Raw genomic sequence first — 72089 nt, forward strand, 5'->3', positions numbered from 1 at the left:
CCCCAAGTTCAGAGTGTGTGGGGAGGGGGAACCCTGACAGTCTCTCCCTTGGAAAGTGCTCCGCAGAATGGAAGAGGCAGGGAGACCCTGTTCTCATGGATTTCGTCCCATCTCACTCTCTCTAATGCGCATCCCACCCTAGGTGCCAGTTACAAACACTCAAGGCTCTGTAATTCCATCCACTTCAGTGGAAATAGCAGGTGTAGCACTGTGAACTGCTGCGGCTGAGCACTGATCTGGCTGGGCATGAAGCAGTGCGCATTAGTCTGGTTATTAATCCACGTAACAGTAAGTCCCTCATCATTACCACCAAGCAGCCTGCAATTGCAAACTGCAACCAGCTCAGTATTAACCTGTCTAGATGCACTGTTGGGCAGAAGGCGGCTTCTTAGATAAGGCTGGATGCTGCTAGAAAGATGTGGGGGCTGCGCTCTTACAGTGCAGCATTTGTGGGGATGTCATGGCCGCAGGCTTGCTACAAAGCTAGAGATCTATAGAACAATGGGTACCCCAGCTCCAGTGGATGAAAGGAAAATGTGGGGGGCTGAGGAACTCCAGGCTGATGTTTTCAGTGCTCACAGTCTCCAGCAGCTGCTCTGTATCAAGATCAGCAGCACAAGAACAGGCGTGAGGAATTCTTGAACCCACTACCGCTCCCATCAGCGTTGTGCCAGTCTTGGCAGCTTTCTTGCTGGGGACACATAGCTAGAGTGAAAGACCAGCATATTCTGAAGTGGGCATACCAAGGAATATCACAATGTGGCCAGTGATCACCTGGGTGCCAAAAGTTTAGGTGACACAACAGACCTGCCACTGCGTGAATATACAACCTGATCCCCTTAAACACCTTCCCAGAGATTAATCGGAGCAGCACTTTAATGAAGAACTGTCCTTTATTTCCTTTGGGGGTCTGATGTGGGGAGGCTCTGTTGCTGCCCGACTGCCTACTTCTGATTCGGAATGAGATGTTTGGTGATCGGTTAGCTCGTAACTCTGGTTTTTGTAACTCTGAGGTTCTACTGTAGATGCTGTTTAACATCCTCTTTGACAGCTAATGGACTGGAAAAGTATTTCATGACTGTGTGTGAGCTGAGTACCTGATACTGCTCCTTTCCAAATGCAGAACAAAACTATTTCTTGAACACGTCTCCCTTTTTTCCAACATTAACAAGTTTCCTTTCTCCCTCTAGGAATTGGCCTATACATTTTCTTGGGTTTCTTTTGTTCTTATGATAATTAATAACCTCTTTTTTGTTATCCTTAGCCCTGCAAAGCATGGATTTCCCCCGATGTCTGTAACATCCTGTATCAATTTTCATAACTTCCAATTTCTATGGCTTGCTATCGATTTTCCCTTTCCCCCATTTGTTATATATTGCTTTCCCCCCCTCAATTGCTGCCTTCACTTTGCTACTGAACTGGGTTTTTAATCAAAGTTCTCCACTTTCTTGATTGTGGAATCAATGCTTTTTGGTTCTCTCATAAACTCTTCTTAAAGAACTTCCATTTTTCATTCCCATTTTTCTGTCTAAATTTTTCCTCACAATCAGTTTTGCTGATAATTTGCCTCCTCTTTGGGGAATTGGCCCTTTTGAAGGGTATCTGTAGATAGCTATTACTGGCTGGGAGCTGTTCTCTGTTTGTCCATTTCAATGTAATCAGTTCCATTCTTTATTTTGTTCTCCTCTATTGTATGCCCCCTTAATTGTCTCTTCTCTAAACTAACCAGTCCCAGACTTTTCAGTCTGTCCCCATACCCCAGCCTCCCCCATTCTCACAGCCTGCTTGGGAAATCCCCTTTCTATCTGCTACATCCTTTATAGAGACTGGGTGACCAAAAGGGAGTGCATCTCCAGAGCAGGATATTCTCCCTCCCATTCCTTAGGCATCTGAACATTGTCTTTGTTGTGGCCACTACTGCAAATGAGCAGGTGTTTCCGTGGAGCTGCTATCAATGATGCCCCAGTCTTTTCCCTGAGGTGGGTTCTAGTTGGGATGTTTCCCCCGGCGCATGTCTTGGCAAAGGTGTTTTTTCCCCACTCTCAGATTTTCAGTAACTTCATGAATGGAAACTCCCTGCAGCATGGGCTTGCTAGCCTGGGTTTCATTGTATTGAGCCTATGTGTAAATTGGCAGATTTTTTTCACTGAAAGTTTGGTCAATGGCCAAAAAGCCTTAAAAGGAAATCATTGTTGTATGTTCATGCTGCCTCTCTCTTTCAGCATAGAGCGTCCACATGTGGGGCAGTCGCAATGACAGGGAGAGCAGTGCACTATGGGTAGCTATCCCACAGTTCAGTTCTCTATCTTGTGCCGATTGGTGTTGTGGGACTGCAAAGCAGATTGCATCACATCATAGCTCCGGAATCAATGTCCCATGATGCATTGCTTTCCATCCCAACATTCCATGTGCTTCTCTCTCCAGTTTCTAGCATTTTTCAATGTCCCTTGGTTTCTGCTCAGCCTGATACCTCTTTCTACAGGAATGGATGCCGCACAGCTCTGCTAGCTGTCAGTAGCACATCGCGAATGGCAATGTTGTCCCCTGAGAAGTGCCCCACGACCCTTTTCACATTGCTTTTCTCCTAAGCACAATGTCCACCACCCCTGGGAACACTCACCATGCTTGTAGTATTCACAGTCAGGCGTGCTTGTCAAGAGTCAGTAGGAAAGTGACTGGTGTGTTACCAGCAGTGTATTTGCTGGTAACAATCTTGAAGTTGCAAAGGCAACAGGAGTCACAGTTGGCTGATGTGGTGTCTGATGTGGATAGCAGCAGCTTTAGATTAATTTTGGCATTCACGGAACAGTTAACATGAGGGAACGTCGCATTTGGGCTTGGGAAACTAGAACGCAGTGGTGGAATCGCATTCTTATGCAGGTCTGAGATGACAAGTAGTGGCTGCAGAACTTTTGGATGTGAAAAGCCACCTTCCTGGAATTGTGTACTGTGCTTATCCCAGCCCTGCAGTGGAAGGACACCCAAATGAGACCTGCTTTCTCGGTGGAGAAGCATATGGCGATTGCAGTGTGGAAGCTGGTGACTCCAGGCTGCTACTCTTCGGTCACAAATCAGTTTGGAGTTGGGAAGTCATTCGCTGGGGCTGTGTCAACCCGACTGGGCAGGGCATTAATCACATCCTGCTGCACAAGACCTTGACTCTTGGCAACATGCATGACATTGGTTTTGCCTAGAGGGATTCTCTATGTTTGAATCTAATTACCCTGTAAGGTATCTACCATTCTGATTTTACAGAGGTGATTCCTTTTTTACTTCTATTAAAAGTCTTCTTGTAAGAAACTGAATGCTTTTTCATTGTTCTAAGATCCAAGCGTTTGGGTCTGTGGTCACCTATGCAAATTGGTGAGGATTTTTACCAAACCTTCCCCAGGAAGTGGGGTGCAAGGGTTGGGAGGATTGTGGAGGGAAAGACGTGTCCAAACTACATTTTTTCAGGAACCCAGATAAAGTTTGGTGGTGGCAGTGGAATCCAAGGGCAAAGGGTAAAATAATTTATACCTTGGGGAAGTTTTAACCTAAGCTGGTAAAAGTAAGCTTAGGAGGTTTTCATGCAGGTCCCCACATCTGTACCCTAGAGCTCAGAGTGGGGAAGGAACCCTGACACTTGTCAAAAAGGCATCACCAGCGTGCCAAATGCCCATTCCACGGTCATCCTGCTCCTACTCAGCCTATTGTTGAAATGCTCCTTACTTGTCTCCAGTTTCCCTGTGTACGGCTTCATGAGCCCTGGCATTGAGGGGTATGCCAGGTCTCCCAGGATCACTGTGGGTCTTTCAACATCCCCTACAGGGATCTTCTGGTCTGGAAAGAAAGTCCCCGCTTTTAGGATTTTGTAAAGGCTGGTGTTCCTATAGTTTCATGCATCATGCACTTTTCCGGACCATACTACATTGATGACTATGAATCACCTGCGGTGATCCATGAATGCCTGCAACACCATGGAAAAAGTATCCCTTCCGATGGATATATTCCATCACAAGGCATCTGGGGCCAAAATCGGAATATGTGTGCCATCTGTCGCCCCTCCGCAGTTGGGGCAGCACAGCTATTTTCTCAGCCATTTAAAGAAATCATAATCTAACACATACCTAGCTAGATTACTTACTAAGTTCTAAGACTCCATTCCTGTTCTGTCTCCGGCAAAAGCATCATACAGACAGACGCAGACCCTTTGTTTTTCTCCCTCCTCCCAGCTTTTGAAAGTATCTTGTCTCCTCATTGGTCATTTTGGTCAGGTGCCAGCGAGGTTACCTTTAGCTTCTTAATCCTTTACAGGTGAGAGAATTTTTCCTCTGGCCAGGAGGGATTTTAAAGGGGTTTACCCTTCCCTTTATATTGATGACAACAAGTTAGACCTCAATGAGGAAAATATTCCCATAGCCATGTGTTGCTTGTTGTATAATATTTGTAAAGGGAAGGGTAAAAAGTTTGCTCAGGGGTGCACTGCTGAGACAGAGCACTTGGCTGTTGATTTTGAGCAGCCAGACACCAAGGCTGTTAGAGGGGCATAATGGGGAGCAATTCGAATCAGGGAGGCTTTGCAGTAGCACTTTGAAAAGGAGAATGAGTAATATTTGTTGCTATCCTTGGGTTTGTAATGCATAATGAAGTCCAGTTTTGGTAGGGTAGGAAGCAGTTTTGATTGTTCTGGCCTAGGGTTCAATATAAGGAAATGATAAATCTGCCTGCTTGTTTCCTGCTGCCATCTGCTATCATAACTTCCACAGAAACAAATAAACAGAGCTTATCATTTAAATAACTTTGCTTTTATTGCCAAAAAAAACACAACATGATGCACACAAGCACAGCTGACCATAAGTCCAGTTTTCATTTGAAAAGGTGTCTGCGGAGGTGGAGTGAACGGTAAAGTGAGACATCCCAGAAATCGGAAAGGAATGTGCGGCTGGAGTTTGGGGAAGACATGGGAAAGAGTTCTGAATGTGCCGAAGGGGAGGGCGGGCACCCATCTGCTCAGTCTGGAGCATCAGGAGGGACTGCAGAATGGTGGTTTGCCACCCCAAAACTTTTAACAGCCTCTCCATTGCATTCGTAGTGTATGCCTCTTTTTCTTTACTTTCCTGCTTCTCGCTTTCCCTCCACTGCCTGCATTCCATCTTGTCCGCATCAGAATACTGCAGCACCTCCCAGAATATATCTTCCTTGCTCTGGCTTGGGTGCTTTCTCACTGGGAGGAAACACTCAGCTGGAGTGGAGGGGGTGCCTTCTTTCAAAGGCATATCTGGTGAAGCACAAGAAACAATAAAAAGAAGCATGATCATTAAGTACACGTACAGCATTGAAACACAACGTTAAAATACACTGTTGGTAACACACCAGTCACTTTCCCACTGACCCTTGACAAGCACACCAGCCGGCGAACACTACAAGGATGGTGAGTGTTTCCAGGGGTGGTGGACATTGGGGGTGGGAAAAAAGCAATGTGAAAAGGGTCACGGGGCACTTCTCAGGGGACAATACTCTAAAGTTTTCTACAGGTGGGGGTCATTGTGGCAGATACCTCTCTCCTGAGAGTAAGCAAGAAAGCAAGCATGCATCTACTACATGCTTGCGGTTTCCGCCCTGGTCCCTATGATACTCGCCTGTGTGCTCCTTTGGTCCTTGCCCAAGTAATGGCTGAATGGCGTGAGAAAGTGTCCCTCAATGGGGGAAGGAACAAAGCAGTTCTGTCAAGGAACCTCCAGCAGAGGATTGGCAAGTACCTGCAGGAAAGTTTCCTAGAGATCTCTCTGGAGGATTCCAGTAAAATCTTGGTGTGCATCAACACCCTGTACTTGGTGTGCATCAACACCCTAGCTGCTTGCGGAAATGCCCAGCACACACAAACACAGCCAGCCTTGTACATTTCTCTTCCCTCAACCCACCTCTGCACTTCACAAAGCAAAACCACTTACTAGGGGCCTTCTCTCCTGCTTCTGGCTCACCTGATTGTGACTGATAAGACACCTGCAGAGTGGAGAACAGCTCCTGACTGGACACAGCACTGGGCAACCCTGGCATGGACTCCACATCTTTTAATGCCTCCACATCATTATTGATGACCTCCTCCTCTGGGTTAGGTCGAATTTCCATTGGCTCCGGCCCCACCGAAGTATCCACAGGGCTCTTGGTGGTGGAAGTTGGGTCACTACCAAGGATAGCATCCAACTCCTTATAAAAATGGCAACTCTGGGGCGCAGCACAGGAGCAACTGTTTGCCTCCCTTGCCTGCTGGTACGTGTGCCTCAGCTCCTTCACCTTTGCTCTGCACTTCCACTTCTCCCGATCAAAGCCCTTTTCCTGCAAGCTGCAAGAAATCTTCCCCTAGGTATCGAAATTCCTACAGCTGGAGCACAGCTGGGACTGCACAGCATCCTCTCTCCAAATACTGAGCAGATCCAGCAGATCCACACTGGTCCAAGTGGAAGACCATTTGCGGCATGGATCCACCATGGCTACCTGGGAAGATGTGATGTGAACACTCCACACCCAGTAAACAGGAAGGGGAATTTCAAAATTCCTGGGCCTTTAAAGGGGGAGGAGTGGAAAGTATTTACTTGGATGCAGGGCAGCAGAGTTGAAACTTCTGACCAGCGTGGTTAGGATGGGCATTGTGGGATGCCTTCAGGAGGCCAATTACAGCAATGAAATCAAGCATCGTGTCTCCACTGGCACCTCAGCGACAAAACTTTTCAGCAAACGGCTTTACAACTCTCATTCAGGTGCCTTTATTCCGTCCCTGAAACTAAGGAGTTCCATCATCAAAAGCGGCTTTGTAGTGTTTACACCTCCACTATTTCTTCACCAACTGCTGCATTTTGGCAAAAAAACTTGGCAGTACATATAAGGCCTAAGGAACAATCAGGGAAAATCAGTATCCACTCGTGTTTCCTGCTGGCACCTATTAAGGTTTCCCACACCACGATGTGTAGGAATTATTGATGAAAGGAGCACCATAAAATATGGAATTGACATCAGTAGGGGCAATTGTTCATAATTCATTTATCTTAATCATAAAAATATCATTTTTCAGTTTGTGAAGAGCGACCAATCTGCTTCATCCGTGAGACTAGCCTCCAGCTGTGCATGAAGTGTCTCATATTAACACTGTCTCTCCATCCAGGCATTTGTCCTGCGACCATGCACCTAGATCCTGGGCACATTCAGGAAGTCAGGGGAACATACGGTACATGCAGGAAACACCGTTCTGCCTCAGCGTTGGACACCTTCTTTCCTACTCCATGTCAGATTCCAACTCAACCGACTTCACCAACCCCTACACCTTCATCCTGCTGGGCATTCCTGGCCTGGAGGCAGCCCATGTCTGGATCTCTATTCCCTTCTGCACCATGTATGCCATAGCCATCTTGGGGAACTTCACCATCCTTTTCATCGTGAAGAGGTAGCCGAGCCTCCATAGGCCCATGTACTATTTCCTCTGCATGCTGGTCGTCACCAACCTGGTCCCATCTATGGCCATCCTACCCAAAATGCTGAGCATCTTCTGGTTCAATTCCAGGGAGATCAATTTCAGTGCCTGCCTCACCCAGACGTACTTCATTGTCAGCTGCTCTGTGATGCATTCTGGGATCCTCGTACCATGGCTTTTGATTGCTCCGTGGCCATCTGTGATCCCCTGAGACATTCCACCACTCTGACAAACCCTGTGGTGGCCAAAATTGGACTGGCCGTGGTGCTGCGTGGCGTCATGCTCATACTGCCCCATCCCTTCCTAGCGAGGAGGTGGCCATATTGCAGAACCAACATCATTCCCTACACAAAAGATTATGCTCAGATAAATTGATTAGTCTCTAAGGTGCCACTAGTACTCCTTTTCTTTTTCTTTCAAAACCATTTCTTTGAATTTACAATAACCTAAAGCACCATCAATTGTCATTTTATTGAATATATCCAGAGCTTTACCAGTTAAATTAGTAACTAAAGTGGGCATCTTCTGGTCATCAGGAATCTTATGAATCACACACAGCCTCTCAAAGGTAGTGAAGGATTCAGCAATATCCCCTGCCTCATTGTATGCAGGACACAGCTGTTCTCATCTGAGGATTGTTGGAGAGGTGGGAATGGTGGAGTGGAAGAGTTCTGGTTCTGCTTTTCCAGCAAGTCTAATTGGTGATTCCGCTCTCTCTCTTTCTTCTCACTTTCTTGTGTTTTAGTTCCATACCCCTTCTGTGTTTAGCCCCCTATCTAGAAGACTCTGCCTGCATTAGCTGCGAAATTCTCTTGTGTTCTTTTTCTTTTTCTACTGCCTGCAAACTGAATATCTCCGATTTCACAATCCTTTTGCTGTTTGCACTCATCTTGCTGCTTTTCTGTCCCTACTTCCTTTTCCCAAAATAAGCAAACAGAAAATAACAAACTGGTCACCTCTTTGACTGATCTCCAGCCACCACACTTCAAATCTCACTTAAAATTTCTATACCAGTGTATGAAGTACAAATCTCAGAACAAGAAGTGGTGCATTTCACCCTGCTCATTGTGCTGGACTTCCCCAGAGCGCAACCTCAAACTCGGGTACCCCTGAGCCCTCTAGCACACTATAATCTGAGTCCCCTCTCACACTGTGATTATGTAACAAATTGCAGACCCCTCCAGGTCCTGCAGTCACACAAACATTCACAGGAAGTGGCACACCGAGCTGAGTTACATGACTTTCGCCAGCCACTCATGAACCAACAATAGAGAGGCTCCAGCCAATTCCTCCCAGCTCCCCAGTTTAGGACCCCAGAGCTGTACCGTCTTGCCCTGGTCAGAAGCCTGACCACACAGGCATGTGTGCTTGTCAGGGGCTATGGGGAAAGAGACTGGTGTGTTACCACGGCTGTATTTTAAAGTAGCATTTCAATACCTACATCCATCCTAGTTAACAATAATGCTTCTGTTTATTGTTACGTGTGCTTCACCGGATATGTTCTTGAAAGGAGGCACCCCCTCCACTCCAGCCGAGTGTCTCCACTGGATAAGAAAGCACCAAAGATGGAGCAAGGAAGATATGTTCCGGGAGGTGCAGCAATACTCTGATGCAGACAAGACGGAATGCAGGCAGTGGAGGGAAAGCGAGAAGCAGGAAAGGAAAGAAAATGAAGCATACCCTAGGGATGAAATGGAGAGACTGATGAAAGTTTTGGAGCAGCAAACCAACATGCTGCAGTCCCTCCTGATGCTCGAGACTGAGCAGAGGGTGCCCGCCCTCCCCTTCAGCACATTCAGAACTCTTTCCCATGTCTTCCCCAAACTCTGCCCACTCATTCCTTTCCGATTTCTGAGACGTCTCACTTTACTGTTCATTCCACCTCCGCAGACTCCTTTTCAAATGAAAGCTGGACTTACGCTCAGTAGTGTGTGTGTGCGTATGGTGTTGTGGGTTTTTTGGCAATAAAAGCAAAGTTATTTGAATAATAAGTACTCTTTGTTTGTTTCCGTTGAAGTTATGATAACAGATGGCAGCAGCAAACTAGCAAGCAGTTTTGTCATTTCCTTACATTGAAACCTGGCCCAGAACAATCACAACTGCTTCCTACCCTACCAAAACTGGACTTCATTATGCATTACAATCCCATGCATAGCAATAAACATTACTTGTTCTCATTTTCAAAGTGTTGCCGTAAAGCCTCCCTGATTTGAATTGCCCCCCATTGTGCTATCTGCTAGCCTTGATATCGGACTGCTTAAAATCAGCAGCCATGTGTTCTGTTTCAGCAGTGGATCCCTGAGAAAACTTTATGCCCTGACCTAGGATTCCAGGTTTCCCAGGTACGGCTTCATGAGCCCTGGTGTTGAAGGGTATGTCAGGTCTCCTGGGAGCACTATGGGCATTTCAACATCCCCTGTGGGGATCTTCTGGTCTGGAAAGAAAGTCTCCACTTTCAGCTTTCTGTAAAGGCCGGTGTTCCTAAAGATTCATGCGTCATGCACTTTTCAGGACCACCCTGCATTGATGTCAATGAAATGCCCACAGTGATCCTCGAGTACCCATAACACCATGGAGAAGTACCCCTTCCAATTAATATATTCTATCACAAGGCATCCAGTGCCAAAATTGGAATATGTGTGCTATCTATCGCCCCTCTGCAGTTGGGGAAACGCATTTCTGCAAAGCCATCCGCAATATCATAGAATCATAGAATATCAGGGTTGGAAGGGACCCCAGAAGGTCATCTAGTCCAACCCCCTGCTCGAAGCAGGACCAATTACCAGTTAAATCATCCCAGCCAGGGCTTTGTCAAGCCTGACCTTAAAAACCTCTAAGGAAGGAGATTCTACCACCTCCCTAGGTAACGCATTCCAGTGTTTCACCACCCTCTTAGTGAAAAAGTTTTTCCTAATATCCAAGCTAAACCTCCCCCACTGCAACTTGAGACCATTACTCCTCGTTCTGTCATCTGCTACCATTGAGAACAGTCTAGAGCCATCCTCTTTGGAACCCCCTTTCAGGCAGTTGAAAGCAGCTTTCAAATCCCCCCTCATTCTTCTCTTCTGCAGGCTAAACAATCCCAGCTCCCTCAGCCTCTCCTCATAACTCATGTGTTCCAGTCCCCTAATCATTTTTGTTGCCCTTCGCTGGACTCTCTCCAATTTATCCACATCCTTCTTGAAGTGTGGGGCCCAAAACTGGACACAGTACTCCAGATGAGGCCTCACCTATGTCGAATAGAGGGGAACGATCACGTCCCTCGATCTGCTCGCTATGCCCCTACTTATACATCCCAAAATGCCATTGGCCTTCTTAGCAACAAAGGCACACTGCTGACTCATATCCAGCTTCTCGTCCACTGTCACCCCTAGGTCCTTTTCCGCAGAACTGCTGCCTAGCCATTCGCTCCCTAGTTTGTAGCTGTGCATTGGGTTCTTCCGTCCTAAGTGCAGGATCCTGCACTTATCCTTATTGAACCTCATCAGATTTCTTTTGGCCCAATCCTCCAATTTGTCTAGGTCCTTCTGTATCCTATCCCTCCCGTCCAGCGTATCTACCACTCCTCCCAGTTTAGTATCATCCGCAAATTTGCTGAGAGTGCAATCCACACCATCCTCCAGATCATTTATGAAGATATTGAACAAAACCGGCCCCAGGACCGAAACTTGGGGCACTCCACTTGATACCGGCTGCCAACTAGACATGGAGCCATTGATCACTACCCGTTGAGCCCGACAATCTAGCCAGCTTTCTACCCACCTTATAGTGCATTCATCCAGCCCATACTTCCTTAACTTGCTGACAAGAATACTGTGGGAGACCGTGTCAAAAGCTTTGCTAAAGTCTAGAAACAATACATCCACTGCTTTCCCTTCATCCACAGAACCAGTAATCTCATCATAAAAGGCGATTAGATTAGTCAGGCATGACCTTCCCTTGGTGAATCCATGCTGGCTGTTCCTGATCACTTTCCTCTCATGTAAGTGCTTCAGGATTGATTCTTTGAGGACCTGCTCCATGATTTTTCCGGGGACTGAGGTGAGGCTGACTGGCCTGTAGTTCCCAGGATCCTCCTTCTTCCCTTTTTTAAAGATTGGCACTACATTAGCCTTTTTCCAGTCATCCGGGACTTCCCCGGTTCGCCACAAGTTTTCAAAGATAATGGCCAATGGCTCTGCAATCACAGCCGCCAATTCCTTCAGCACTCTCGGATGCAACTCGTCCGGCCCCATGGACTTGTGCACGTCCAGCTTTTCTAAATAGTCCCTAACCACCTCTATCTCCACAGAGGGCTGGCCATCTCTTCCCCATTTTGTGATGCCCAGCGCAGCAGTCTGGGAGCTGACCTTGTTAGTGAAGACAGAGGCAAAAAAAGCATTGAGTACATTAGCTTTTTCCACATCCTCTGTCACTAGGTTGCCTCCCTCATTCAGTAAGGGGCCCACACATTCCTTGGCTTTCTTCTTGTTGCCAACATACCTGAAGAAACCCTTCTTGTTACTCTTGACATCTCTGGCTAGCTGCAGCTCCAGGTGCGATTTGGCCCTCCTGATATCATTCCTACATGCCCGAGCAATATTTTTATACTCTTCCCTGGTCATATGTCCAACCTTACACTTCTTGTAAGCTTCTTTTTTATGTTTAAGATCCGGTAGGATTTCACCATTAAGCCAAGCTGGTCGCCTGCCATATTTACTATTCTTTCGACTCATTGGGATGGTTTGTCCCTGTAACCTCAACAGGGATTCCTTGAAATACAGCCAGCTCTCCTGGACTCCTTTCCCCTTTAAGTTAGTCCCCCAGGGGATCCTGGCCATCCGTTCCCTGAGGGAGTCGAAGTCTGCTTTCCTGAAGTCCAGGGCCCGTATCCTGCTGCTTACCTTTCTTCCCTGCGTCAGGATCCTGAACTCAACCAACTCATGGTCACTGCCTCCCAGATTCCCATCCACTTTTGCTTCCCCCACTAATTCTACCCGGTTTGTGAGCAGCAGGTCAAGAAAAGCGCCCCCCCTAGTTGGCTCCTCTAGCACTTGTGCTAGGAAATTGTCCCCTACGCTTTCCAAAAACTTCCTGGATTGTCTATGCACCGCTGTATTGCTCTCCCAGCAGATATCAGGAAAATTAAAATCACCCATGAGAATCAGGGCATGCGATCTAGTAGCTTCCGTGAGCTGCCGGAAGAAAGCCTCATCTACCTCATCCCCCTGGTCCGGTGGTCTATAGCAGACTCCCACAACTACATCACTCTTGTTGCACACACTTCTAAACTTAATCCAGAGACACTCAGGTTTTTCTGCAGTTTCGTACCGGAGCTCTGAGCAGTCATACTGCTCCCTTACATACAGTGCTACTCCCCCACCTTTTCTGCCCTGCCTGTCCTTCCTGAACAGTTTATAACCATCCATGACAGTACTCCAGTCATGTGAGTTATCCCACCAAGTCTCTGTTATTCCGATCACGTCATAGTTCCTTGACATCACCAGGACCTCCAGTTCTCCCTGCTTGTTTCCAAGGCTTTGTGCATTTGTATATAAGCACTTGAGAAAACCTGTTGATCGCCCCTCATTCCCAGTATGAGGCAGGAGCCCTCGCCTCACAGACATTCCTGCCTGTGCTTCCTCCCGGTATCCCGCTTTCCCACTTACCTCAGGGCTTTGGTCTCCTTCCCCCGGTGAACCTAGTTTAAAGCCCTCCTCACTAGGTTAGCCAGCCTGCTGGCAAAGATGCTCTTCCCTCTCTTCGTAAGATGGAGCCCGTCTCTGCCCAGCACTCCTCCTTCATGGAACACCATCCCATGGTCAAAGAAACCAAAGCCTTTTCTCTGATACCACCTGCGTAGCCATTCGTTGACTTCCACGATTTGACGCTCCCTACCTAGGCCTTTTCCTTCCACGGGGAGGATGGACGAGTACACCACTTGCGCCTCCAACTCCTTTATCCTTCTTCCTAGAGCCACATAGTCCGCAGTGATCTGCTCAAGGTCATTCTTGGCAGTATCATTGGTGCCCACGTGGAGAAGCAGGAAGGGGATGTCACGCACATCCACAAGAGTTACGGTCTTATGCAGCAGGATGTGCTTAATGGCCCTGCACACTTGTGTTAACGCAGCCCCAACGGTCGACTTCCCAACTCCAAACCATTTTGAGACCGATCAGTAGCAGCCTGGAGTTGCCAGCTTCCACAATGCAATCGCCATGCGCTTTCCCACCGAGAGCACAGCTCTCATTTGGGTGTCCTTGCGCGGGAGGGCTGGGGTGAGTTCAGTACACAATTCCAGGAAGGTGGCTTTCCACATCCAGAAGTTCTGCAGCCACTGCGCGTCATACCAGACCTGCAGAACGATGCGATTCCACCACTCACTGCTAGTTTCCCGAGCCCAAACATGTCGTTCCACCATGCTCAGCTGTTCTGTGAATGCCAAAAGCAATCTAATGCTGCTCTTATCCGTGTCAGACATTGTGTCAGGCAACTGTGACTCCTGTTGCTTTCGCAGCTTCGAGATTGACTCCACTGCCATTCGCGATGTGCTACTGACAGCTAGGAGAGCTGTGCGGGATCCATTCCCGCAGACAGAGGGGGCAGACTGAGCAGAAAACACTGGACATTGGAAAATGACACACAGGACGTTGGAAAATGCTGGGACGGAAATAAATGCATCATGGGACATTGAGCCTGGAGCCATGATATGCTGTGATCTGCTCTGCCTTCCCACAACACCTATGTGCACAAGATGGAGAGCTGAACTGTGGGATAGCTACCCACAGTGCATTGCTCTCACTGTCATTGCAACCGCCCCATGTGTGGACGTGCTATGCCGAAAGAGAGAGGCAGTGTGAACATGCAACAACGATTTTCTTTAATGGCTTTTTCGTCATTGACCAAACTTCCAGTGAAAAAAGTCTGCCAATTTTCACATAGCCTTAATGCAATGAAACCCAGGCTACAGAGCCAAGCTGTAGGAAGCTTCTCATTCACCTAGTTACTGAAAATCTGAAAGTGGGGAAAAAAACACTTTTGCCAAGACATGCGCCGGGGGAAACATCCCAACTAGAACCCACCTCAGGGAAAAGACTGGGGCGTCATTGATAGCAGCTCCACGGAAACACCTGCTCATTTGCGGCAGTGACCACAACAAAGACAATGTTCAGATGCCGAAGGATTGGGAGGGAGAATATCCTGCTCTGGAGATGCACTCAGTTTTGGTCACCCAGTCTCTATAAAGGATGTAGCAGATAGAAAGGGGATTTCCCAGGCAGGCTGTGAGAAAGGGGGAGGCTGCCATATGTGGAGAGACTGAAAAGTCTAGGACTGGTTAGTTTAAAGAAGAGACAAATAATGAGGCATAGAATAGAGGAGAATAAAATAAAAGAATGGAACTGATTACATTGAATGGACAAACAGAGAACAGCTCCCAGCCAGTAATAGCTATCTACAGATACCCTTCAAAAGGGCCAATTCCCCAAAGAGGAGACAAATGATCAGCAAAACTGAGTGGGAGGAAAAATTTAGACAGAAAAATGGGAATGAAAAATGGAAGTTCTTTAACAAGAATTTATGAGAGAGCTAAAAAGGGTTGATTCCACAGTCAAGAAAGTGGAGAACTTTGGTTAAAAACCCAGTTCAGTAGCAAAGTGAAGGCAGCAACAGGGGCGGGGGCGGGGCGGGAAGCAATATATAACTAATGGTAAAAAGGGAAAATAGATAGCAAGCAATACAAATTGGAAGTTATGAAAATTGATACGGGACATTACAGAGATCAGGGGGAAATCCATGCTTTGCAGGGCTAAGGATAACAAAAAGCAGGTTGTTAAGAACAAAAGAAATCCTAGAGAAGGTAAAGGCCAATTCCGTGAGGGAGAAAGGAAACTTGTTAATGTTGGAGAAAAGGGAGATGTGTTCAAGAAATGTTTTTGTTCTGCGTTTGGAAAGGAGCAGTATCAGGTACTCAGATCACACACGGTGATGAAACACTTTCCAGTCCATTAGCAGTCAAAGAGGATGTTAAACAGCATCTACAGTAGAACCTCAGAGATAGAAACACCAGAGTTATAAACTGACTGATCAACCACACATCTCAATCGGAACCAGAAGTAGGCAGTCAGGAAACAATGGAAAAGCTGATATGGGATAAGTTTAAAAAAAAGTCTAGGCGTCTAATTAATTCCAGTCAACAACATGGTTTATGGAAACAGGTCTTGTCAAATAAATCCAATTTCATCCTTTCGTGAAAGAACACGTTTGGTTGATCAAGGGAACCAAGAGATGCAACAGACTTCGACTTCTCTGAGGCATTGGATTTAGTAGGGGAAAACATTCAGTTTAAAAAATGAACACTGTACAATACCAGTAGATTTTGTGAAATGTTAAATGGACTAAAAGCTGGCTATCTGAGAGATCTGAGAAAGCAGTTGTCAATGGGCCATTGTCCGCAAATGGGGGGGTTTGTAGTGGGGTTCTGCAGGGATCAGTTCCAGGCTAGATGCTATTCAATATTTTCATCAATGATCTGGAAGCAAATAGATTATTGTTGCAAGTAAAATTTGCGGACTACCCAAAGATTGGCAGAGTGGTTACAATGAGGGCAGGCATACCGATTGATCTGGAGCATTTGTTGAGCTGGACCCATGTAAATAAAATGTTTTAATACAGTGAAATGCAAAGTGATCCTCTCGAAACAGGGAATACCAGCCCGACCCCCAGACTAGGGCACTGTATTATGGAACGCAGGGATCCTGAAAAGGATTTAGGGTTGATTGTAGACAACCAACTCACTGCATCAAGTTCTGGGGTCCCCATTTCAAAAAGGATGTTGTAAAATTGGAGAGGGTGCAGAAAGAAAATATATTAATGATTGGAGACTGGAGAAGATGTCTGACAGAGAAAGGTTGAAAGAGCTTCATCTATTTATCTCATCAAAAAGACAATCAAGCAGAGACTTCCCTGGGGAGAAAACATTGGGTGCTAATGGGCTCTGTAATCTAGTTTAGAAAGGCAGAGAACGACCCAATGGCTGGAAGCTGAAACCAGATAAATTCCAATCGGAAATATGGGCCAAATGATTTGCACTGCAAAGGGAAGTAAGTGGTGGATTCTCCAACGCCCCATGTCTGCAGATCCAGACTGGATGCTTTTCTGGAAACTCTGCGTGAGGGTTTGTCTACACTTAAAACACTACAGCAACACTGCAAAGCACCGAAGTGTAGACACTACTTACATGGATGACAGGGGTTCTTCCATCAGGGTAGGTAATTCACATCCCCGAGAGATGGTAGCTAAGTCGATGGAAGAATTCTCTCGACCTCATTCTCTCTACATCGGGGTTAGGTTGATATAGCAATAGCTCTCAGGGGTGGGGGTTCTTTTGCTGTAAAATGCAATTTTGGGTTGCATTAACAGAGGCATAGCATGCAAGTTATGGTAGGTGATAGTACCGCCCTACTCAGCACTGGTTAGGTCTCAGTTGGAGTGCTGTGTGCAATTTTGGTCCAGTCTAGAAAGGATGTAAAGAAACTGGAAAGGATCCAGAGGTGAGCGAGAAAGATGATCCAAGGGATGGAATGCAAACTGTGCAAGCAAAGGCTGAATGAACTGGGTATGTTTAGTTTGGAAAAAAGGAGATTAAGGATGGACATGATAGCAATCTTCAAATATTTGAAAGGCTGCCATAAAAAGATGAGGAAAATTTGTTTCTCTCTTGAGACAGGGCAGGACAAAAGGCAATGGGTTCAAAGTACAGCAGAGCAGATTGAGATTAAATCTCAGGAAAAACTCCCTCACTGTAAGAACAGCAGGACATTGGAACAGTCGCCTAGGCAGGTTGTGGAAGCTCCTTCACTGGAGGTTTTCCAAAGGAGGCTGGATAGCATGTGTCCTGGATGGTTTAAACACAACAAATCCTACATTTTTGTATTGGGTTAGACTAGCTGACCCTTGCAGGTCCCTTCTCACTTGCTGGAGGCCATCAGCCAGGGGTAGAGGAAAGAGGGACATTTTGGCCAGTGAAATTAGCGCAAACACATCCCCTGTGGCAAGGGCCCCAGAATGTTTAATGGCTGCGCAGAGTGGAAAGGACCACAGACCTATTCTCTAGCCCATCTCGCCCACATTGCAGTGGGTGTGTCGAGCAGGTGAGCTCCTCAGCAAGAGATGGATACCTGTGCATTCTGAGCCAGGCGCGTCTTCCCTGGGAATCCCCTGCAGGCAGCTGTTTCCCACACCTCGCTCACCCCGGCATCTGCAGCAGCAACACAGGAGTCTGCACCATTTATGATCTAGCTGTGCGCAATCCCAGGGGGGTTCACTCAGCCTCTAGGGGAGAAGCAGCAGGTGAACAGAAACAGGCTGGAGACTGGAGACACTGTCGCCAATGAGATCTGGAGAAAGGTGACTGAGGGGAGATAGGTTTTAGAGTAACAGCCGTGTTAGTCTGTATTCGCAAAAAGAAAAGGAGTACTTGTGGCACCTTAGAGACTAACCAATTTATTTGAGCATAAGCTTCAGTGAGCTACAGCTCACTTCATCGGATGCATACTGTGGAAACTGCAGAAGACATTATATACACAGAGACCATGAAACAATACCTCCTTCCACCCCACTCTCCTGCTGGTAATAGCTTATCTAAAGTGATCACTCTCCTTACAATGTGTATGATAATCAAGTTGGGCCATTTCCAGCACAAATCCAGGTTTTTTCACCCCCCCCCCCACTTTTTTTTCCAAAAAACACACACACAAACTCACTCTCCTGCTGGTAATAGCTTATCCAAAGTGAGCACTCTCCTTACAATGTGTATGAAAAACAAGGTGGGCCATTTCCAGCACAAATCCAGATTTTCTCACCCCCCCACAAACACACAGAAACTCACTCTCCTGCTGGCAATAGCTCATCCAAACTGACCACTCTCCTTACAATGTGTATGATAATCAAGGGTGGGCCATTTCCAGCATAAATCCAAGTTTAACCAGAACGTCTTGGGGGGGGGGGGTAGGAAAAAACAAGGGGAAATAGGCTACCTTGCATAATGACTTAGCCACTCCCAGTCTCTATTTAAGCCTAAATTAATAGTATCCAATTTGCAAATGAATTCCAATTCAGCAGTTTCTCGCTGGAGTCTGGATTTGAAGTTTTTTTGTTTTAAGATAGCGACCTTCATGTCTGTAATTGCGTGACCAGAGAGATTGAAGTGTTCTCCGACTGGTTTATGAATGTTATAATTCTTGACATCTAATTTGTGTCCATTTATTCTTTTACGTAGAGACTGTCCAGTTTGACCAATGTACATGGCAGAGGGGCATTGCTGGCACATGATGGCTTATATCACATTGGTGGATGTGCAGGTGAACGAGCCTCTGATAGTGTGGCTGATGTTATTAGGCCCTGTGATGGTGTCCCCTGAATAGATATGTGGGCACAGTTGGCAATGGGCTTTATTGCAAGGATAGATTCCTGGGTTAGTGGTTCTGTTGTGTGGTATGTGGTTGTTGGTGAGTATTTGCTTCAGGTTGCGGGGCTGTCTGTAGGCAAGGACTGGCCTATCTCCCAAGATTTGTGAGAGTGTTGGGTCATCCTTCAGGATAGGCTGTAGATCCTTAATAATGCATTGGAGGGGTTTTAGTTGGGGGCTGAAGGTGACGGCTAGTGGCATTCTGTTATTTTCTTTGTTAGGCCTGTTCTCTAGTAGGTGACTTCTGGGAACTCTTCTGGCTCTATCAATCTGTTTCTTCACTTCCGCAGGTGGGTATTGTAGTTGTAAGAATGCTTGATAGAGATCTTATAGGTGTTTGTCTCTGTCTGAGGGGTTGGAGCAAATGCGGTTGTATCGCAGAGCTTGGCTGTAGACGCTGGATCGTGTGGTGTGGTCAGGGTGAAAGCTGGAGGCATGTAGGTAGGAATAGCGGTCAGTAGGTTTCCGGTATAGGGTGGTATTTATGTGACCATTGTTTATTAGCACTGTAGTGTCCAGGAAGTGGATCTCTTGTGTGGACTGGACCAGGCTGAGGTTGATGGTGGGATGGAAATTGTTGAAATCATGGTGGAATTCCTCAACGGCTGTTTTTCCATGGGTCCAGATGATGAAGATGTCATCAATATAGCGCAAGTAGAGTAAGGACGTTAGGGGACGAGAGCTGAGGAAGCGTTGTTCTAAATCAGCCATAAAAATGTTGGCATACTGTGGGGCCATGCGGGTACCCATAGCAGTGCCATTGATCTGAAGGTATACATTGTCCCCAAATGTAAAATAGTTACGGGTAGGGACAAAGTCACAAAGTTCAGCCACCAGGTTAGCCATGACATTATCGGGGATAGTGTTCTTGACGGCTTGTAGTCCATCTTTGTGTGGAATGTTGGTGTAGAGGGCTTCTACATCCATAGTGGCCAGGATGGTGTTATCAGGAAGATCACCGATGGACTGTAGTTTCCTCAGGAAGTCAGTGGTGTCTCGAAGGTAGCTGGGAGTGCTGGTAGCGTAGGGCCTGAGGAGGGAGTCTACATAGCCAGACAATCCTGCTGTCAGGGTGCCAATGCCTGAGACGATGGGGCGCCCAGGATTTCCAGGATTATGGATCTTAGTAGTAGATAGAATATCCCAGGTCGGGGTTCCAGGGGTGTGTCTGTGCGGATTTGATCTTGTGCTTTTTCAGGAAGTTTCTTGAGCAAATGCTGTAGTTGCTTTTGGTAACTCTCAGTGGGATCATAGGATAATGGCTTGTAGAAAGTGGTGTTGGAGAGCTGCCGAGCAGCCGCTTGTTCATATTCCGACCTATTCATGATGACAACAGCACCTCCTTTGTCAGCCTTTTTGATTATGATGTCAGAGTTGTTTCTGAGGCTGTGGATGGCATTGTGTTCTGCACAGCTGAGGTTATGGGGCAAGTGATGCTGCTTTTCCACAATTTCAGCCCGTGCACGTCGGCGGAAGCACTCTATGTAGAAGTCCAGTCTGCTGTTTAGACCTTCAGGAGGAGTCCACCTAGAATCCTTCTTTTTGTAGTGTTGGTAGGGAGGCCTCTTTGGATTAGTATGTTGTTCAGAGGTATTTTGGAAATATTCCTTGAGTCGGAGACGTCGAAAATAGGATTCTAGGTCACCACAGAACTGTATCATGTTCGTGGGGGTGGAGGGGCAGAAGGAGAGGCCCCGAGATAGGACAGCTTCTTCTGCTGGGCTGAGAAAACCTGGATTTGTGCTGGAAATGGCCCACCTTGATTATCATACACATTGTAAAGAGAGTGGTCACTTTGGATGGGTTATTACCAGCAGGAGAGTGAGTTTGGGAGGGGGGGGGGGCGGAGATTGAGAAAACCTGGATTTGTGCAGGAAATGGCCCAACTTGTGTGATGGCTCCTCTTCCGGAGGTCAGTTCTTTCTCAAAGGCTGAGCCACAGGTTGGGTGCCTGCGAGCACAAATGCTGAATCGTCCATTCTGTCCTGGGCATCCTCCCCCATGTAATCAGTTAGGAGACATTCCTGTACTCCCACTATTCGTCCCCCAGTTTCCTCCTCTGGGCCTCACCTAGGACACCTACTCCTATGCTCTCTAGAGTGGAATCTATCCCCCAGTCAGCCATGAAGGAGTCACAGCTAACAGCCTGGACAGTTGTCTCTGTGGCAGGCTCTACACGCCCCTCCCTTCCTGGGGTGGTGTTGCCTCCTGCTGCAGTGTTAAAGGAACTCACACGCACCTCCTCAGTGATTTCTGTGATTCTATCACCCTTCTCTAGGCTCCCCTCTGGAACACATCTCCCTATGCTGCCTAGCACTGGACTTGTCCCTTGTTTAGCTGCAACACAGACATTTTTCTCCCTGAGTCAGAGCTGCCTTCAGCTGAAGGGCAAGAGCTGGTCTGAACCACCCCTACCCCGGAAGCATGCAGTTTCCCACCGCTGTAGAGGAATCAAGGAGACTCTCTCTCTTCCCTTCACCAGTTCCTGAGACTTTCCCCTTTCCCTCTGAGGTCCCAGCAGAATGCTCCTTCTTGCTGCAGGCAGACAATTTAACAGCCTGAGCTACATGGAAGAAATCATTGCCAATTAGCATATCAATAGGGGTATCGTCTACCACCCTCACTGATAATACAGCTTCCAAACCTTGGGTTTCTATGTGCACTTTAGCCAAAGGCACAAGGATTTTCTCACCTTGTTGCAGTATACTCATCCTAACTGCATGCTTCATGCCTAGTTGTGCAGAGGCTAATTTTACAAACCTAGTAGGATAAGTGACAGGTGCCTGAGGGGCTTCTGTGCTCATAATTGCAGCATTTGCATGAGCTACCTGCTGCCTGCTTCCTCTGAGCACAGAGCATTTACTTTTTAGGTGATCAGTGGAATTACAATGATAATTCTAGACTCTTCTGTTTTTACAGGAGATTAGGATTGGGGATTAGAAGAAAGGGGTAAAATGGGACCATACTTCCCACTAAGTGTAAACCCTCCGTCTGTTTTCAACTTTTTGTCCTATAGACACTGTTTCACATCATCTTTACATGTTTTTAAGACGTGCTCTTGACCAACTAGATCAAACATTCCTTCAAAGTTTGTAACACCTGGGCCCCTTACCCACTTTCCCATCAAATCTTCCATTTTGTTAACATATTTCACGTTATGTACCAGCACCCCACTTAAGATTCCTAAATGTCACTCTATACGTTCCAGGGGTAATCTGAAATGGTTTCAAAACCATTTCTTTGAATTTACAATAATCTAAAGCATCATCAGATGGCATTTTATTGAATATATCCACAGCTTTACCAGTTAAATTAGCAACTAAAGTGGGAATCTTCTTGTCATCAGGAACCTTATGAATCACACACAGTCTCTCAAAGGTAAGTGAAGTATTCAGCAATATCTCCTGCCTCGTTGTATGCAGGATGCAGCTGTTCCCATTTGAGGATTTTTGGAGAGGTGGGAATCAGTGGAGTAGAAGGGTTCTGCTTCTGCTTTTCCAGCAAGTCCAACTGGTGATTCCGCACTCTCTCTCTTTCTCCTCAGTTTCTTCTTGTTTTAGTTCCATAGCTCTTCTGTGTTCAACCTCATCTCTGGCAGCTTCTGCCAGCTTTAGCTGCAATATTCTCCTCTGCTCTTTTTATTTTTCTACTGCCTGCAATCTAAATAGCTCCGATTTCACAACTGTTTAGCTCTTTGCACTCATCTTGTTACTTTTCTGTCCCTACTTCCCTTTCCTGAAATAAGCAAACAGAAAACAACATACTGGTAACCTCTTTACTGATCTCCAGCCGCCACACTTAAAGTCTTCCTTAAAATTTCTACACCAGTGTATGAAGTGCAAATCTCACTCAGAGCAAGATATGCATTTTACCCTGTTCGCTTGTGCCACTGTGAAGGACTTCCCTGGGGTGCAACCTGGAATTGGGGTACCACTGAGCTCTCTGGCACACCAGTCTGAGTCCCCTCTCACACTGTGATCATGTGACAAGCTGCAGACCCCTCCAGGTCCTGCATTCACACAAACATTGACAGGCAGGGACACACCCAGCTGAGTTACATGAATGCTTTCGCCAGCCATTCATGAACCAACAATAGTGAGGCTCCAGTCAATTCCCCCCAGCTCACCAGCTTAGAACCCCAGAGCTGTACCATCTTGCCCTGGTCAGAACCCTGGTTTATTAACAAGTCTGCCCCATCCTCAATGTGGAGGGGACAATGCACCAGCCCCTCTCCTTGAGGAGATTTCCGTTTTGCATTTCAAACAACACACTGTTTTAGGTAAAAAAACATAAAAGCGCTTTATTCACTACAGAAGGATAGATTTTTAGTGATTATAACAAAGTGCAGAGACCAAAGTAGATGACCTAAGAGATACAGCAAAATCACCATCTGAGTTCCCTAAACTAGACAGGGTTTGAATCAAGCAGTATCTCATCCTGATTGTACAAACAGTTCATCAGTCTTCCATACACTGGCCGGGATTTCTCCTTTCCAGCTCCCCAGTGAAAATCTTTTCCCTCTAAATCTTATCCTTTGACATGTTGCATTTGCGGGGGTGGGGGTAGGGGGGGAGTAAAGCCAAGTGATGATATCACTTCCCCTTTTTATAGCTTCTGCCAGGTGCAGGGAACTTCATTGTCCCAAACAAAGCCCCCAGCACAATTAGTGGGAAAGTACAGGCACAAGATGGAGTCTGGTGTCACATGAGCTGGTCACATTTTCTTGCATGCTTCAGTGAGTCATAGCAGAGGCCATTACCCATATTCTGGCTACAACATCTACAGAAAAGTCCATCCGGTGGGGAGAAGCTTCTCCCATGGCCCATTGTTCTCAAAGCGCTGGCTCGACTGGATGTAAACTACTTGTGGGAGTTACCACAGGAGCAAACACATTTGAAATACAGGTACATAATCAATATTCATATGTTCAGATTTTTAATATGAGACGTGCATACAAATAGGATCATCATATTCAGCAAACCATAGTCTTTCCAGTGACACCTCATATGACACAGTTTGTACAAGATTTGTGGCAATGACATAAAAGCCATATTTGTGGCAACTATATAACAGTGGTGAATATAGGGGTGCCAGGTTGTTGTTTTGGGGGACAGCCTGGAAGCTGTTGAAACCTCTGTGCCCCCAAACCATTCAGCTGGGTTGGCCTCTCCCCCTACTCTTCTGATGACACACAGCCAGCCCCTCTGGGCCCCGTTATCACCCAGAATGACAGCAGGTGGTGGCCACACATCCAACTAAGTTACTTGAGTGCTTTACCTAAGTCCCTCATGGACCAATAATGGAGGCACCAGAGAATTTCCCAGCTCCCCAGCCTTGCACCCCTACTGGACCATAAACCCAAAATTATACCATCTTGCACTACACAGAGATCTGTACAGTGTGAACTCATTAGTCTGCCCTTCCCTGAATGGGGGAAGATATTCACCAACCTTTCTTAGCAGAGCTAAGAGTCCCAAACACTTCACTCAAAACCACACTGGTTCAAATAAAACATAAATCAGGTTTATTAACTACAGAAGGGTAGATCTTACGTAATTATAAGTGATAGCAAACAGACCAAAGCAGGTTACTTAGGAAATTAAACAAACTTGCAGATTAAGATTTTTAGAATGATACCTCACAGGGCATGCTTTGTACAAAACACACCATAATTACATCACCATGGTAAATATAGGGTGCTTTAGAGTGCAGAGTGTCACAGGGATGATCCAGAGAGTGACAGGGGGAGGAGAGGAGAGAGTTGCAGGCAGGGCCTTGAGGGAAGAGGCAGAGCAGGGGTGGAACCTGGGGGAAGAGGCAGGGCATAGGGGTGAGGCCTCAGTGTTCCAGTTACCAGCAATTAGAAAGGTGGCAACCCTATGAGTTGCACATAGATGGACTCCCCAGTTTGTCACGCTGACACAGCACAGTAAGGTCAGGAACGGATTTAATGTCTCTTTGACTGGCCAGTCAGTGATTCAGGGAAGAGGGCCCAGCACCATGTCACCAGCCAGCTCTGCATGGAGCACGGTCTGAGAACCAGAGCACCAGCAGAAAATTTTAGGTCCCTTTCTGAAGAAAGAGCTGGAGCAGCCTATCCCGGATCTCCTGAGTCTTCGCCCCATAGATGATAGGGTTTAGCATGGGGGGCACCAGGAGGTACATGTTGGACATGAGAACATGGAAATGCAGGGCCACATTGTGCCCAAACCGTTGCGTGAGGGCGGCAAAGAGATGTGGGATGTAAAAGGCTAAGATGACACAGAGGTGAGAGCCGCATGTCCCAAAAGTCTTGAGTCGGGCGTCCTTTGTTGGGAGGCTGAAGATGGCCCTGAGGATCTGGATATAGGACACAGCGATACAAAACACATCCAGACCGATCACCAAGAATGCCACAGAGAGGCTGTAGTAACTACTGACGCTGATGTCGGTGCAGGCCAGCTTCACCACAGCGATGTGCTCACAGTAGGTGTTTGGAATGATGTTGGTTCTGCAATATGGCCATCTCCTCGCCAGGAAGGGATGGGGCAGTATGAGCATGATGCCGCGCAGCACCATGGCCAGGGAAATTTTGGCCACCACAGGGTTTGTCAGAGTGGTGGAATGTCTCAGGGGATCGCAGATGGCCACATAGCGATCAAAAGCCATGGCCACCAGGATCCCAGACTCTATCATAAAGAAGCTGAGAAGGAAGTACATCTGGGTGAGGCATGCACTGAAATTGATCTCCCTGGAATTGAACCAGAAGATGCTCAGCATTTTGGGCAGCACTGATGTAGACAGCACCAGGTCTGTGATGGCTAGCATGCAGAGGAAATAGTACATGGGTGCATGGAGGCTCGGCTCCATCTTGACGATGAACATGATGATGAAGTTCCCCAAGATGGCTATGGCATAGATCATGCAGAAGGGGATGGAGATCCAGACATGGGCTGCCTCCAGGCCAGGAATGCCCAGCAGGATGAAGGTGGAGGGGTTGGTGAAGTCGGTTGAGTTGGAATCTGACATGGTGTAGGGATGAAGGTGTCCAACACTGAGGCAGAACAGTGTTTCCTTCATCTACTGTACATTCCCCTGACTTCCTGTATGTGCCCAGGATCTAGGGTGATGATCGCAAGACAAATACCTGGATTTAGAGACAATGTTAATATGAGACACTTCATGTACTACTGGAGGCTGTTCTCATGAATAAAGCAGGTTGGTCTCTCTTCACACACTGAAAAATGATATTTTCATTTTTCAGATAAATGAATTATGAACAACTGACCCTACTACTGCTAATTCCATATTTGATTGTGCTCCCTGTGTCAATAATTCCTACACATCCTGGTGTGGGAAACCTTAATAGGCACCAGCAGGAAACACGAGTGGATACTGGTTTTCCCTCATTGGTCCCTCGGCCTTGTTTATACTGCCAAATTTTTTTGACAAAAGGCAGCATTTAGTGACAAAGTAGTGGAGGTGTAAGTACGACAAAGCCGCTTTTGACGACGGAACTCCTCAGTTTCAGTGACATAATAAAGCCGCCTTGACGAGAGTTGCAAGGTCTTTACCCAAAATTTGTATTGCCAAAGTACTAGTGTAAACACCCTGCTTGATTTTATCACTGTAATTGCCCCATTGGTTTTCTCCCAAGCCCAACGTCTCCCACCCCTGGGAACACTCACCATGCTTGCAGTGTTTGCTGGCATATGTGCTTAGAATCATAGAACCATAGAATTGCAGGGTTGGAAGGGACCTCAGGAGGTCATCTAGTCCAACCCCCTGCTCAAAGAAGGACCAATCCCCAATTAAATCATCCCAGCCAGAGCTTTGTCAAGCCTGACCTTAAAAACGTCTAAGGAAGGAGATTCTACCACCTCCCTAGGTAACGCATTCCAGTGTTTCACCACCCTCCTAGTGAAAAAGTTTTTCCTAATATCCAACCTAAACCTCCCCCACTGCAACTTGACAAGGGTCAAGGGTCAGCGGGAAAGTGACTGGTGTGTTACCAGCATTGTATTTTAATGTAGTGTTTCAATGTTGTATGTGTACTTCACAATAATGCTTCTGTTTATGGTTACTTGTGCTTCACCAGTTATGTCCTTGAAAGGAGGCACCCTTCCACTCCACCTAAGTGACTCCAGCAGATAAGAAAGCACCCAAGATGGAGCAGGGAAAATACGTCCTGGGAGATGCTGTAGTACTCTGATGCAGACAAGATGGAAGGCAGGCACTGGAGGGACAGCGACAAACATGAAAGAAAAGAAAAAGGGGCATACCCTAGGGATGCAATGGAAAGGGAGATAAAAGTTTTGGAGCGGCACACCAACATGCTGCAGTTCCTCCTGATGCTTCAGACTGAGCAGATGGGACCTTCCCCTGCAGCATATTCAGAACTCTTTTCCATGTCCTCCCCAAACTCTGCCCACTCATTTCTTTCCCTTCGATGATGGGGTTTAGCATTGGGGGCACCAGGAGGTACACGTTGGACATGAGAACATGGAAATGCAGGGCCACATTGTGCCCAAACCGTTGTGCGATGATGGCAAATAGATGTGGGACGTAAAAGGCAAAGATGACACAAAGGTGGGAGCTGCATGTCCCAAAAGTATTGAGCGGGGCGTCCTTTGTTGGGAGGCTGAAGATGGCCCTGAGGATCTGGGTATAGGACATGGTGATAAAAAGCACATCCAGACCGATTGCCAAGAATGCCACAGAGAGGCTGTAGTAACTACTGAGGCGGATACCGGCACAGGCCAGCTTCACCACAGCGAAGTGCTCACAGTAGGAGTTTGGAATGATGTTGGCTCTGCAACATGGCCACCTACTTGCGAGGAAGGGATAGGGCAGTATGAGCATGACACCATGCACCACCACAGCCAGGCCAATTTTGGCCACCACAAGATTTGTCAGAGTGGTGGACTGTCTCAGGGGATCGCAGATGGCCACATAGCGATCAAAAGCCATGGCCACAAAGATCCCAGATTCTATCGCAGAGCAGCTGAGAATGAAGTACATCTGGGTGAGGCAGGCGCTGAAATTGATCTCCCTGGAAGTGAACCAGAAGATGCTCAGCATTTTGGGCAGGATGGCCGTAGATGGGACCAGGTCGGTGACTACCAGCATGCAGAGGAAATAGTACAAAGGCCCATGGAGGCTCGGCTCCCTCTTCACGATGAACAGGATGCTGAAATTCCCCAAGATGGCTATGGCATACATGGTGCAGAAGGAGATGGAGATCCAGAAATGGGCTGCCTCCAGGCCAGGAATGCCCAGCAGGATGAAGGTGGATGGGTTTGTAAAGTCAGTTGAATTGGAATCAGACATGGTCTAGGGGAGAAGGTGTGCAACACTGAGGCAGAATGCTGTTTCCTGCATGTACCGTACATTCCCCTGACTTCCTGTATGTACCCAGGATCTAGGGTGATGGTCGCAGGACAAATACCTGGATGGAGAGACAGTGTTAATATGAGACACTTCATGCACTACTGGAGGCTGTTCTCATGGATGAAGCAGTTTGGTCGCTGCACACACACTGAAAAATGATATTTTCATTATTCAGATAAATGAATTATGAACAACTGACCCTAATAATGCCAATTCCATATTTTATGGTGCTCCTTTTGTGAATAATTCCTACACATCCTGGTGTGGGAAACCTTAATAGGCACCAGCAGGAAGCACGAGTGGATACTGGTTTTCCCTTATTGGTCCCGAGGCCTTGTCTACACTGCCAAGCTTTTTCGCCAAAAGGCAGCGTTTGGTGACGAAATAGTGGAGGTATTAACACCTCAAAGACATTATCCATGACGGAACTCCTCAGTTTCAGTGACATAATAAAGCCACCTGGACGAGAGTTGCAAGGTTTTTACTCAAACTTTTTGTCACCAAAGTGCCAGTGTAGACACCCTGCTTGATTTTATCACTGTAATTGGCCCATTGCTTTTCTCCCACGCCCGCTGTCCCCCACCCATGGGAACACTCACCATGCTTGCACTGTTCACTGGTATGTTTGCTTGTCAAGAGTTATGGGGAAAGAGACTGGTGTGTTACCAGCAGTGTACTTTAATGTAGCATTTCAATGCTGTACATATAGTTAACAATAATGCTTCTGTTTATTGTTACGTGTGCTTCACCGGATATGTTCTTGAAAGGAGGCACCCCCTCCACTCCAGCCGAGTGTCTCCACCGGATAAGAAAGCACTAAATATGGAGCAAGGAAGATATGTTCCGGGAGGTGCAGCAATACTCTGATGCAGACAAGACGGAATGCAAGCAGTGGAGGGAAAGCGAGAAGCAGGAAAGGAAAGTAAATGAAGCATACCCTAGGGATGAAATGGAGAGACTGATAAAAGTTTTGGAGCAGCAAACCAACATGCTGCAGTCCCTCCTGATGCTCCAGACTGAGCAGATGGGTGCCTGCCCTCCCCTTCAGCACATTCAGAACTCTTTCCCATGTCTTCCCCAAACTCTCCCCACTCATTCCTTTCCGATTTCTGAGACGTCTCACTTTACTGTTCATTCCACCTCCGCAGACTCCTTTTCAAATGAAAGCTGGACTTACGCTCAGTAGTGTGTGTGTGCGTATGGTGTTGTGGGTTTTTTGGCAATAAAAGCAAAGTTATTTGAATAATAAGTACTCTTTGTTTGTTTCCGTTGAAGTTATGATAACAGATGGCAGCAGCAAACTAGCAAGCAGTTTTGTCATTTCCTTACATTGAAACCTGGCCCAGAACAATCACAACTGCTTCCTACCCTACCAAAACTGGACTTCATTATGCATTACAATTCCATGCATAGCAATAAACATTACTTGTTCTCATTTTCAAAGTGTTGCCGTAAAGCCTCCCTGATTTGAATTGCCCCCCATTGTGCTATCTGCTAGCCTTGATATTGGACTGCTTAAAATCAGCAGCCATGTGTTCTGTTTCAGCAGTGGACCCCTGAGAAAACTTTATGCCCTTACCTATACAAGTATTATACAAGATGCAACACATGGCTAGAACCCGGAGAATATTTTCCTCATTGAGGTCTACCCTGTCAAAAAGGCATCACCGGCGCACTTTTAATCGGCCAAATGCACATTCCACCATCATTCTACTCCTAATCAGCCTAATCCTGAAATGCTCCTTACTGTTATCCAGGTTTCCCAGGTACGAGCCCTGGTGTTGAAGGGTATGTCAGGTCTCTTGGGAGCATTATGGGCATTTCAACATCCCCTGTGGGGATCTTCTGGTCTGGAAAGAAAGTCCCCACTTTCAGCTTTCTGTAAAGGCCGGTGTTCCTAAAGATTCATGCGTCATGCACTTTTCAGGACCACCCTGCATTGATGTCAATGAAATGCCCACAGTGATCCTCGAGTACCCATAACACCATGGAGAAGTACCCCTTCCAATTAATATATTCTATCACAAGGCATCCAGTGCCAAAATTGGAATATGTGTGCTATCTATCACCCCTCTGCAGTTGGGGAAACACATTTCTGCAAAGCCATCCGCAATGTCACGCACGTCCACAAGAGTTACGGTCTTATGCAGCAGGATGTGCTTAATGGCCCTGCACACTTGCGTTAACGCAGCCCCAACGGTCGACTTCCCAACTCCAAACCATTTTGAGACCGATCAGTAGCAGCCTGGAGTTGCCAGCTTCCACAATGCAATCGCCATGTGCTTTCCCACCGAGAGCACAGCTCTCATTTGGGTGTCCTTGCACGGGAGGGCTAGGGTGAGTTCAGTACACAATTCCAGGAAGGTGGCTTTCCACATCCAGAAGTTCTGCAGCCACTGCGCGTCATACCAGACCTGCAGAACGATGCGATTCCACCACTCACTGCTAGTTTCCCGAGCCCAAACATGTCGTTCCACCATGCTCAGCTGTTCTGTGAATGCCAAAAGCAATCTAATGCTGCTCTTATCCGTGTCAGACATTGTGTCAGGCAACTGTGACTCCTGTTGCTTTCGCAGCTTCGAGATTGACTCCACTGCCATTCGCGATGTGCTACTGACAGCTAGGAGAGCTGTGCGGGATCCATTCCCGCAGACAGAGGGGGCAGACTGAGCAGAAAACACTGGACATTGGAAAATGACACACAGGACGTTGGAAAATGCTGGGACGGAAATAAATGCATCATGGGACATTGAGCCTGGAGCCATGATATGCTGTGATCTGCTCTGCCTTCCCACAACACCTATGTGCACAAGATGGAGAGCTGAACTGTGGGATAGCTACCCACAGTGCATTGCTCTCACTGTCATTGCAACCGCCCCATGTGTGGACGTGCTATGCCGAAAGAGAGAGGCAGTGTGAACATGCAACAACGATTTTCTTTAATGGCTTTTTCGTCATTGACCAAACTTCCAGTGAAAAAAGTCTGCCAATTTTCACATAGCCTTAATGCAATGAAACCCAGGCTACAGAGCCAAGCTGTAGGAAGCTTCTCATTCACCTAGTTACTGAAAATCTGAAAGTGGGGAAAAAAACACCTTTGCCAAGACATGCGCCGGGGGAAACATCCCAACTAGAACCCACCTCAGGGAAAAGACTGGGGCGTCATTGATAGCAGCTCCACGGAAACACCTGCTCATTTGCGGCAGTGACCACAACAAAGACAATGTTCAGATGCCGAAGGATTGGGAGGGAGAATATCCTGCTCTGGAGATGCACTCAGTTTTGGTCACCCAGTCTCTATAAAGGATGTAGCAGATAGAAAGGGGATTTCCCAGGCAGGCTGTGAGAAAGGGGGAGGCTGCCATATGTGGAGAGACTGAAAAGTCTAGGACTGGTTAGTTTAAAGAAGAGACAAATAATGAGGCATAGAATAGAGGAGAATAAAATAAAAGAATGGAACTGATTACATTGAATGGACAAACAGAGAACAGCTCCCAGCCAGTAATAGCTATCTACAGATACCCTTCAAAAGGGCCAATTCCCCAAAGAGGAGACAAATGATCAGCAAAACTGAGTGGGAGGAAAAATTTAGACAGAAAAATGGGAATGAAAAATGGAAGTTCTTTAACAAGAATTTATGAGAGAGCTAAAAAGGGTTGATTCCACAGTCAAGAAAGTGGAGAACTTTGGTTAAAAACCCAGTTCAGTAGCAAAGTGAAGGCAGCAACGGGGGCGGGGGCGGGGCGGGAAGCAATATATAACTAATGGTAAAAAGGGAAAATAGATAGCAAGCAATACAAATTGGAAGTTATGAAAATTGATACGGGACATTACAGAGATCAGGGGGAAATCCATGCTTTGCAGGGCTAAGGATAACAAAAAGCAGGTTGTTAAGAACAAAAGAAATCCTAGAGAAGGTAAAGGCCAATTCCGTGAGGGAGAAAGGAAACTTGTTAATGTTGGAGAAAAGGGAGATGTGTTCAAGAAATGTTTTTGTTCTGCGTTTGGAAAGGAGCAGTATCAGGTACTCAGATCACACACGGTGATGAAACACTTTCCAGTCCATTAGCAGTCAAAGAGGATGTTAAACAGCATCTACAGTAGAACCTCAGAGATAGAAACACCAGAGTTATAAACTGACCGATCAACCACACATCTCAATCGGAACCAGAAGTAGGCAGTCAGGAAACAATGGAAAAGCTGATATGGGATAAGTTTAAAAAAAAGTCTAGGCGTCTAATTAATTCCAGTCAACAACATGGTTTATGGAAACAGGTCTTGTCAAATAAATCCAATTTCATCCTTTCGTGAAAGAACACGTTTGGTTGATCAAGGGAACCAAGAGATGCAACAGACTTCGACTTCTCTGAGGCATTGGATTTAGTAGGGGAAAACATTCAGTTTAAAAAATGAACACTGTACAATACCAGTAGATTTTGTGAAATGTTAAATGGACTAAAAGCTGGCTATCTGAGAGATCTGAGAAAGCAGTTGTCAATGGGCCATTGTCCGCAAATGGGGGGGTTTGTAGTGGGGTTCTGCAGGGATCAGTTCCAGGCTAGATGCTATTCAATATTTTCATCAATGATCTGGAAGCAAATAGATTATTGTTGCAAGTAAAATTTGCGGACTACCCAAAGATTGGCAGAGTGGTTACAATGAGGGCAGGCATACCGATTGATCTGGAGCATTTGTTGAGCTGGGCCCATGTAAATAAAATGTTTTAATACAGTGAAATGCAAAGTGATCCTCTCGAAACAGGGAATACCAGCCCGACCCCCAGACTAGGGCACTGTATTATGGAACGCAGGGATCCTGAAAAGGATTTAGGGTTGATTGTGGACAACCAACTCACTGCATCAAGTTCTGGGGTCCCCATTTCAAAAAGGATGTTGTAAAATTGGAGAGGGTGCAGAAAGAAAATATATTAATGATTGGAGACTGGAGAAGATGTCTGACAGAGAAAGGTTGAAAGAGCTTCATCTATTTATCTCATCAAAAAGACAATCAAGCAGAGACTTCCCTGGGGAGAAAACAGTGGGTGCTAATGGGCTCTGTAATCTAGTTTAGAAAGGCAGAGAAAGACCTAATGGCTGGAAGCTGAAACCAGATAAATTCCAATCGGAAATATGGGCCAAATGATTTGCACTGCAAAGGGAAGTAAGTGGTGGATTCTCCAACGCCCCATGTCTGCAGATCCAGACTGGATGCTTTTCTGGAAGCTCTGCGTGAGGGTTTGTCTACACTTAAAACACTACAGCAACACTGCAAAGCACCGAAGTGTAGACACTACTTACATGGATGACAGGGGTTCTCCCATCAGGGTAGGTAATTCACATCCCCGAGAGATGGTAGCTAAGTCAATGGAAGAATTCTCTCGACCTCATTCTCTCTACATCGGGGTTAGGTTGATATAGCAATAGCTCTCAGGGGTGGGGGTTCTTTTGCTGTAAAATGCAATTTTGGGTTGCATTAACAGAGGCATAGCATGCAAGTCATGGTAGGTGATAGTACCGCCCTACTCAGCACTGGTTAGGTCTCAGTTGGAGTGCTGTGTGCAATTTTGGTCCAGTCTAGAAAGGATGTAAAGAAACTGGAAAGGATCCAGAGGTGAGCGAGAAAGATGATCCAAGGGATGGAATGCAAACTGTGCAAGCAAAGGCTGAATGAACTGGGTATGTTTAGTTTGGAAAAAAGGAGATTAAGGATGGACATGATAGCAATCTTCAAATATTTGAAAGGCTGCCATAAAAAGATGAGGAAAATTTGTTTCTCTCTTGAGACAGAGGGCAGGACAAAAGGCAATGGGTTCAAAGTACAGCAGAGCAGATTGAGATTAAATCTCAGGAAAAACTCCCTCACTGTAAGAACAGCAGGACATTGGAACAGTCGCCTAGGCAGGTTGTGGAAGCTCCTTCACTGGAGGTTTTCCAAAGGAGGCTGGATAGCATGTGTCCTGGATGGTTTAAACACAACAAATCCTACATTTTTGTATTGGGTTAGACTAGCTGACCCTTGCAGGTCCCTTCTCACTTGCTGGAGGCCATCAGCCAGGGGTAGAGGAAAGAGGGACATTTTGGCCAGTGAAATTAGCGCAAACACATCCCCTGTGGCAAGGGCCCCAGAATGTTTAATGGCTGCGCAGAGTGGAAAGGACCACAGACCTATTCTCTAGCCCATCTCGCCCACATTGCAGTGGGTGTGTCGAGCAGGTGAGCTCCTCAGCAAGAGATGGGTACCTGTGCATTCCGAGCCAGGCGCGTCTTCCCTGGGAATCCCCTGCAGGCAGCTGTTTCCCACACCTCGCTCACCCCGGCATCTGCAGCAGCAACACAGGAGTCTGCACCATTTATGATCTAGCTGTGCGCAATCCCAGGGGGGTTCACTCAGCCTCTAGGGGAGAAGCAGCAGGTGAACAGAAACAGGCTGGAGACTGGAGACACTGTCGCCAATGAGATCTGGAGAAAGGTGACTGAGGGGAGATAGGTTTTAGAGTAACAGCCGTGTTAGTCTGTATTCGCAAAAAGAAAAGGAGTACTTGTGGCACCTTAGAGACTAACCAATTTATTTGAGCATAAGCTTCAGTGAGCTACAGCTCACTTCATCGGATGCATACTGTGGAAACTGCAGAAGACATTATATACACAGAGACCATGAAACAATACCTCCTTCCACCCCACTCTCCTGCTGGTAATAGCTTATCTAAAGTGATCACTCTCCTTACAATGTGTATGATAATCAAGTTGGGCCATTTCCAGCACAAATCCAGGTTTTTTCACCCCCCCCCCCACTTTTTTTTCCAAAAAACACACACACAAACTCACTCTCCTGCTGGTAATAGCTTATCCAAAGTGAGCACTCTCCTTACAATGTGTATGAAAAACAAGGTGGGCCATTTCCAGCACAAATCCAGATTTTCTCACCCCCCCACAAACACACAGAAACTCACTCTCCTGCTGGCAATAGCTCATCCAAACTGACCACTCTCCTTACAATGTGTATGATAATCAAGGGTGGGCCATTTCCAGCATAAATCCAAGTTTAACCAGAACGTCTTGGGGGGGGGGGTAGGAAAAAACAAGGGGAAATAGGCTACCTTGCATAATGACTTAGCCACTCCCAGTCTCTATTTAAGCCTAAATTAATAGTATCCAATTTGCAAATGAATTCCAATTCAGCAGTTTCTCGCTGGAGTCTGGATTTGAAGTTTTTTTGTTTTAAGATAGCGACCTTCATGTCTGTAATTGCGTGACCAGAGAGATTGAAGTGTTCTCCGACTGGTTTATGAATGTTATAATTCTTGACATCTAATTTGTGTCCATTTATTCTTTTACGTAGAGACTGTCCAGTTTGACCAATGTACATGGCAGAGGGGCATTGCTGGCACATGATGGCTTATATCACATTGGTGGATGTGCAGGTGAACGAGCCTCTGATAGTGTGGCTGATGTTATTAGGCCCTGTGATGGTGTCCCCTGAATAGATATGTGGGCACAGTTGGCAATGGGCTTTATTGCAAGGATAGATTCCTGGGTTAGTGGTTCTGTTGTGTGGTATGTGGTTGTTGGTGAGTATTTGCTTCAGGTTGCGGGGCTGTCTGTAGGCAAGGACTGGCCTATCTCCCAAGATTTGTGAGAGTGTTGGGTCATCCTTCAGGATAGGCTGTAGATCCTTAATAAAGCATTGGAGGGGTTTTAGTTGGGGGCTGAAGGTGACGGCTAGTGGCATTCTGTTATTTTCTTTGTTAGGCCTGTTCTCTAGTAGGTGACTTCTGGGAACTCTTCTGGCTCTATCAATCTGTTTCTTCACTTCCGCAGGTGGGTATTGTAGTTGTAAGAATGCTTGATAGAGATCTTATAGGTGTTTGTCTCTGTCTGAGGGGTTGGAGCAAATGCGGTTGTATCGCAGAGCTTGGCTGTAGACGCTGGATCGTGTGGTGTGGTCAGGGTGAAAGCTGGAGGCATGTAGGTAGGAATAGCGGTCAGTAGGTTTCCGGTATAGGGTGGTGTTTATGTGACCATTGTTTATTAGCACTGTAGTGTCCAGGAAGTGGATCTCTTGTGTGGACTGGACCAGGCTGAGGTTGATGGTGGGATGGAAATTGTTGAAATCATGGTGGAATTCCTCAACGGCTGTTTTTCCATGGGTCCAGATGATGAAGATGTCATCAATATAGCGCAAGTAGAGTAAGGACATTAGGGGACGAGAGCTGAGGAAGCGTTGTTCTAAATCAGCCATAAAAATGTTGGCATACTGTGGGGCCATGCGGGTACCCATAGCAGTGCCATTGATCTGAAGGTATACATTGTCCCCAAATGTAAAATAGTTACGGGTAGGGACAAAGTCACAAAGTTCAGCCACCAGGTTAGCCATGACATTATCGGGGATAGTGTTCTTGACGGCTTGTAGTCCATCTTTGTGTGGAATGTTGGTGTAGAGGGCTTCTACATCCATAGTGGCCAGGATGGTGTTATCAGGAAGATCACCGATGGACTGTAGTTTCCTCAGGAAGTCAGTGGTGTCTCAAAGGTAGCTGGGAGTGCTGGTAGCGTAGGGCCTGAGGAGGGAGTCTACATAGCCAGACAATCCTGCTGTCAGGGTGCCAATGCCTGAGACGATGGGGCACCCAGGATTTCCAGGATTATGGATCTTAGTAGTAGATAGAATATCCCAGGTCGGGGTTCCAGGGGTGTGTCTGTGCGGATTTGATCTTGTGCTTTTTCAGGAAGTTTCTTGAGCAAATGCTGTAGTTGCTTTTGGTAACTCTCAGTGGGATCATAGGATAATGGCTTGTAGAAAGTGGTGTTGGAGAGCTGCCGAGCAGCCGCTTGTTCATATTCCGACCTATTCATGATGACAACAGCACCTCCTTTGTCAGCCTTTTTGATTATGATGTCAGAGTTGTTTCTGAGGCTGTGGATGGCATTGTGTTCTGCACAGCTGAGGTTATGGGGCAAGTGATGCTGCTTTTCCACAATTTCAGCCCGTGCACGTCGGCGGAAGCACTCTATGTAGAAGTCCAGTCTGCTGTTTAGACCTTCAGGAGGAGTCCACCTAGAATCCTTCTTTTTGTAGTGTTGGTAGGGAGGCCTCTTTGGATTAGTATGTTGTTCAGAGGTATTTTGGAAATATTCCTTGAGTCGGAGACGTCGAAAATAGGATTCTAGGTCACCACAGAACTGTATCATGTTCGTGGGGGTGGAGGGGCAGAAGGAGAGGCCCCGAGATAGGACAGCTTCTTCTGCTGGGCTGAGAAAACCTGGATTTGTGCTGGAAATGGCCCACCTTGATTATCATACACATTGTAAAGAGAGTGGTCACTTTGGATGGGTTATTACCAGCAGGAGAGTGAGTTTGGGAGGGGGGGGGCAGAGATTGAGAAAACCTGGATTTGTGCAGGAAATGGCCCAACTTGTGTGATGGCTCCTCTTCCGGAGGTCAGTTCTTTCTCAAAGGCTGAGCCACAGGTTGGGTGCCTGCGAGCACAAATGCTGAATCGTCCATTCTGTCCTGGGCATCCTCCCCCATGTAATCAGTTAGGAGACATTCCTGTACTCCCACTATTCGTCCCCCAGTTTCCTCCTCTGGGCCTCACCTAGGACACCTACTCCTATGCTCTCTAGAGTGGAATCTATCCCCCAGTCAGCCATGAAGGAGTCACAGCTAACAGCCTGGACAGTTGTCTCTGTGGCAGGCTCTACACGCCCCTCCCTTCCTGGGGTGGTGTTGCCTCCTGCTGCAGTGTTAAAGGAACTCACACGCACCTCCTCAGTGATTTCTGTGATTCTATCACCCTTCTCTAGGCTCCCCTCTGGAACACATCTCCCTATGCTGCCTAGCACTGGACTTGTCCCTTGTTTAGCTGCAACACAGACATTTTTCTCCCTGAGTCAGAGCTGCCTTCAGCTGAAGGGCAAGAGCTGGTCTGAACCACCCCTACCCCGGAAGCATGCAGTTTCCCACCGCTGTAGAGGAATCAAGGAGACTCTCTCTCTTCCCTTCACCAGTTCCTGAGACTTTCCCCTTTCCCTCTGAGGTGGAATGTCTCAGGGGATCGCAGATGGCCACGGAGCAATCAAAAGCCATGGCCATGAGGATCCCAGATTCTATCATAAAGAAGCTGAGAATGAAGTACATCTGGGTGAGGCATGCACTGAAATTGATCTCCCTGGAATTGAACCAGAAGATGCTCAGCATTTTGGGTAGGAAAGCCATAGACAGGACCAGGTCTGTGATGACCAGCATGCAGAGGAAATAGTACAAAGGCCCACGGAGGCTCGGCTCCCTCTTCACAATGAACAGGATGCTGATGTTCCCCAAGATGGCTATGGCATACATGGCGCAGAAGGGGATGGAGATCCAGACATGGGCTGCCTCCAGGCCAGGAATATCCAACAGGATGAAGGTGGAGGGGTTTGTAAAGTCAGTTGAGTTGGAATCGGACATTGTCTCGGGGAGAAAGTGTCCAGAATTATGTTTCCTGCATATACCGTATGTTCCCTGACTTCCTGTATGTGCCCAGGCTGTAGGGCGATAGTTGCAGGACAAATGCCTGGATGGAGAGACAGTGTTAATATGAGACACTTCATGCACTACTGGAGGCTGTTCTCATGGATGAAGCAGGTTGGTCTCTCCACACACACTGAAAAATTATATTTTCATTATTCAGATAAATGAATTATGAACAACTGACCCTAATAATGCCAATTCCATATTTTATGGCGCTCCTTTTGTCAATAATTCCTACACATCCTGGTGTGGGAAACCTTTATAGGCACCAGCAGGAAGCATGAGTGGATACTCACTTTCCCTTATTGGTCCCGAGGCCTTGTCTACACTGCCAAGCTTTTTCACTAAAAGGCAGCATCTGGTGACAAAATAGTAGAGGTGTTAACACCTCAAAGCCACTTTCCATGACGGAACTCCTCAGTTTCAGTGACATAATAAAGCCACCTGGACGAGAGTTGCAAGGTTTTTACTCAAACTTTTTGTCACCAAAGTGCCAGTGTAGATACCCTGCTTGATTTTATCACTGTAATTGGCCCATTGCTTTTCTCCCACACCCAGCGTCTCCGACCCCTGGAAACACTCACCTTGCTTGCACTGTTCACCGACTTGTGTGCTTGTCAAGGTTAATGGGGAAAGAGACTGGTGTGTTACCAGTGGTGTATTTTAAAGTAGCATTTCAATGCTGTACATATAGTTAACAATAATGCTTCTGGTCATTGTTACTTGTGCTTCACCGGATATGTTCTTGAAAGGAGGTACCCCCTCCACTCCAGCTGCGTGTCTCCACCGGATAAGAAAGCACCAAAGATGGAGCAAGGAAGATATGTTCTGGGAGGTGCAGCAGTACTCTGATGCAGACAAGACGGAATGCAGGCAGTGGAGGGAAAGCGAGAAGCAGGAAAGGAAAGAAAATGAGGCATACACTAGGGATGCAATGGAGAGACTGATAAAAGTTTTGGAGCAGCAAACCAACATGCTAGTCCCTCCTGATGCTCCAGACTGAGCAGATGGGTGCCCGCCCTCCCCTTTAGCACATTCAGAACTCTTTCCCATGTCTTCCCCAAACTCCGCTCACTCATTCCTTTCCGATTTCTGGGACATCTCACTTTACCGTTCACTCCACCTCCACAGACACCTTTTCAAATGAAAGCTGGACTTATGCTCAGCTGTGTGTGTGTGCATGGTGTTGTGGGTTTTTTGGCAATAAAAGCAAAGTTATTTGAACAATAAGCACTCTTTATTTGTTTCCATTGAAGTTATGATAGCAGATGGGAACAGGAAACCCACAGGCAGTTTTATCGTTTCCTTACATTGAACCCTGGGCCTGAACAATCACAACTGCTTCCTACCCTACCAAAACTGGACTTCATTATTCCTTACAATCCCATACATAGCAATAAACATTACTCGTTCTCATTTTCAAAGCGTTACTGCAAAGCCTTCCTGATTCAAATTGCCCCCCATTGTGCCCTCTTATAGCCTTGGTATCTGACTGCTCAAAATCAGCAGCCATGTTCTCTGTCTGAGCAGTGCACCCCTGAGCAAACTTTTAGCCCTTACCTTCACAAATATTATACAAGGTGCAACACAGAGCTACAACCGTGGGAATATTTTCCTCACTGAGGTCTAACCTGTCAAAGAGGCATCGCCAGTGCACTTTTAATCTGCCAAATGCACATTCCATGGTCTTCCTGCACCTACTCAGCTTATTGTTGAAATGCTTCTTACTGCTATCCAGGTTTCCCATGTTTAGCTTCATGAGCACTGGTATTGAGGGGTATGCCAGGTCTTCCAGGATCACCGTGGCCTTTTGACATCCCCTGTGGGGATCTTCTGGTCTGGAAAGGAAGTCCCCACTTTCAGCTGTCTGTAAAAGCCAGTGTTCCTAAAGATTCATGTGCCATGCACTTTTCAGGACCACCCTGTACTGATGTCAATGAAACGCCCGTGCTTGAGTGCTCGCAACACTGTAGAGAAGTACCTCTTCCGATTGGTATATTCCATTGCAAGGTGTTCTGTGCCAAAATTGGAATATGCATGCTATCTTTCACCCCTCCATGGTTGGGGAAACCCATTTCTGCCCCATCCACAATGTCACGCACGTTGCCAAGAGTTAAGGTCTTGCGCAGCAGAATGGGATTAATGGCCCTGCACACTTGCATTAACACAGCCCCAGTGGTCAACTTCCCAACTCCAAACTGATTTGTGACCTACCAGTAGCAGCCTGGAGTCACCAGCTTCCACACTGCAATCTCCATGCGCTTTTCCACCTAAAATGCAGCTCTCATTTGGGTCTCTTTGCATCGTAGGGCTGGGGTGAGCTCAGTACACAATTCCAGGAAGGTGACTTTCCACATCTAAAAGTTCTGTAGGCACTGCTCGTCATCCCAGAGCTGCATAACAATGCGATTCCAGCACTCAGTGCTAGTTTCTCAAGCCCAAAAGCGATGTTCCAGCATTCTCAGCTGTTCTGTAAAAGCCAAAAGCAATCTAATGCTGCTGTTATCCATGTTAGACACCACATCAGGCAAATGTGACTCCCGTTGCCTTTGCAACTTCAAGACTGATTCCACTGCCTTTGTGATGTGCTACTGATAGCTAGCTGAGCAGTGCGGGATCCATTCCTGCAGAGAGAGGTGGCAGGCTGAGCAGAAAACATGGGACGTTGAAAAATGCTACACACTGGATACGGAAGCACATGGAATGCTGGGATGGAAAGCAATGTATCATGGGACATTGATTCCGGACCCCTGATGTGCCATGATCCGCTCTGCCTTCCCACAATACCTATGTGCACAAGATGGAGAGCTGAACTGTGGGATAGCTACCCACAATACATTGCTCTCACTTTCGCTGTGACCATCCCATGTGTGGACGTGCTATGCCGAAAGAGAGAGACAGCGTGGACATGCAACAACGATTTTCTTTAAAGACTTTTTAGTCATTGACCAAACTTTCAGTGAAAAAAGTCTGCCAATTTTCACATAGCTTTAATGCAATGAAACCCAGGCTACAGAGCCAAGCTGTAGGGAGCTTCTCATTCACCTACTTACTGCAAATCTGAGAGTGGGAAAAAACACCTTTCCCAAGACATGTGCTGGGGGGAAAATCCCAACTAGAACCCACCTCAGGGAAAAGACTTGGGCATCATTGATAGCAGCTCCACGGAAACACCTACTCATTTGCGGTAGTGGCCACAACAAAGACAATGTTCAGATGCGTAAGGAATGGGATGGAGAATATCCTGCTCTGGAGATGCACTCACTTTTGGTCACCCAGTCTCTATAAAAGATCTAGCAGATAGAAAGGGGATTTCCCAGGCAGCCTATGAGAATGGGGGAAGCTGACGTATGTGGAAAGACTGAAAAGTCTGGAACTGGTTAGTTTAGAGAAGAGACAATTAAGGGGGCATACGATAGATGAGAACAAAATAAAGAATGGAACTGATTACACTGATATGGACAAACAGAGAACAGCTCCCAGCCAGTAATAGCTATCTACAGATACCCTTCGAAAGGGCCAATTCCCCAAAGATGAGGCAAATGATCAGCAAAACTGATTGGGAGGAAAAATGTAGACAGAAAAATGGGAATGAAAAATGGAAGTTCTTTAGGAAGAGTTTATGAGAGAGCTAAAAAGCCATGATTCCACAATCAAGAAAGTGGAAAACTTTGCTTAAAAACCCAGTTCAGTTGCAAAGTGAAGGCAGCAATTGAGGGGGGAAAGCAACATATAAAAATAAGAAAAAGGGAAAATAGATAGCAAGCAAAACAAATTGGAAGTTATGAAAATTGATACAGGACATTACAGACATAAGGGGGAAATCCATGCTTTGCAGGGCTAAGGATAACAAAAAGGAGGTTATTAAGTATATTAAGAACAAAAGAAATCCTAGAAAAGGTATCGGCCAGTTCCTAGAGGGAGAAAGGAAACTTGTTAATGTTGCAGAAAAGGTAGTGTGGTGATGAAACACTTTCCCGTCCATTAGCAGTCAAGGAGGATGTTAAACAGCATCCACAGTGGAACCTCAGAGTTACAAACACCAGAGTTACAAACTGACCGATCAACCACACATCTCAATCGGAACCGGAAGTAGGGAATCAGGCGGCAGCAGAGCCCCCCCTTACTCCAAAGGCGAATACAGAACAGTTCTGCATTAAACGTAAACTATTACAAAAATAAAGGGAAAGTTTAAAAAAAAAGATTTGACAAGATTAAGAAACAATGGAAATGCTGATATGGGATTAGTTAAAAAAAGTCTAGGAGTCTAATTAATGCCAGTCAACAACATGGTTTATGGAAACAAGTCTTGTCAAATAAATCCGATTTAACCCTTTCATGAGAGTACATGTTTGGTTGATCAAGGGAACCAAGCAGATGGAATGGGCTTAGATTTCTCTGAGGCATTTGATTTAGCAGGGGAAAACATTCAGTTAAAAAATGAACACTATACAATATCAGTAGAGCACATGTTAAATTGACTAAAAACTGGCTAACAGACAGACCTCAGAAAGCGGTTGTCAAATCCATCAATGATCTGGAAGCAGATAGAAAATCATTACAGGTAATATTTGCGGATGACCCAAAGATTGGCAGAGTGGTTACAATGAGGCAGCCAGGGCAGGCATACGGATTGATCTGGAGCATTTGTTGAGCTGGGCCCATGCAAACAAAATGTTTTAATACAATCAAATGCAAAGTGATCCTGTCGGAACAGGGAATGCAGGCCTGAGCCCCAGTCTAGGGCACTGTATTATAGAACATAGGGACCATTGTGGACAACCAACTCATTGTAAGCTCCCAGCGCAATGCTGGGGGCAAAAGGGCTCATGCGATCCTTGGATGCTGTCATAAATATAAAGGGAAGGGTAAACCTCTTTAAAATCCCTCCTGGCCAGAGGAAAAATCCTCTCACTTGTAAAGGGTTAAGAAGCTAAATGTAACCTCGCTGGCACCTGACCAAAATGACCAATGAGGAGACAAGATACTTTCAAAAGCTGGAAGGAGGGAGAGAAACAAAGGGTCTGGGTCTGTCTATATGCTGCTTTTGCCAGGGATAGAACAGGAATGGAGTCTTAGAACTTTTAGTAAGTAATCTAGCTAGTTATGTGTTAGATTATGATTTCTTTAAATGGCTGAGAAAAGAACTGTGCTGAATAGAATGACTATTTCTGTCTGTGTGTCTTTTTTGTAACTTAAGGTTTTGCCTAGAGGGATTCTCTATGTTTTGAATCTAATTACCCTGTAAGGTATCTACCATCCTGATTTTACAGAAGTGATTCCTTTACTTCTATTTGCTTCTATTTCTATTAAAAGTCTTCTTGTAAGAAAACTGAATGCTTTTTCATTGTTCTCAGATCCAAGGGTTTGGGTCTGTGGTCACCTATGCAAATTGGTGAAGATTTTTACCAAACCTTTCCCAGGAAGTGGGGTGCAAGGGTTGGGAGGATTTTGGGGGGAAAGACGTGTCCAAACTACGTTTCCCAGTAAACCCAATTAGAGTTTGGTGGTGGCAGTGGATATTCCAAGGACAAAGGATAAAATTAATTTGTACCTTGGGGAAGTTTTAACCTAAGCTGGTAAAAGTAAGCTTAGGAGGTTTTCATGCAGGTCCCCACATCTGTACCCTAGAGTTCAGAGTGGGGGAGGAACCTTGACAGATGCATAAATGGGGGAGTGGTGATTTGGAGTAGGGGAACGATTTTATCTCTGCTAGTGGCATTGATTAAACCGACTACGTCCCGTTCAAAAAGGATGTTGAAAAACTGGAGAGGATGCAGAAAAACAACAGCAAAAAACAAAACGAAACCAAAAACACCCACAAAAATGATTGGAGACTGGAGAAAATGCCTGAGAGAGATTTAAAGAGCTTCATCTATTTCTCTCATCAAAAAGACAATCAAGCAGGGACTTCCATTGGGAGAAAACCATGGGTACTAACGGGCTCTGTAATCTAGTTTAGAAAGGCAGAGGAAGACCCAATAGCTGGAAGCTGAAGCCAGACAAATTCCAATCGGAAATAAGGGCCAAACAATTAGCACTGAGGGTGATTAACCATTGCAGATCCAGATTGGATGCTTTTCTGCAAGATCTGCTTGCGGGCTTGTCTACACTTAAAACACTACAGCTGCGCTGCAAACTTACTACTTACACTACTTACATGGATGACAGGGGTTCTCCCATCAGCATAGGTACTTCACCTCCCCGAGAGATGGTAGCAAAGTTGATGGAAGAATTCTTCCGTCAACCTCATTCTCTCTACATCGGGATTACATTGATATAGCGACAGTTCTCAGGGGTGTGGATTCTTTTGCTGTTGCAAAAAAAGCAAATGCAATTTTGGGTTGCATTAACAGAGGCATAGCATGCAAGTCATTGTAGATGATAGTATTGCCCTACTCAGCACTGCTTCAGTCTCAGTTGGAGTGCAGTGTGCAATTTTGGTCACCGCTGTCTAGAAAGGATGTAGAGAAACTGGAAAGGATCCAGAAGGGAGTGAGAAAGATGGTCCAAGGGATGGAATGCAAACTGTATGAGCAAAGGCTGAAGGACCTGGGTATGTTTAGGTTGGAAAAGAGGAGATTAAGGAGGGACATGATAGCGATCTTCAACTATCTCAAAGGCTGCCATAAAAAAGATGAGGAAAATTTATTTCTCTCTTGAGACAGAGGGCAGGACAAAAGGCAATGGGTTCAAAGAACAGCAGCGCAGATTTAGATTAAATCTCAGGAAAAACTCCCTCACTGTAAGAACAGCAGGACAATGGAACAGTCGCCTAGGCAGGTTGTGGAAGCTCCTTCACTGGAGGTTTTCCAAAGGTGGCTGGAGCCATCTCTCCTGGATGGTTTAGACATAAGAGACCCTGCATCTTGGCAGGGGGTTGGACTAGCTGACGCTTGCAGGTCCCTTCTCACCCTGTGGCTCCATAATTCTAGAATGTACAATCCTAGTGTAGTCCAGGTCTTAGTCAAACACAAGTTTTGGAGCTCAATACAGGGGTAACTGGGTTACATTTTGTGGTTTGTGTTCTACAGAAGGTCAGACAGGATGATCTGCTTCTGATTTTAAGCCCTATGAATTTATTGACAAAGAAAGGAGGTCAGGCATTTATATTTACTCCGTCTCATAACACTGGAACAAGGGAACATTCAATTACATTGAGAGTCTGAACATATAACATTGAGAAAAGAAGATTCTTTACATAATCCATGTTTGGCCAGTGGAACTTCTTGCCACAGACATTATTAGAGCGAAGAGCATAGCTGAATGGGATTCACAAATGGATTGGCCATTGCAGACGGTGCTGGTGGCTCCACCATTAGATAAGCCCGTTGTTAGAGGGCTTATCCCTTCACCCTCCCATTCCCTGGTCCTTCTCTCATGAACAGAGAGCAGCAGTACCCGAAGTCCGAAGGTGCAAACAATTTGATGTTTATTGGGGTGAACTTCCAGCAAGAAACTATTCCTATTTCCTTTCTCAGTGTCCCCCTTCCCAGCTCTGATGCCACAGAGCCTTGCCTGCATACCTATTCCCATTCCCTGTTCTCATTCCCCTGACTTAGCAAAGCATGATTCCAATTCCCCCCCCCCCGACTTCCTGATTGACTGCAGACTATTTAGTAAAACTTGAGTTCTCCTTAGCTATAACTTAACCAATCATTTTCCTGAAATTTAACTAACCAATCCTAACATATTGTAACATGGTTATCTAACCCATGATATCCCACCAACTTAATTGGTTTACACCCAACAAAATTAATTATACAGAAGACAGGAACAATCACAGAACCAGACAGAGCTTATGCAGAGAAACAATAGGGAAGTGGGGACTACAGTGGTAGAACAACAAAGGAATGAAGATTCTACACCCCAGCTATTGATAAGTGAGTTCTTGACAGACAGGATGCTATCAAACTAAGTTTTCTTTAAATCTTCTAGGCTCTTCCCTTTCTCTGAAGAGGATAGATTGGATCATCTTTTTAACAGCCCAAAACTGCTCTATTTCAGTGTGGCTGGTGAGGACGTAACCGTTCGCTTCCCATCTCATGGCTACCCCTGCTCTTTAGCCAAAGGCCTTAGCCTATCATAGCGAGAGAAGGCCTATAAACAGGCAGACTGATTTTGATTCTTGTTTTGTACCTCTATAACTAGCTAAGTGATAAGAATACACCTAAATTCTTAAAGTATAGGCCTTTGCAGACAGGCCTGAATATCTATATGCTAATAGCTGTCTGACACCTTCAGTTAGGAGATCTCATTTTCAGTTTGCCAAACTTTAACTGTTTGGACTGAAATTTCCCACACTGGGTGTCTGCTGACAGCTCAATTGTTTTTTTTTGAAAGTTTCAGGCATAACAGTTCAGCCGACTTCTCGAATGAAGCCAGGAGAAAAGACGTCTTGCCCATGTTGATAAATTCATATAATTATTCCAGTGAGAAGCCCTAGCCCCCCCCCATTCTTTCCATTAGAAAGTCAAGTAAGAGCCCCTCCATTAATCGCCAGAGACCTGAAATGCAAGAGGAGGAGGTGAGAGTCCCTGTGCATTAACTCACATGCAGCTGGCTCCTGAGGTCTTTATTCAGTTCTTACTCCAAGGGGAGCAAAGAGAGATTTTGGCCAGTGATATTGGAGCAAACACATTCCCTGTGGCAAGGGCCTCGGCATGTTTAATGGCTGCACAGTGCAGAAAGGTCCACAGACCTATTCGCTGTCCCATCACGCCCACATTGCACTGGGTTTGTCGAGCAGGTGAGCTCCTCAGCAAGAGATGGGTACCTGTGAATTCTGAGCCAGACGTGTCTTCCCTGGGAATCCCCCGCAGGCAGCCGTTTCCCCCATCTCCCTCACCCCAGCATCTGCAGCAGCGTCCCACGCCGAGAGCCGACACAGAGGCATGCACCCTTTATAATCTAGCTGTGTGCAATCCCAGGGGGGTTCGCTCAGCCTCTAGGGGAGAAGCAGCATCTAAACAGAAACAGGCTGGACACCGGAGACACTTCAGCTAATGTCTCTCTTTCAGGGTCTGCGCTTCTGTGTTCTTTATCCAGCTTTGGGAGTAAAAAGTAATTAAGGGACTTTCCCAAAGGGAGATGAGAACACTTGGGCTCTCCACTAAGTCAGAGAGGAATTGGCTGCTCTGTGTATTTGTGTATTTTTAAAAAGTAGAGTTGATTAGTAAGAAAACTAGGGATAATGGGCAGCTCTCCATAGGTCTGATACCCTGTGAATGCCCAGTATTAATGGGTAGATAGGAGAGAGAGAGAGAGAGAGAGATGGAGAAAGGTGAATGAGGGGAAGACACGGGGCTCTCGCTAAGGGATCAGAGATCAGTAATTCTCATCAATAACTATCATCATAACTAGCATCATACTGTGTAGCAATTTTCATTGAAGGATCTTCAAAACACCTCGCAAGGGAAACTTACTACGAGCATTATACTGAAAGGTAATATGAGGCAAAGGGAGACGTGACATGATCATAGAATCATAGAATATCAGGGTTGGAAGGGACCCCAGAAGGTCATCTAGTCCAACCCCCTGCTCAAAGCAGGACCAATTCCCAGTTAAATCATCCCAGCCAGGGCTTTGTCAAGCCTGACCTTAAAAACCTCTAAGGAAGGAGATTCTACCACCTCCCTAGGTAACGCATTCCAGTGTTTCACCACCCTCTTAGTGAAAAAGTTTTTCCTAATATCCAATCTAAACCTCCCCCACTGCAACTTGAGACCATTACTCCTCGTTTTGTCATCTGCTACCATTGAGAACAGTCTAGAGCCATCCTCTTTGGAACCCCCTTTCAGGTAGTTGAAAGCAGCTATCAAATCCCCCCTCATTCTTCTCTTCTGCAGGCTAAACAATCCCAGCTCCCTCAGCCTCTCCTCATAAGTCATGTGTTCCAGACCCCTAATCATTTTTGTTGCCCTTTGCTGGACTCTCTCCAATTTATCCACATCCTTCTTGTAGTGTGGGGCCCAAAACTGGACACAGCACTCCAGATGAGGCCTCACCAATGTCGAATAGAGGGGAACGATCACGTCCCTCGATCTGCTCGCTATGCCCCTACTTATACATCCCAAAATGCCATTGGCCTTCTTGGCAACAAGGGCACACTGCTGACTCATATCCAGCTTCTCGTCCACTGTCACCCGTAGGTCCTTTTCCGCAGAACTGCTGCCTAGCCATTCGGTCCCTAGTCTGTAGCTGTGCATTGGGTTCTTCCATCCTAAGTGCAGGACCCTGCACTTATCCTTATTGAACCTCATCAGATTTCTTTTGGCCCAATCCTCCAATTTGTCTAGGTCCTTCTGTATCCTATCCCTCCCCTCCAGCGTATCTACCACTCCTCCCAGTTTAGTATCATCCGCAAGGTAATGATGAGGGTCACATAGAGACTGACAGACAGAACGCAGGAGCTCTGACTTCCCTGCTGTAACCACAGTCTCTCTGTTAGTAACCGAGTGCATGACAAGAAGGAAATGGAAATATGGTGTAGCAGGGCTTGTTCATTAGGTGGGTGTGACATACTTACCCAGGATGCAACCTGGGGTACTGCTGAGGCCTCTGGCATACCAACCTCAGCTCCCTCTCACACTGTGAGGCTGTGACAAGCTGCAATCCACTCCAGGTTTTGCACTTCCAAAGCCAGATACAGCCAGGGATGCAGCCAGCTTCAGTTACATGAATACTTTCACTAGGCACTCATGAACCACTAATAGAGAGGCTCCAGCCAATTCCCCCCACCCTGCCCCCCAGCCTAGGATCCCAGTATTAACCACTATTCTTTCAACCCAAAGCTCTTGGTAACTTTTACTCTGTGTGAGGTGGTGTCAGGAAATAAATCAGGGGAGACATGGCCGTCCGACCGATAGATGGCTAGTACAAAAAGGACAACACAAAAGTGGTTTCACTTAAAGCTAAACTTTAGTTAGTCTCAAGCACTTATACACACGTCCACAACAGGTGAGTAAAACACCCCCAACCCCGATAATTAGCACAGCGGCAGCCCGTCTGCTGGTGGGGAGCACAAGATGCATCCAGAGGGAGAGTCCAGTCCTGAAGAGTCCCCCCACCTCAAAACTTTTTCCCCTTATTTATACATTAGTAATCGAATGACATGTCCCTTAAAGAAAACTTGTGAAGCAAGCAGTTCCAATGGGCAAGCAAGAGGCTCCTTCTGATGATCGATTAACCAGGTGTGGGATTTTCCAGAGTTTGCAGCTTTGAGGACCCAATAGACATTCCTGGTGCACATCCTGCTCTTGTAAGATGCATGTATCAGCAACTTCAACACAATTCTCATCAGGAAGGACGTGGGGTCAAGCTGCCCTCTCTGTGGCACCCCAACCCCCTCTCCTCCTGCCTTCTTTTAACTGAGGCTGCTGAATGGCCAATTTACAGCCTGCTAACTTGGCTGCTTTTAGCAATAAGCCCTAGTGGTTTCAGGCACTTTACTGGTTTGCCAAAGTCTCCCCATACACCAGAGTTCTACCATCTTACCCTGGTCAGAAGCCCAGAGACTAAGTTTATTACTCAGTCCGATCCTCCCTCAATGTGGAGAGGACCATGAACCAACTGCAGTTCCTGAGCAGGTTTCCCTTTTGCATTTCAAACAACACACTGTATTAGGTTAAAAAAAAAAGACGATTTATTAACTACAGAAGGATAGATTTTAAGTGATGATAAGTAATAAGTGTACAGATCAAAGGAGATTACCTAAGAAATAAAGCAAAATGACAATCGGAGTTCTATAAACTAGACAGAATTTGAATTACGCAGTGTGTCACCCTGATGACACAAACAGTCCACCTGTTTTCCATACACAGGCTAGAAATGCCTTCAGCTTGGGACCAAATCCCCAGTTCGGTCCTTGTTCCTAACATTTACTAGGTGTTGAGTTGTGGGGGGAGTGAGGCCAAGTGACTGTTACTTCCACATTTTATGGCTTCTGTCACGTGGAGAGAACCTCATTTTTCCAAGCAAAAGCCCCCAGTACAGTTAGTGGAAAAGTACAAGCACAAATGGAATCCAGTGTCACATGAGCTGGTCACATGCCCTCACATGCTTTCAGAACTTTAGGTACAAAAATGATACATGCATACAAAGAGGGTAATCATATTTAGCAAAGCATAACTTTTTCATTGATACCTTACATGCCATACTTTGTATTAAATATATCATAATCATATCACCATGGTAAATATGGGCATTCCAGGGAGTTGCTTTGGGGCACAGAATATCACACCTCGCCCATTTAGTTTACTGAAGGAGTATTAGTTACAGACTAATTTTGAGGGAGTGTGCCCAAGGCCTTCTTAAGGTTTGGAACAAACAACACTTAAGTGTTGCAAACATTGTAGTGTTCTCCACATGTGTTTTTGCAGAGTTACATGTGCCTTCTCTGGGTCACTAGAAAACCTCTCTTTGTATCTGTGCAGCATTGTCAACCATTGTGCTTTTCCAACTGGTGATAACTCAATACAGATATTCATGGATGCCATGCAGTGGTGTGCTTCAGTTTCCCCTTCCACATAGAAGACCAGATTTATTATGGTTTCCTTGCTGTGAGGACGTTTGAGCCTGCTTACAGGTGTTAGCTGAGAAGCAGTATCCCCCTAGGGCTTCTTATTTACTATTTGTAGCACATCCAAAAGCTTTTTCCCCAAATCATGCATGTTGCATCTTTTCATAGGATTTACCATCAGTACCAAATTCTTTATTATAAAATTTACCATTAGCAACAAACATTGCACCATGAGATTTAACACCACCACCAAATCTTTTATCACAGGTGGTGTTTTCAAGTGGCAGCCTTCTGCTTGATTTGTTCAATACCCATTGTGTTTTTCAACTCCTCCCTGAACCTTAATATGCATTTAGTTACCAGTTTTCCTTTCCCCTCAATATCCCCTTGTAACGAGGAAGCCTTTGACAGGACACTACTGAGAGTATCAGTTCAGGACAAATGGCTTAGAGTTGGGCAGCTACAGCCCAAGGCTGCGGGTCCTTTACATTTAAGACGTGCCAAACAGACAGGACTTTGGTTTTACCCCACTGGTTAACTGTAGTGAAGCGACTACACACCGGTGCTGTACCTCCTGCTGGTTGCCTTGCGAATTAGCTCTTTTCCAGCATCGGAGCACCCTCTGCTGGCTCGCCTGCCCCTGGTCCTTCCAGGACCCCAGTGCCTCAGGGCTCTGCCCCCAGCAGTACCCACTTACTCTGGGTCTCCCCTCCCAGGGGAGCCCCAACCCTCTAAACCCACCTTGCCTCAGTGGCTACTACCAGTCATCATCTAGCCCCCGCTTACTGGGGAAGACTGCAGTGTGTAATGGCCACTCATCATTGACAAGGTGTTAGGACCTTCCACCTTTGCCTTTCTCTGGGCTGCCCCTCTGCAGGCCCAGTACCTTTTCATAGGCCTTCCTCAAGGCCTGCAGCATGGGGTTTTGCCAGGCTGGAGCTTTCCAGCTGCCTCTGCCTTTGCCTTTGCCCCACTCTCAAGCAGCTAGTCCTTCCTTCTCACAGGCTAGAGTGAGACTTCTCTTCTGCTGCTGGCTCACAGCCCTCTTATAAAGGCCAGCTGGGCCCTGATTGAGCTAGCCACAGCTGTGGTCAGCTATATAGTCAGCTTCCCCCAGCTGTTCTTAATCCCTATTCCCAGCTGCAGCCCTCTCCAGGGCTGCTTTTACTATTGTCTCCCCCAGGAAGATCTCTCCCAGGGCTGTTTTAACTCCTTCAGGGCCGGAGATGGGTGATCATACAAGCTATTTCCTCAGATACTCCAGTTCCCTTGTATCACCACCAGCCCCACTCCTTATGGGGATGAATGGTTGTGAAAACTAATAGCCCAGTAAAAGAAAAAAGGTTCCCCCGATCCCAAAGGACCAAGCCCCAGACCCAGGTCAACATACAAGCTACATCTTACCCACAAATCACACTGTTGTCAATCCTTTAGAATCTAAAATCTAAAGAGTTATTTATAAAAAGAAAGAAATATAGGTGAGAATTAAAATTGGTTAAATGGAATCAAATACATACAACAATTGTAAAGTTCTTCCTTCAAGCTTGTGTCAGGCTTGACGGGATTACTGCTGATTGAAAGCAATCAAGTCTCTGGGGTACAAACATCCCAGCCCGGATGGGTCATTGAGTCCTTTGTTCAGAGCTTTGGTTTTAAGCACAGTTCCTCCAAAGGTCAGGATTGAAGACAAAATGGAGGGGATCCCAGGGCCTTTTATATCCTCTGCCATGTGGAAGGACCCCTTTGTTCTTACTGTGGAAAATCACAGCAGCAAGATGGTGTTTGGAGTTACATAGACAAGTCACATGTCCATGCATGACTCAGTTTGCAGGTGGCAGCCATTGCTCACATGCTATCTTGAACATTCCCAGGAAGGCTCCTCAGATGTGGCCTCACCAGTGTTGAATAGAGGGAAACGATCACTTCCCTCGATCTGCTGGCAATGCCCCTACTTATACATCCCAAAATTCCATTGGCCTTCTTGGCAACAAGGGCACACGGTTGACTCATATCCAGCTTCTTGTCCACTGTCACCCCTAGGTCCTTTTCTGCAAAAGGACTGGTGAGGCCTCATCTGGAGTACTGTGTCCAGTTTTGGGCCCCACACTACAAGAAGGATGTGGAAAAATTGGAAAGAGTCCAGTGGAGGGCAACAAAAATGATTAGGGGACTGGAACACATGACTTCTGAGGAGAGGCTGAGGGAACTGGGGATGTTTAGTATGTGGAAGAAAAGAATGAGGGGGGATTTGATAGCTGCTTTCAACTACCTGAAAGGGGGTTCCAAAGAGGCTGGATCTAGACTGTTCTCAGTGGTAGCAGATGACAGAACAAGGAGTAATGGTCTCAAGTTGCAGGGGGGGAGATTTAGGTTGGATATTAGGAAAAACTTTTTCACTAGGAGGGTGGTGAAACACTGGAATGCGATACCTAGGGAGGTGGTGGAATCTCCTTCCTTAGAAGTTTTTAAGGTCAGGCTTGACAAAGCCGTGGCTTGGATGATTTAATTGGGGATTGGTCCTGCTTTGAGCAGGGGGTCGGACTAGATGACCTCCTGAGGTCCCTTCCAACCCTGATATTCTATGATTCTATGTGGATTGGAGTCTCCCAAGCTCCATTGTCAGTTAAGTGTTTCTTCACTGGGCACTTACTCAGAATAGTCTTTTCTTAGGAAGCTGACCAAATGCTTCACTGATGCTACTTAGAATCAAACACATTGAGATACAAGTACATAGCCCATATTCATAACTTCAAATACAAAAATGATACACACATACAGACAGCATAATCATAACCAGCAAATTACAACCTTTTTATAGACAACTTACTCGACTTTTATACAAGGTTTGGTGCCACTATAGGACTTTGGTTGCAACAATGATCTATACAGTCACAGTTCATGTCAATAACTTCAGCCCCTTCAGTAGGGATCTCAGTCGAAGGCGATCTTTGCGGTCTTGGTATGCCAGGGTCTGATGCGGTAAGGAATAAGTGGGATTGACATGTTGGCTAGCCCCCTGCAGAGCTGCTTCCCAACCCCAGAGTTATGCCCATGGAAATAATCCACCCCCCACCTTGGACTTTCCCTGTGATCCCCACTCCCAGCACTGGGACCTTCCCCTCCTCCTTTCCTAGAAGGTTGTGATCTGTGCTCTCTGGGCAAACAGGTGTGTCTTTTCACTGATACTTTCTGTGTCTTCCCAACCCTGGGAATTTCCTCCTCCCCTCTGTCAGTTGGGTCATTAGCACCTCCACAGACAACCATTGATTCTGTCTTCAAGAGACAGAGTTAGTTCTCACAAGCACGTCAGGAACAAAGTCCTGAAAAATCGTGACCTGGGTTGGAATACCCTGCATCACCCGTCTCTCTACCCCGAGAGGTCAGTTGTGCGACTGCTCCCCTCCAGCAGGTCAGTTACACTGTTCCCTCTCAAAGCCTGAGCCACAGGTTGGGTGCCTGGATGCACAAATGCTGAATCATCCATTCTGTTCTACGCATTGTCCCCTATGTGATCAGTGAGCAGACATTCCTGTTCTCCCTCTATTCCTCCCCCAGTTTCCTCCTCTGGGCCCCACCTAGGACACCTACGCCTATGCTCTCTAGAGTGGGATCTATCCCCTGGTCAGCTGTGAAGGGCTCACAGCTAGCAGCCTGGACAGTTGCCTCAGTGGCAGGCTCTACACCCCCCTCCCTTCCTGAGGTGGTGTTGCCTCCTGCTGCAGTGTTAAAGGAACCCACATGCACCTCCTCAGTAGTTTCTGTGATCCTATCACCCTCCTCTAGGCTCCCCTCTGGAACACATCTCCCTATGCTCTCTAGTATTGGGTTGTCCCTTGTTTAGCAGCATCTTGGATATTTTTCTCCTGGAGGCAGCGCTGCCTTCCGCTGAAGGGCAGGAGCTGGTCTCAACCACCCCCACCCCTGGAAGCATACAGTTTTCCACTGCTGCAGGGGAATCAAGGAGTCTCTCTCTCTTTCCTTTGCCAGTTCCTGACACTTTCCCCTTTCCCTCTGAGGTCTCAACAGAACGCTCCTTCTAGCTGCAGGCGGACACCTGAACTACACGGAAAAAATCATTGTCAAAAAGCATATCAGTAGGATTATCGTCTACTACCCCCAATGATGACATGTTCCAAACCCTCGGTTTCTATGTGCATGTTAGCCAAAGGCACAAGGATTTTTTAACCACCAAATAATAAAAGCTCTGCCATCTGTCCTGTCAGTATGTCACCTTGTTGCACTGTAGTCCTCCTAACCACCAAAATTTCTGCCCCTGTATCTTCCCACCCAAGGTGGTCCCTGCCATTAATGCTGACAGCATTTAAGTGCTTCATGCCGAGTTGTGCAGAGGTTAATTTTACAAACCTAGTATGATAAGTGACAGGTGCCTGATTAGGGTTGGGGATTAGAAGAATGGTGTAAAATGGAACTATACTTCCCACCAAGTGTAAACCCCTGGGTCTGTAGTTTATTCACAATACATGCTTGTGTCTGCTCAAAATCATGAGTGAGAGAAGCCATCTCATCCACAGTTTTCATCTTTTTGTCCCATAGACACTGTTTCACATCATCTTTACATATGTTTAAGAAGAGCTCCTGAGAAGCGAGGTGAAACATTGCTTCAAAGCTTGTAAAACCTGTGCCCCTTACCCACTCTCCCATCAAATCTTTCATTTTGTTTACATATTCTATGTTACATACCAGTACCCCTCTTAAGACTCCTAAATTTCACTCTATATGTTTCAGGGGTAATCTGAAATTGTTTCAAAAACATTTCTTTGAATTTAGAATAATCTAAAGCATCATTTCACAATCGTTTAGCTGTTTGCACTCATCTTTCTGATTTTCTCTCACTACTTACCTTTCCTGAAACAAGCCATCAGAAAATAACAAACTGGTAACCTCTTTGACTGATTTCTAGCCACCGCACTTAAAACCTTACTTAAAATTGCTACACCAGTGTATGAAGTGCAAATCTCACTCAGAACAAGTTGTGCATTTTACCCTGCCCGCTGTGCCACTGTGACAGACTTCCCCGGGGTTGCAACCTGGAACTGGGGTACCGCTGAGCCCTCTGGCACACCAGTCTGAGTCCCCTCTCACACTGTGATCATGTGATAAGCTGCAGACAACTCCAGGTCCTGCACTCACACAAACATTCACAGGCAGGGACACACCCAGCTGAGTTACATGAATGCTTTCACCAGCCACTCATGAAACAACAATAGAGAAGCTCCAGCCAATTTCCCCCAGCTCCCCAGCCTAGGACCCCAGAGCTGTACTGTCTTACCCTGGTCAGAAGCCTGACCAGTATAAGTTTATTACCCAGTCCGTCTGTCCCTCAATGTGGAGAGGACAATGCACCAGCCCCTGTTCCTGAGCACATTTCCCTTTACAGTTCAAACAACACACTGTATTAGGTAAAAAACATAAAATAGATATATTACTACAGAAAGTTAGATCTTAAGTGATTTTAACTAGTAAGTGTACAGATTAAAGTACATTACCTAAGAAATAAAGTGAAATCACAATCTGAATTCTATAACTAGACAGGGTTTGAATCAAGCAGTATCTCAAGCTGATGGTACAAAAAGTTCACCGGTCTTTCATACACGGGCCGGGATTTCTCCTTTCCAGCCTGGGACCAGCTCCCCAGTCAAAATCTTTTCCTTCTACCCATGCTTTGAGGTGCTGAGTTGTTGGGGGAGTGTGGCCAAGTGATGATGTCACTTTCCCCTTTTATATCTTCTGCTATGTGCAGGGATTGTCATTGTCCCAAACAAAGCCCCAGCACAGTTAGTGGGAAAGTACAGGCACAAGATGGAGTCTAGTGTCACATAAGCTGGTCACATGCCCTTGCTTGCTTCAATGGGTCATCGCAGGGGCCGTAACCCATATTCTGGCTACAACGTCTACAGGAAAGTTCATCAGCTGGGGATAAGATTCTTCCATGCCCATTGTGCTCATTGATGTGCCATCAACTTGAATAGTCCATTCACAAATGGCTAGACTGGACGTAAACTACCTTGTGGGAGTTACCACAGAAACAAACACATTTGAAATACAGGTACAAAGCCAATATTCATAATTTCAGATACAAAAATGAGACATGTATACAAATAGGATCATCATATTCAGCAAACCATAGTTTTTCCAGTGACAGCTCATATGACATAGTTTGTACAAGATTTGGGGCAACTATATAACAGTGGTGAATATGTGGGTGCCAGGCTGTTGCTTTGGGGTACAGCCCATCACAACAACATATCTATCAACCTAGAGCTCTCTAAGATCTAATTTTGTGTTTTTATATAAGACATACATGTCCTCAAAAAGACAACATTCTGGTCTGTACCACAGGAGAAAAGGAAGCCGAGGTACAGAGAAAACCATCACACATGCAATATGTGACCCCCTGAAAATGTCCCTCTCATTTTCATTGTTCAGCGAGTGTCTCCTGCACTTTCTGTTTGTCAGACCTCAGCCTCACACACATTACTGGAGAAACAGACCTTTTGCCACAGTATCTAGGGAGCCATTTGTCCCATCAGGCATCATCATCATTTTCATGGCAAATCCCAAAAGAACATAGCCTCCTTGCAAATTGAGCACTGCCCAGATTGATCTCTGGGAAGGTATTAAAGTGGGTCAGGTTGTATATTCACACTGTGGTAGGTCTGTTGTGCCACAAAAGCTTTTGGCACCCAGGTGATCACTGGCCATATCGTGGCATTCCTCAGTATGCCCACTTCAGAATTTGCTGGTCTTTCACTTTAGCAATGTGTCCCCAGCAAGAAAGCTGCCAAAACTGACACAGAGGAGCAGCTGCTGGAGACTGTGAGCTTTGAAAACATCAGCCTGGAGTTCCTCAGCTACCAACAATTTGCTTCCATCCACTGGAGCTGGGATACCCATTGTTCTATAGATCTGCAGCTTTGTAGTAAGCCTGCAGCTGTGACATCCCCACAAAGGTTGCGGTGTCCGAACACAGCTCCCACATCTTTCAGGCAGCCTCCAACTCAATCTATGAATCTGGCATCTGCCCAGCAATCCCTCTAGACAGGTTAATATTGAGCTGGTTGCAGTTTTCAGTTGCAGGCTGCTTCATGGTAATGACTAGGGGCTTAGTTTTACCTTAATTAATGACCAGACTATTGCACACTGCTTCGTGCCCAGCCAGATGAGTGCTCAGCGGAAGCAATTCACAGTGCTACACCTGCAATTGCCACCGAAGTGGATGGAATAACAGACCCTTGAGTGTTTGTAACTGGCACCTAGGGTGGGATGCAGACTAGAAGTAGCAGAGAGAGGGAGGCATGTGTGTGTGGGAAGAGTTAGAAAGGAAAGGGAGAGAAAAGGAACCAAAATGCATGGATGGAAAGAGTCCAAGAGAGGGAGATGGGACGAAATCCACTAGAACAGGGACTTCCTCCCTCTTCCATTCTGGGGAGCACTTTTCAAGGGAAAGAAATCCTCTCGCTGACCCTAAAATGACACTGCCTGGTTCAGGAAACCTTTCCTTCTGGGATTCTGGCTGGATCAGTCAGGGAACTGGACCACTCTGGGAAATATTGAGGGCAGAGGAGAGTGGGCCACATTAGGGTGAAGAGAACATTTTGCGGACACCTCCCTGCAGATTTGGGATCACCCAGCTCCACTCCCGTTCCTCTCCTAGTTCCCTAGCATCCGTGCACCAGCTCCAGGTTTGCTGTCACAGCCTGCTCGAGCTCCCGTATCTGGACACCTGCCAGGTAGCTGTGTTTGGGTCCCACACGCTGGACCCATGTGTTTTTGAGTTGGAGCAGGGTTCAGGCCCTACTCTAGGTCTGGTTTTCTAGGTCCACTCTCCGGGTGCAGCTTCCATTCTTGGGTGTAATAACTTCATTGTCTATACTTCCCTTTGATGTTTGTAGTAAACCGCCTATGAACTACTCAATGGATAATTACCTTATGCTGGTGAATGGAAGAGTTACCTGTGTATACATAGGAAATAGGTAATTCTACTTCAAAGCAACAATTCTTCATTATCATTGTCATAAATATAAAGGGAAGGGTAAACCCCTCTAAAATCTCTCCTGGCCAGAGGAAAAATCCTCTCACCTGTAAAGGGTTAAGAAGCTAAAGGTAACCCCGCTGGCACCTGACCAAAATGACCAATGAGGAGACAAGATACTTTCAAAAGCTGGGAGGAGGGAGAGAAACAAAGGGTCTGAGTCTGTCTATATGCTGCTTTTGCTGGGGATAGAACAGGAATGGAGTCTTAGAACTTTTAGTAAGTAATCTAGCTAGGTATGTGTTAGATTATGATTTCTTTAAATGGCTGAGAAAAGAACTGTGCTGAATAGAATGACTATTCCTGTCTGTGTGTCTTTTTTGTAACTTAAGGTTTTGCCTAGAGGGATTCTCTATGTTTTGAATCTAATTACCCTGTAAGGTATCTACCATCCTGATTTTACAGAGGTGATTCCTTTACTTCTATTAAAAGTCTTCTTGTAAGAAAACTGAATGCTTTTTCATTGTTCTAAGATCCAAGGGTTTGGGTCTGTGGTCACCTATGCAAATTGGTGAGGATTTTTACCAAACCTTCCCCAGGAAGTGGGGTGCATGTTGAGTGCATGGGATTTTGGAGGGAAAGACGTGTCCAGACTACATTTTCCCAGTAAAACCAGTTAAAGTTTGGTGGTGGCAGTGGAAATTCCAAGGGCAAAGGTAAAATTAATTTGTACCCTGGGGAAGTTTTAACCTAAGCTGGTAAAAGTCAGCTTAGGAGGTTTTCATGCAGGTCCCCACATCTACCATAGAGTTCAGAGTGGGGAAGGAACCTTGACAATCATAGCCTGCCAGTGGTCTGTAAAAGAATACTTGGGTCCTGATCCTGTCATCTCAGTTCTGCTTAAGCTTCATCAGGGGAAGCTCAAGTCACAAGACTGAGCTCTCCAGTTCCATTCTGGATCACCCTGATATTGGACATTGGACTGCAACCTAAGGATCAATTCTGAAAGAATTCTTTGCAACTCTAAAACTCACCATCTCTGCCATGAAACTGGCTTAAGAATTCTATTCATATCACAATGTATGTGATGTCTGGTTACTGCAGGGCGGAGGGAGATGTAGAGTCATTAACCAGGACTGCCTCCTATCTTCAGGCAGGCACCTTGTCAGGCTGCAGCAGCTCCCGTCCCAACCCCAGAGCAGAGGGAGCCCAGCTGGGGGGGGTTGTGGGGGGAGGTGGAGATTGTGACGGGATGTAATCCCTGGGGGAAGCCTGGTAGCTGTTGGAACTGCTGTGCCCCCAAACCATTCAGCTGGGTTGGCCTCTCTCCCTGCTCTGCTGGTGACACACAGCCAGCCCCTCCGGGCCCTGTTATCACCCAACACGACAGCAGGTGGTGCCACACACCCAACTAAGTTACCTGAGTGCTTTACCTGAGCCACTCATAGACCAACAATGGAGGCATCAGCCAATTTCCCAGCTCTCCAGCCTTGCACCCCTCCTGGAGCATAAACCCAGAATTAGACCATCTTGCACAGCACAGTGATCTGTATAGCGTAAACTCATTAAATAGTCTGATCCCCCCACGATGGGGGAAGATATTCAACACCCTTTCTTAATGGAACTCAGAGTCCCAAACAGTTCACTCAAAAACACACTGGTTTAGATAAAACATAAATCAGGTTTATTAACTACAGAAGGATAGATGCTAAGTGATTATAAGTGATAACAAACAGATCAAAGGAGGTTACCTAGTGAATGAAACAAAGTTGCAGTCTAACACTTGTACACAGTAGATAGGATTTGAATCAGCAATATCTCACCCTGACTGATGGTGCAAGCAGTCTTACATATTCTTGAGGCACAGGCTGCATCTGCTTTGCAGCCTGGGTTCCTCTCCCCTGTTCAAAGTCCTTTGTCTTCCTGAGCTTCTTGCAGGTGTTGAGTTGTGGGGAAGTGAAGACAAGTGATGATGTCACTCCCCATCTTTAAAGTTTCTTCCAGCTTGCCGGAAAGTCTATGTATGTGACGTGTGGGGGGGGTCTGGTCCCATTGGTCAAACATTCTCCATTGTCTCCGTACTCCCACTGAGGAGGCTTTCTTATACAGAGTTCCTGTGCTAGTGGATTCCTCGCTGGATGAGTGTTGACGACAGCAATTAACACTGTCAGCCTACTCCTTTGGCATACCTGTAAGGCTGGTTTTGGGTGTTTCCAGCCTCACATCACACTTTAGTAACTCACACATAGCAAGGTTTCATAAAAACAACAAGAAGTCCGGTGGCACCTTAAAGGCTAACAGATTTATTTGGGCATAAGCTTTTGTGGATGAAAAATCTCACTTCTGCAGATGCATGGACTGAAAATTACAAATGCAGGCATTATATAAGGGTGACACATGAAGAGAAGGGAGTGACCTCACAAGTGGAGAACCAGTGTTGACAGGGCCAATTTGATCAGGGAGGATGTAGTCCACTCCCAACAACCAATGAGGAGGTGTCAATTCCAGGAGAGGCAAAGCTGCTTTTGTAATGAGCCAGCCACTCCCAGTCCCTATTCAAGCCCACATTAAGGGTGTTAATTTTGCAAATGAATTTTAGTTCTGCTGTTTCTCTTTGAAGTCTGTTTCTGAAGTTTTTTTGTTCAAGTATAGCTACTTTTAAATCTGTTATAGAATGTTCAGGGAGATTGAAGTGTCTCCCACTGGCTTTTGTATGTTACCATTCCTGATGTCTGATTTGTGTCCATTTATTCTTTTACGTAGGGACTGTCCAGTTTGGCCAATGTACATGGCAGAGGGGCATAGCTGTCACATGATGGCATATATAAGATGAGTAGATGTGCAGGTGAATGAGCCCTTGATGGTGTGGCTGATGTGGTTGGGTCCTCTGATCTTGTTGCTCGAGTAGATATGGGGATAGAGTAGGCAACGAGGTTTGCTACAGGGATTTCTTTCCTGGGTTAGTGTTTCTCTGTTGTGGTGTGTAGTTGCTGGTGAGTATTTGCTTCAGGTTGGGGGGCTGTCTGTAAGCGAGGACTCCTTGTTGTTTTTGTGGATACAGATGACACTCTGATACAAGATTTCATAGCTTCACATACGACGACAGGTTTCAGAGTAGCAGCCGTGTTAGTCTGTATCCGCAAAAAGAAAAGAAGTGCTTGTGGCACCTTAGAGACTAATGAATTTGAGCATAAGCTTTTGTGAGTTATAGCTCACTTTATCAGATGCATGCAGGGAAAATACAGTGGGGAGATTTATATACACAGAGAACAACCCAAGGGGATATCAATGTTTAGCTGATTAAGACTTCTAGAATGATACATCACAGGGCGTACTTTGTACAGAACATACCATAATTACATCATCATGGTCAATATGGGGTGCTTTGGAGTGCAGAGGAAACCTGGTCTGCTGTATGGAAAGGGAAACTGAGGCACACGACTGCATAGCATTGATGAATACATGTACTGAGTTCTCACCAGTTGGAACAGCACAATGGTTGACAATAATGCACATATACAAAGACAGGTTTTCTAGTGACCCAGAAAAGGCACACAGAACTTTGTAAAAACACATGTGGAGAACACTGCAATGTTTGCAACACTTGAGCATTGTATGTTCCAAACCTTAAGAAGGCCGTGGGCACACTGCCTCTGAATTAATCAGTGTCAAGCACTCCTGAAGTAAACTAAGAGGGGAGGTGTGACATTCTGCACCCCAAAGCAACTCCCTGGCACTCCCATATTTACCACGGTGATGTGATTGTAATATGTTTTATACAAAGTATGTCATGTAAGGTATCAACTGGAAAGTTATGATTTGCTGAATATGATTACCCTATTTGTATGCACGTCTCACTTTTATACCTAAAGTTCTGAAAGCATGCGAGGGCATATAACCAGCTCATGTGACACTGGACTCCATTTGTGCCTGGACTTTTCCACTAACAGGGCTGGGGGCTTTTGACTGGAAAAATGAAGCTCCCTCCACAAGGCAGAAGCCATAAAAGGTGGAAGTAATAAAATCACTCCCCTCATAATTCAACACCTGGAAAAACCTTAGGAACAAGGACCGAACTGGGGATTTGGTCCCAAGCTGAAGGCATTTCTAGCCTGTGTATGGAAGACAGGTGGACGGTTTGTACCATCAGGGTGACACACTGCGTGATTCAAATCCTGTCTAGTTTATAGAACTCAGATTGTCATATTGCTTTATTTCTTAGGTCACCTCCTTTGATCTGTACACTTATTACTTATCACTTAAAATCTATCCTTCTGTAGTTAATAAATAGGTTTTATATATTTTTACCTAATACAGTGTGTTGTTTGAAATGCAAAAGGAAACCTGCTCAGGAACAGAGGCTGGTGCATTGTCCTCTCCACACTGAGGGAGGGGCGGACTGGGTAATAAACTTACACTCGCCAGCTTCTGATCAGGGTAAGACATTATAGCTCTCGGGTCCTAGGTTGGGGAGCTGGGGGTAGAGGGGAATTGGCTGGAGCCTCTCTATTGTTGGTTCATGAGTGCCTAGTGAAAACATTCATACAGTTGCATCTGGGTGTGTCTCTTCCTGTGGAAGTGCAAAACCTGGAGCAGATAGCAGCTTGTCACAGCCTCACAGTGTGAGAGGGAGCCCAGGTTGGTATGCCAGAGGTCTCAGTGGCCCAGTTGCAGGTTGCATCCTGGGCAAGTCTCTCACAGTCATGTAACGAACAACCACTGCTACACCATGAATCCATTTCCTTCTTGTCATGCGCTCAGTTACTAACAGAGAGACTGTGGTGACAGTAGGGAAGTCAGGACTCCTGGGTTCTGTCTGTCATTCTCTGTGTGACCTTCACCAAGTCACGTCTCCCTTTGCCTCAGTTTACCTATTAGTATAATGGGGATATGTTCATAGTAACTTTCCTTTGCTAGGTGTTTTGAAGATCCTTCAATGAAAGTTGCCGCACAGTATGATGATAGTTACAGATGAGAATTACTGATCTCTGATCCCTTAGCAATAGCTCCGGGTGCCTGTAGAAAGTGTTTGTATCTCCCCTCAGTGACCTTTCTCCAGATCTCTCTGTCTTCTCTCTACCCAGTAATACTGGGCATTTACAGGGTATCAGACCCTATGGAGAGCTGCCCATTATCCTTTGTTTTCTTACCAATCAACTCTACTTTTTAAAAATACACAGAGCAGCCAATGCCTCTTTGACTCAGCGGAGAGCCCAAGAGTTCTCATCTCCCTTTGGGAAGGTCCCTTAATAACTGTTTACTCCTGAAGCTGGATAAACAGCACAGAAGCGCAGACCCTGAAAGAGAGACATTAGCTGAAGTGTCTCCGGTGTCCAGCCTGTTTCTGTTTAGATGCTGCTTCTCCCCTAGAGGCTGAGCGAACCCCCCTGGGATTGCACACAGCTATATTATAAAGGGTGTATGCCTCTGTGTCGGCTCTCGGCGTGGGATGCTGCTGCAGATGCCGGGGTGAGAGAGATGGGGGAAACGGCTGCCTGCAGGGGATTCCCAGGGAAGACACGTCTGGCTCAGAATTCACAGGTACCCATCTCTTGCTGAGGAGCTCACCTGCTCGACAAACCCAGTGCAATGTGGGCGTTATGGGATAGAGAATAGGTCTGTGGTCCTTTCCGCACTGCGCAGCCATTAAACATGCTGGGGTCCTTGCCACAGAGGATGTGTTTGCTCCAATATCACTGGCCAAAATCTCCCTCTTTGCTCTGCCCCGGCTGATGGGCTCCAGCCCCGATGTGGCTGCATTTCAGTGGCGCACAGGATCCTTCAGGATGAAAGGTGACAGTAGAAGGACAATACAAGGCCAAATTCTGAGGCTGTGGCCCATATGTTTTCAGGCCCCACTGAGGCAAAACTCCCCTTGGAGTAAAAACTGAGTAAAGACCTCAGGAGCCAGCTGTGTGTGAGCTAATGCACAGGGACTCTCCCTCCTCCTCTTGCATTTCAGGCCTCTGGCTGTTAACGGGGATGGCTCTCACCTGACTTTCTGAGAGAAAGCATGGAGGGGCTAGGGCTCCTCACTGGAATAAATATATGCATTTTTCAACATGGGCAAGACGTCTTTTCTTCTGGTTTCATTTGAGAAGTCGGCTGAACTGTTATGCCTGAAACTTTCAAAAAAACAATTCAGCCATAAGCAGACACCCAGTGTGGGAAATTTCAGTCCAAACAGTTAAAGTTTGGCAAACTGAAAATGAGATCTCCTAACTGAAGATGTCAGACAGCTATTAGCATATAGATATTCAGGCCTGTCTGCAAAGGCCTATACTTTAAGAATTTAGGTGTATTCTTATCACTTAGCTAGTTATAGAGGTACAAAACAAGAATCAAAATCAGTCTGCCTGTTTATAGGCCTTCTCTCGCTATGATAGTCTAAGGCCTTGTTCTTAGGCTAAGGCCTTTGGCTAAAGAGCAGGGGCAGCCATAAGCTGGAAAGTGAACAGTCACGTCCTCACCAGTCACACTGAAATAAGGCAGTTTTGGGCTGTTAAAAAGATGATCCAATCTATCCTCTCCAGAGAAAGGGAAGAGCCTGGAAGATTTAAAGAAAACTTAGCTTGATAGCCTCCTGTTAGGCAAGAACTCACTTATCAATAGCTGGGGTGCAAAATCCCTCATTTCTTTGTTGTTCTATCACTGTAGTCCCCATTTCCCTATTGTTTGTCTGTATAATCTCTGTCTGGCTCTGTGATTGGTTCTTTTTTTATAAGGGGGGGTGGGATTGGGAACAGGGAAATGGGAACAGGGACACAGGCAAGGCTCTGTGACATCAGAAGTGGAAAGGAAAGAAATTGGAATCATTACTTGAGGGAAATTCATCCCAATAAACATCAAATTGTTTGCACCTTCGGACTTTGGGTTTTGCTGCTCTCTCTTCATATGAGAAGGACCAGGGAATGGGAGGGAGAAGGGATAAGCCCTCTAACAACAGCCTTAACTAACGGTGGAGCCACCAGCACCACCTGCATTTGTGAATCCCATTCAGCTATGCTCTTTGCTCCAATAATGTGTGTGGCAAGGAGTTCCACTGGCCAAATATGGATTAAGTAAATAATTTCCCTTTCTCAGTGTTATCTATTCAGACTTTCGAGGTAATTGAATGTTCCCTTGTTCATGTGCCTGACCTACTTTCTTTATCGATAGATTCACAGGGTTTAAGATCAGAAGGGACAATGAGATCATCTTGTGTGACCTTCTGTATAACACAAGCCATGAAATTTAATACAGTTACCCCTGTACTGAGCTCCAAAACTTTGTGTTTGACTAAGACCTATTCTACACTAGGATTTTACATTGTAGAATCATAGAGCCACAGGGTGAGAAGGGACCTTCAAGGATCAGCTAGTCTAACCCCCTGCCAAGATGCAGGATTTGTTGTGTCTAAACAATCCAGGACAGATGCTATCCTGCCTCCTTTGGAAAACCTCCAGTGAAGGAGCTTCCACAACCTGCCTAGGTGTCTGTTCCATTGTCCTGCTGTTCTTACAGTGAGGGAGTTTTCCCTGAGATTTAATCCTAAATCTGCTCTGCTGTACTTTGAACCCATTGCCTTTTGTCCTGCCCTCTGTCTCAAGAGAGAAACAAATTTTCTCCATCTTTTTTATGGCAGCCTTTCAAATACTTGAAGGCTGCTATCGTGTCTGTCCTTAATCTCCTCTTTTCCAAACTAAACATACCCAGTTCCTTCAGCCTTTGCTCATACAGTTTGCATTCCATCCCTTGGATCATCTTTCTCGCTCACCTCTGGATCCTTTCCAGTTTTTTTACATCCTTACTAGACAGCGGTGACCAAAATTGCACACAGCACTCCAACTGAGACCTAACCAGTGCTGAGTAGGGTGGTACTATCACCTACCATGACTTGCATGCTATGCCTCTGTTAATGCAACCCAACAGTGAATTTGCTTTTTTTCCAACAGCAAAAGAATCCACACCCCTGAGATATGTCGCTGTATTCAACCTAACCCCAATATAAACAGCATTCTTCCATCGACCTTGCTACCATCTCTCAGAGAGGTGAATTACCTATAGTGACGGGAGAACCCCTGTCATCCATGTAAGTAGTGTCTACACTTCAGCACTTTGCAGCACTGCTGTAGTGTTTTAAGTGTAGACAAGCCCTCAAGCAGATTTTTCCAGAAAAGCATCCAGTCTGGATCTGCAGACATGGGGCTTTGGAGAATCCACCACTTCCCTTTGCAGTTTGTCCCAAAGATTAATCACACCGACTGCTAATCATTTGGCCCTTACTTCCAATTGGACTTTGTCTGGCTTCAGCTTCTAGCCATTGGGTCTTCCTCTGCCTTTCTAAACGAGATTACAGAGCCGCTTAGCACCCACTGTTTTTTCCCCATGGAATTCTCTGCTTGATTGTCTTTTTGATGAGATAAATAGATGAAGCTCTTTTAATCTTTCTCTGTCAGGCATCCTCTCCAGTCTCCAGTCATTTTTGTGGGTTTTTTTCTGCACCCTCTCCAATTTTACAACATCCTTTTTGAAATCGGTACCCCAGAACTTCACGCAGTCAGTTTCATCAGTGCCACGTACAGAGGTAAAATCCTTCCCCTGCTCCAACTCACCACTCCCCTGATTATGCATCCAAGGATCTCATTAGCCATTTTGACCAGAGCATCACACCGGGAGCTCATGATGACTTAGTTGTTCACAATCAACCCTAAATCCTTTTCAGGGTCCCTGCGTTCCATAATACAGTGCCCTAGTCTGGGTGTCTGGCCTGCATTCCCTGTTTCGAGAGGATCACTTTGCATTTCACAGTATTAAAACATTTTGTTTGCATGGGCCCGGCTCAACAAATGCTCCAGATCATTTGGTATGCCTGCCCTGGCCTCCTCATTGTAACCACTCTGCCAGTCTTTGGGTAGTCTGCAAATTTTACTTGCAACAATAATCTATTTGCTTCCAGATGATTGATGAAAATATTGAATAGCATCTAGCCTTGAACTGATCCTTGCAGAACCCCACTACAAACACCTCCATTTGCTGAGAATGGCCCATTGACAACTGGTTTCTGAGATCTGTTAGAAAGCTAGCTTTTCGTCCATGTAACAAAATCTACTGATATGGTGTTCATTTTTTAAACTGAATGTTTTCCCCATACTAAATCCAATGCCTCAGAGAAATAGAAGTCTATTGCATCTGTTTGGTTACCTTGATCAACCAAACATGTACTCTCATGAAAGGATGAAATCAGATTTATTTGACAAGACCTGTTTTCCATAAACCATGTTGTTCACTGGCATTAATTATACTCCTAGACTTGTCGCTTTCCCTCCACTGCCTGCATTCCATCTTGTCTGCATCGGACTACTACTTCCTTGCAGAACATATCTTCCTTGCTCCATCTTGGGCGCTTTCTTATCCGGTGGAGACACTTGGCTGGAGTGGAGGGGGTGCCTCCTTTCAAGGACATATCTGGTAAAGCATAAGTAACAATAAACAAAAACATTATTGTTAACTATATGTACAGCATTGAAACGCTACATTAAAATACACTGCTGGTAACACACCAGTCACTTTCCCGCTGACCCTTGATAAGCAGACATGCCTGTGAACAGTGCAAGCATGGTGAGTGTTCCCAGGGGCGGGGGACATTGTGCATGGGAGAAAAGCAGTGTGAAAGGGGTCATGCGGCACTTCTTGGGGGACAATACTCAAAAGTTTCCAACCCTTTTCCACAGGCGGGAGTCATTGTGGCAGATATCTCTCTCCTGAGGGTAAGCAAGGGTACATCTACTACATGCTTGCGGTTTCTGCCCCAGTCCCTATGCTGCTCGCCTGTGTGCTGCTTGGTCCTTGCCCAAGTAATTGCAGAATGGTGAGAGAAAGTGTCCCTCAATGGGGGAAGGAACAAAGAAGCTCTGCCAAGGAACCTCCAGCAGAGGTCTGGCAGGTACCTGCAGGAAGATTTCCTAGAGATCTCTCTGGAGGATTCCAGTGAAATCTTGGTGTGCATCAAAACCCTGTTCTGCCATACTGCCTAGCTGTTTGGGGAAATGCCCAGCAAACACAAACACTGCCAGCCTTGTACATTTCTCTGCCCTCAGCCCACCTCTGCACTTCACAAAGCAAAACCACTTACCAGGGGTCTCCTCTCCTGCTTCTGGCTCACCTGATTGTGACTGCCGAGACTGGCTGGACACCTGCAGAGTGGAGAACAGCTCCTGACTGGACATAGCACTGGGCAACCCTGGCATAGGCTGCACATCTTTTAATGCCTCCACCTCTTCATGAATGACTTCCTCCTCTGTGTTAGGTCCAGTTTCTGTAGGCTCCAGCCCCACCGAAGTATCCACAGGGCTCTTGGTGGTGGAAGTTGGGTCACTTCCAAGGATAACATCCAACTCCTTATAAAAATGGCAGTCTGGGGCTCAGCACAGGAGCAACTGTTTGCCTCCCTTGCCTTCTGGTACGTGTGCCTCAGCTCCTTCACCTTTGCTCTGCACTTCAGCTTGTCCCGATCATAGCCCTTTTCCTGCAAGCTGCAAGAAATCTTCCCCTAGGCACTGAAATTCCTACAGCTGGAGCACAGCTGGAACTGCACAGCCTCCTCTCCCCAAATACTGAGCAGATTCAGCAGCTCCACAGTGGTCTAAGCGGGAGACCATTTGCTGCATAGAGCCGTCATGGCCACCTGGGAAGATGTGATGTGAACACTCCACGCCGAGCAAACAGGAAGGGGAATTTCAAAATTACTGGGCCTTTAAATAGGGAGGAGAGGAAAGTATTTACCTGGATGCAGGGCAGCAGAGTTGAAACTCCTGACCAGAGAGGTTAGAATGGGCATTGTGGGATGCCTTCCAGAGGCCAATTACATTGATGAAATCAAGCACAGTGTGTACACTGGCACTTCAGTGACAAAATTTTTGCATAAAAAGCCTTACAACTCTCGTTAAGGTGCCTTTATTACATGACTGAAACTGAGGAGTTGTGTCATCAAAAGTGGCTTTGTAGTGTTCACACCTCCACTATTTCTTCACCAAATGCTGCCTTTTGGCGAAAAAAGGTGACAGTGTAGACAGGGCCTAAGGAACAATCAGGGAAAACCAGTATCCACTTGTGTTTCCTGTTGGTGCCTATAAAGATTTCCCACTCCACGATGTGTAGGAATTGTTGACACAGGGAGCACCATAAAATATGGAATTGGCATTATTAGGGTCAGTTGTTCATAATTCATTTATCTGAATAATGAAAATGTCATTTTTCAGTGTGTGTGGAGCGACCAACCTGCTTCATCAATGAGAACAGCCTCCAGTAGTGCATGAAGTGTCTCATATTAACACTGTCTCTCCATCCAGGTATTTGTCCTGTGACTGTCGCCCTACAGCCTGGGTTCATACAGGAAGTCAGGGGAACATACGGTACATGCAGGAAACACCATTCTGCCTCAGTGTTGGACACTTTCTCTCCTACTCCATGTCAGATTCCAACTCAACTGACTTCAACAACCCCTCCACCTTCATCCTGCTGGGCATTCCTGGCCTGGAGGCAGCCCATGTCTGGATCTCCATCCCCTTCTGTGCCATGTACGCCATAGCCATCCTGGGGAGCTTCACCATCCTGTTCATCGTGAAGAGGGAGCCAAGCCTCCATGGACCCTTGTACTATTTCCTCTGCATGCTGGTCATCACTGACCTGGTCCCGTCTACGGCCGTCCTACCCAAAATGCTGAGCATCTTCTGGTTCAATTCCAGGGAGATCAATTTCAGTGCCTGCCTCACCCAGATGTACTTCATTCTCAGCTTTTCTGTGATACAGTCTGGGATCCTCGTGGCCATGGCTTTTGATCGCTATGTGGCCATCTGCGATCCCCTGAGACATGCCACCACCCTGACAAACCCTGTGGTGGCCAAAATTGGCCTGGCCATGGTGCTGCGTGGCATCATGCTCATATTGCCCTACCCCTTCCTGGTGAGGAAGTGGCCATATTGCAGAACCAACATCATTCCCTACACATTCTGCAAGCACATAGCTGTGGTGAAGCTGGCCTGCGCAGATATCCGCATCAGTAGTTACTACAGCCTCGCTGTGGCATGCTTGGTGACTGGTGTGGATGTGTTTTGTATCGCTGTGTCCTATATCCAGATCCTCAGGGCCATCTTCAGCCTCCCAACAAAGGATGCCCGCCTCAAGACTTTTGGGACCTGCGGCTCCCACCTCTGTGTCATCTTAGCCTGTTACACCCCACATCTCTTCTCTGCCCTCACGCAACGGTTTGGGCACAATGTGGCCCTGCATTTCCATGTTCTCATGTCCAACATGTACCTCCTGGTGCCCCCCATGCTAAACCCCATCATCTATGGGGTGAGGACCCAACAGATCCGGGATAGGCTACTCCAGCTCTTTACTCAGAAAGGGACCTAAAGTTTTCTCCTGATGCTCTGGTTCTCAGACCACACTCCATTCAGAGGTAGCTGGTGATATAGTGCTGGGCCCTCCTCCCTGAATCACTGACTGGCCAGTCAAAGAGATATTAAATCCTTTCCTCACCTTACTGTGCTGTGTCAGCGTGACAAACTGGGGAATCTGTCTATGTGCAACTCATAGGGTTGCCACCTTTCTAATTGCTGGTAACTGGAAGCCTAAGGCCTCACCCCTCTACGCTGCCTCTTCCCCCAGGCTCCACCCCTGCTCTACCTCTTCCCCTCAAGGCCCCTCCTGCAACTATTTCCTCTCCTCCCCCTGTCACTAAACATTGATATCTCCTTGGGTTGTACATGCGATCATTGTATGTGAAGTTATGAATTTGTGCTATGTGTGTGTTATTAAAGTT

At 46.3% G+C, this 72089-nt stretch overlaps 3 protein-coding genes and 1 pseudogene across 3 annotated transcripts; 2 read left to right on the forward strand and 2 right to left on the reverse strand.

Moving 5' to 3' along the window:
- Positions 1-7259: 7259 nt before the first annotated feature.
- LOC140905614 (olfactory receptor 52N2-like) lies at positions 7260-7822 on the forward strand (annotated as a pseudogene).
- A 17131-nt stretch (positions 7823-24953) lies between these two features.
- LOC140898903 (olfactory receptor 52H1) lies at positions 24954-25952 on the reverse strand. Its single transcript, XM_073313484.1, has one exon. The coding sequence runs from the start codon at positions 25950-25952 to the stop codon at positions 24954-24956; it is 999 nt and encodes a 332-aa protein (XP_073169585.1).
- Positions 25953-27155: 1203 nt separating this feature from the next.
- On the reverse strand, positions 27156-28202 carry LOC140905615 (olfactory receptor 52R1). The gene has a single exon (XM_073329123.2). It carries the CDS (start codon positions 28200-28202, stop codon positions 27156-27158), a length of 1047 nt encoding a protein of 348 aa, XP_073185224.2.
- Positions 28203-70681: 42479 nt separating this feature from the next.
- On the forward strand, positions 70682-71680 carry LOC140898945 (olfactory receptor 52R1). The gene has a single exon (XM_073313615.1). The coding sequence runs from the start codon at positions 70682-70684 to the stop codon at positions 71678-71680; it is 999 nt and encodes a 332-aa protein (XP_073169716.1).
- Positions 71681-72089: the final 409 nt, after the last annotated feature.

Source organism: Lepidochelys kempii, chromosome 1 (genome assembly GCF_965140285.1).
Source record: "Lepidochelys kempii isolate rLepKem1 chromosome 1, rLepKem1.hap1, whole genome shotgun sequence".
Lineage (NCBI taxonomy): Eukaryota > Metazoa > Chordata > Testudines > Cheloniidae > Lepidochelys > Lepidochelys kempii.

What these genes read in the sequence shown, in the direction of transcription:
- LOC140898903 (XM_073313484.1), bottom strand. Translation starts at nt 25,952, where the DNA reads ATGAAGGAAACACTGTTCTGCCTCAGTGTTGGACACCTTCATCCCTAC.
- LOC140905615 (XM_073329123.2), bottom strand. Translation starts at nt 28,202, where the DNA reads ATGTCTGATTCCAATTCAACTGACTTTACAAACCCATCCACCTTCATC.
- LOC140898945 (XM_073313615.1), top strand. Translation starts at nt 70,682, where the DNA reads ATGCAGGAAACACCATTCTGCCTCAGTGTTGGACACTTTCTCTCCTAC.